Genomic DNA, 53,003 nt, shown 5'->3' on the forward strand with positions numbered 1-53,003 from the left:
CTGAACAAGGGGATATTTTGCATCCACCCCATTTCATACAAACAAAAATATTGGAAAAGTCCCCCCCCCCCCACACACACACACAAAGAAGCTTTTTAAAAACCAAACCTGCAAGAACAGAATCCTTTTAAGTGGAGGTGACTGTAATTGACTCTTGGAGGGGTATTTTTATGGGGGCATATTGAAAATCGTTGCTGAAATGGGGAGAAAAGTCATTTTGGCAAAGAACACTTAAAGTTGGGGTTTTGCAAAACATTAATGGTAATTTTTGACAAAGGTACAACAAAATATACACCAGTGTATTCATAATTTTGGTGCCATGAAATAACTCCCAGATAAGTAATATTTTTCAGAATTTCCTGTCACATCCCTGGAGTCATGCCCTCCCATATACCCCTCCCTCGTTTGTGCTTGCATGCACTATTTGGCATCTAGTATATAGTATCTCAGTAAATGGCTGTTTTTAATTGGTTATTTGATGGAATTTCCTAGGCCTCATCACCTAGCTAGTTTTTCACGCCGACCCTAAACTTTTTTTTACATTTTCGAGAGAAAAAATAAGAAAATCGCGACAATTGTGTGAAGTCTCGCAAGAAATAGTGGATACGGAAACTGACATCAACTGAAAAAGACGATATAAAACTGTTCTTCCAATCTGTAATGGCTGTACATCTGATGTGATGAGAAGAAACCAATAACACAGAGACCATATAGAAATCAACATAAAACATAACTATTACCTGAACTAGTCACTCACATATGAAAAAATAAAATAAAATAAACCCCACCTATATTTAAATTGAATGTAATCGGAACCACACAATTATTTTTTTTTACGCCTAACATACAGAAGAAAAATAAAAGAACGGACATAAAATTAAACGAAAGCTAATTGATATTAACCATAGTCTGGGGGCGCTGTCACAACGCTGCGTCACTGACTTTTCACTGTCATTTCTCAAAGGTATCGATCACAACTACGAGAAAAGAGTCCCAAACTCTCGCGTCATATAATCCAATTTTCGCTATTTCCAAAGATAAATTTCGAAACTTTCTGATGGATTATTAAATTGGTCGTAAGAAAGAGTTAAAAAATACTTGTAGCAAGCTATTTTTTCGTTTAGGCGGAAAAGGTGGCGTTGATAGTTATTATACACTAAAGTGATCAGGTTGCCGGTAGCTGCGTGACATCACACATTGCAACGAAGCACTGACGAAGTTCGTTTTTGATAGCAGACTTTCATATAACAGCCAATTTTTTACCCTTAAACACTAAAACATGTCTCGATTTGATCGTGATAGATCCTATGATTCGTCCAGTCGATCAGACAGGAGAGGGTAAGTACAAATACCCTGTATTTTACATAGATATTTGATCGATAATGTCGAGAATGAAAATGGCTGGGTTTTTCACAAAGCTAGACATTGTGTACTTCCTCTATAATATGACGAACGTCTCAATTTATCCATTCTAAACTGAAAGAATATGTGAATTTTACGTTTGTATTTTGTTTCAGGGAGGTTATGTACTAACTGGCTAGGTATATAGTGTTACATTTTTGAACAAATGAGTTGATACAGCCCTGTGAAACATATATATGTGTCGTTTGAATGACTTCAGCCTAAGTTCAATGGGGCATGGCGCCGGTACGGTAGCGTTGTCAGCTTCACACACCACGTGACGACACAACATTATCCCGAATATCCGGTGTCACAATATATTCGACGAATCTGTCATATCGAAAGCAGTGCAAGAGAAGACAACTGCGAAGTTAGAATTGTTACCAAAGAATTCAGCACTGTTCAACTATATTGTAGACGGAAATTTGACGCCCAATGGCTGAATGCATTCACACAAGCGCACACACAAGCGCCACCATTTTGGTTTCACTCAGTATGCATACATACTAGCAAATTGCTGCCAATGCCTAAAGTGTTCTCCCAGACTATAAGGCAACAACTTCACTAACGAATGATTCAGAATTCAGAACTGTCACTGCATCAGTCAGAGTATAATGCATTTTAATAAGTTTTCTTGTCTCATATTCCACCATGTGTAGACTACAGTACTAGTACAACATGTTACTAAATAATGAATAAGTGAGGGTTTAGTGTCACCCTTTGTTCCCATCTAAAGGAGATAAACACCAAATTGACAGAAAGACTTGAACAGTGAATTACATTGCAATCAATGTATATAAGAGGTGTGTGTGTCAATGAGCTAAATGTCTTCTCATTTGGCTTGTCCAGCACTCACCTTGCATACAAAGTACAGAGAGGCTTGCAGTATCTTTGATAATCAGGTATATAGAAAGGTGAGATGGTACCAATGCACGTAATATATACAGCTGGGTAAAATTATGGATGTGTGACTACTTCAAGTACTTGCTGTTTATCTAACTTCTGAATGCCAATGTGGTCTCTAACACTCTTTAGTGAGTGGAAGTGTAGTCTGGATGACCAGCCTGTGGTTCTAACCACAGTCTAGTCAAATGCCTTCAATCATGGAGTCCTGGTTGGAAGATTGGACATAGTCAAAATAGCTGTACCAAATGAATATTTAATGAGCGATGACCACAGCTTTATTACTTGTGACATGCTCTGTTGGCGCTTTGCTCACCATGGGGTTGAACCATAATTAACACCTTTTATCAGTGTCTTGACTATACTGTGAGTGAAGGTATAAATCGTAACGATGCTGTATAGAAACTAGACTACTGTTTATAGTACTGATGTGTATTTCTTTGATTTCTGTAGATACGGTCCTCCTAGACGTGGCGGTGGAGGAGGGTTTTTTGGTAGTTCAGCCCCTCGTTTTGGTGGACGAGGTGGCGGTGGCAGTGGCATGGGTGGCAAAAGCAACAGCCAGCCTGGAGAGAAGCTGAGGAAACCACGCTGGGACATGAGTAGACTACCTCGCTTTGAAAAGAACTTTTATGTAGAACATCCTAACGTGTCAAGAAGAACTCCAGTAAGTTTGATTTCATCAGTCATAGACGTTGGAGCTGTCCTTTGTATGATTTCATGTACAAAATATACTGTTGGGAGATGTACTCTTATTGATTTATTTTATGTTAAAATAAGTCACTTCTTAAATTTGTTTCCTTCGAGCAACAAGTTAAAAATAAAAATTGACTGGATTTAATATTGCTGTGTTGTGGGAACATTACACCCTGAACATACCTACTGAAATGTTAACAGACAGTCTTTTATACCTACCACCCCATATTTTTCAAGTTTTGTACTCTTCGTAAAGAACCTCCCAACCCTTTTTTCCCACTCAGGCAGATATAGATGCGTTCAGAAAAGAGAGGGAAGTCACTATACGTGGACACCAAGTTCCGTCTCCTTGCATGGCCTTTGAAGAAGCAGCATTTCCAGGTGAGAGACAAAAAAAATTTGAGACTTATTTCTCAAGAGTTATTAAGAATAGTTTAAACTTTTAGAGAAATATTGGCTTTGTGTGCCAGCATTCCAAATATTGTATTTCATCCTGTTTCTCTCAACTTGTAGTTTTTAGTGTACCAACAAATACCCCTACCCCCATCAGGAGAAAGAAGATTAATTTGTACATGAATGGATTGAATAGTTAGGTGAAGTAGAAGTACCACACAGGAATACTTGGTCTAAAAAAGATTCATCTTCATTAAAGGGACATGGTCTGCAACTTGTAACTATTTTTCAACATTTTTGTTTCCAAATGAAAGGTTACATATATTTTACCATTCACTGTCAATAGTCACTGGCAAACCTCAGATCATATTTTAAAAAAAACAACGTATTAGTAAGTATATTTTATTTATATGTATTAGACTACAGTGTCACAGCAGTTTATATGATAGGAGTTTTGCCTGTGGCTGCTGGTAGTGAATGGTGAAATACAGGTAGCATTTTATTTGGAAACAAAAAGTGATGAAAGGTACTTGGTGGTTGCGGACTATGTCCCTTTAATGCTCCTGTTACTAGCTGAAAAAGTGATAACGGGGGAGAACACACAACTACAAATCTACCAGTCTAAAAGAGTACTAATACTATGTGTAATACAGTCGAACAGGACATGTAATCATACAAGTTTCTGATCAAATGAAATTGTGTCCATTTATTTGTAGACTACATCATGGAAGTTATTAAGAGGCTGAACTTCCATGATCCAACCCCAATTCAGGCTCAGGGCTGGCCCATGGCACTCAGTGGTCGTGACATGGTAGGCATTGCCAGGACTGGATCAGGAAAAACTCTTGCTGTAAGTGTTTGTATAGTAGTAACTGTGTAGTTTATAGTAATGTTTATACTGCAAGACGACCATTATATGTTCTTATATGTATTGTTTCAGAAAAGGAATGATTTGCATAGTGTCAAAACTTGGTACACAGAAAAGAAATGTCAGTTTGCAAGTCGTGCATACGTATCACTATGTTTGGGTTTATTTTGTTCCATTCATATAGATAACTCTTTAAGAATTCTGTATTTTTATCCATGGGTTGAATGTTGGTATATTTTCTTCCTGTAGTATATGCTGCCAGCAATTGTCCACATCAATCACCAGCCTTTCCTAGAACCAGGTGATGGACCAATAGTGAGTATAACTTTACATAGTTTCTATTTATCAGTGACTGGAAATCATGATCAATCTATCTCACTCTCAATCTTGATCTCTCTCTGCGCTTTCTCACTCTCAGTGAGTGGTTACAAAAGTGGATCAACTGCTGGACCTTTCAGTCTAGATGCTTTAGTTACACAATTCAATTTGCCAGTTCTCCTTTCCCAGACGTCTGAATTTGATTATGTATGTATTTACAATAATGAAATCACTTAATTGCCAAAATACCATAAAATGATATGTTACAGTTAAGAGTCCTGTGTGAAGCCATGTCTGTACATTCACTAGTCACAAGAGTAAAAAAAAATGACTACTTTATTTTCTGTAGTGCCTGGTGTTGTGTCCTACTAGAGAGTTGGCCCAACAAGTATCACAAGTAGCACAAGAATTTGGCAAGTCATCTAGGATAAAGAACACTTGTGTATACGGAGGTGCACCAAGAGGACCCCAAAGTAGAGATCTGGAAAGAGGTAACCTTCAATCTTGCTTCCAATATATGTTTGATTTATATTTTCTTTTTGAGACTGTGTTCAGTTTTTACAATAGTCCAACTCCATTGTAGTGGTGTACTCCTAGAGAATGAAACTTCAGTGACATGAATTTCAATATATATAGATAGTAGTCTGATGTCAATTGGACCATTACATCCAGTATTAAACATGTGCTAAGCTCCAGATTATGTTGTTGTATACACTCGTTTGGCAACCAGTTTCACCTCATGTATTGCATTAGACACGAGAACATGAATTCATTTTCGTTTCCGTCACTTACAGGAGTTGAGGTGTGCATTGCAACTCCAGGTAGATTGCTTGATTTCCTTGAAGGCAACAAAACAAACTTGAGGAGATGTACTTACTTGGTTCTTGATGAAGCCGACAGAATGTTAGACATGGGATTTGAACCACAGATCAGAAAGATAGTTGAACAGATCAGGGTAAGTCTCATATTCAGCTCTATCTCTTTCTCTTGTCATTGTGATAACCGTTGCCTTACCTAATCCCTTCTATTATTTCATAAAATCTTATCTTGCTTGATGAGGGATGCCAGCTGTTATTAACCACTAACGTCAGTCATGCAAGTTCTTATTGAGAATACCAGTCATTAAATGTAAGCCATTGTCATATGTAAACTTATCTAACTTGGTAAACAAGTTCTGATGGTAAAGTTTCACTTGTAGTAAATCTAAACCATTTAACATTTTAATAATCTTCTGTAGCCCGATAGACAAGTTCTGATGTGGAGTGCCACCTGGCCTAAGGATGTTAGAGCTTTGGCAGAAGATTTCCTGAAGGATTACATCCAAGTGAACATTGGTGCTCTGTCATTATCAGCAAACCACAATATCTTACAAATAGTTGATGTGTGTTCAGATGACCAAAAGGACGACAAGTAAGTGTCTTGGCTTAACACAGTGCAGTATTCTGATTCAGAGTCAAATTGACCATGAAGTATGTCTTGGACCATTCTTGCTATGTTCTGACTTTCTGTATATGTTGGCCCTGTTCTGTAACAGTGCGTGGAAGAGCGTTCTTTGTGTCAGTTATATTTACAATCCTGTGTTCATAATTATAGAAATACTTTTACTTGTGGTTGCGTTACACAGGCTTTTCCAAGTTTTTTTTTTGTTAGGCATCTTTTTGTCTCAAAAGTACATCTTTGTTGTGCGTCCTGGCAATGAGTAAAATGTCTCTTGAAGCAGGGTTTTTGACCCAAATTATCACATTTGCCATCTAGAATATCATTCATGAAGGTCATACAGCGATAATATGTGTCGGTTCCCCATTAATGCTCATAGAAAGAAAGTGTATTTTATGTTAAATTATCTTTTGTTGTTCCTTTCTTTCAAGATTGATCAGGTTGATGGAAGAAATCATGCAGGAGAATGAGAACAAGACGTTGATATTTGCAGAGACCAAGAAAAGAACAGATGACCTAACACGAAGGATGAGGAGAGATGGGTAAGTTTACCAGATTACAAATCTAGACATTGCCTTCTCACAACATACAAATCAAGTGTATGTTGTATTACTTGGGTCATATTTCGTCTTGTTTTGGGTATCGCTTCAACTCAAAACAAAATACAGTATTTGAGTCCAGTGTGTTCATTAAGATTGGGGAATCCCAGTAACTGAAAGGGTAACAGTGGCATATAACGGTGGCATAGTGCCCCAAACAGTCTACCATAATTTTTAACGTGAACCCTGATAAAATGACTGTCAACCCCCTGCAGAGTTTACCTACTTACCACACTTGGCAAAAACACCAGGAATTGGCAAATGAAAATGGGTTGAAATTTCTATTTATTGTCTATATATTGTAAATGAGATATCTGAGTAAATGTAAGACAATTTAGTTTGTGATACCTATAGGGTTTTGCCTGTAAATATTGCCTGTGATTTCTTTTTTTTTCCTCCTGTCAATTACGTGTTCGTTACGTTTTTATTTGTGCAGATGGCCAGCAATGTGTATACATGGAGACAAGTCACAACCAGAAAGAGATTGGGTTCTAAGTGGTAAGTAACGAGAACTCGTAAATAAACGATAAAACGTGCAGATGTAGTAATAAAGTAACCTTATTGTAGAAATCTGATGTGTTATATTAATAAGGTGTATAACCATGTTGAAGAGAGTGGTAATTTTAGTGCATGCTTTTGGTAACATTTTTCTACTTGTTTAATTCTGCCCAAAATTATGTTTTCATTAGCAGATTCTTACATTGTTGTGTTTTCCATCAACAGAATTCCGATGTGGCAATGCACCTATCCTCATAGCTACAGATGTTGCCTCTCGTGGTCTAGGTTTGTATATTCTGCATTTGTTTTACATACATTCTGTAGTGATATAGTAGTTGACATTATTAAGAGGCATGTCCACAGTGTAAAGTTATCACTTCTATCATCTGAAGATCTGTGTGTAAATAATCCACGGTAAAATCAAGACTGCATAACAGTGCATGTTGTCATCTAACAATATTTGAGGAGGATGGGTACAATTTCAAACAACTGTAAGTCAAGTTGTACTGTGAAGCAAGTTGTGTTACTTGTAAAATTGATGAAAACCAAAAAATACTATTTGCCATTTTAGGGAATTTAAAGTATAAAAGAGCATGCGTGAAATTCCTCAAGAGAAGTTTTGTGATGTGTAGTTGAAATGAATTTATGATTGCAACACAGTTGTTTTTGCCAGTAACGAATGGTTACGTTCTAAAGTAAGAAAGCTGTATCCGTCCTCGTCAAGATTGTCCTAATTTACGTTTGCAGTAATGTTTTACAGTAACAAGTCATGTATTTATTATGTTAATAACCATGTCACAGTCATGATAGAAAGTCAGCCAGTCAACTTGAACTGTTTCATTTTGAGAGACGCCCACACTCACACTTGTTGTATTTCTTTGAGTTTGGTCTTTTCTGTAGATATTGTCTGCGGCAGGACCCATGGCATGACAGTGGTCGACTTGTCGGGGGAGATGAGCGATTCATAGTTTAAACGCACTACACCAGCTTTGTGCAGATAGGTAGATTCACAGAGAACTTTCCCTCTTGGCATGATGATGTCGATAGCAATTTTAACATCGAGGCAGCCACCATCTTAATGAGCATCCTATAAGAAGAGAATGGGTGCTTTTTTTTTGCTGCTGCAAGAAATTTCCAATCAAACATTTTGTATATTTTGTGTGCTTGGGTGCCTCAAAGAATTTACCATCAGGCTTTCAGGCAATCTCTTTTTCCTTTGATTTACTGACCCATTAAAAGTACCATAGTTTAACAGAGTCAGTTTATAGTGGGTGGAAGATTCTGTTGAGCTGGAAATCGTTGCACAATGTCCCAAGTTGACAGTTTACACGTGTAACACAGTTTTACAAGCCTAACAGTTGTCCATATGAAATGATACATCAAAGTAGATTTTTACAAGTACAAATACTTCAGGTAGATGAAAGAAATTGTTTGACCAGGATTGTTAGGTTTAGTAGTCTCTGTAGTTGGTCGTTGACTGCTCTGCCTTTTCTGAAGACGTTCGCTCCCTCACCACATGTGATTTGGTGTCATGTCGGGGATCACCTGCCACCTGCAGCGGTATATAGTAAGACCTTATTTATTATGTCTACTACAAGTCACAGACATTACCAGTTATGAAAGACTCTTTGTCAATGCAAAAAAAAAAAAATATCCCATGGGCAGTTCGAAAGACTGCAGCTCTCATCCTCATTTCTGTTCAAACAGAGCTGCCTTTTTAAAAAAAAAAGTATTTACTGCACTCAACACGAGACAGGGTATTTATTCTCGCATTCTCGAAAGTGCAATATTAGTTGGGAGCTGGGGTGATAGTATATGCAAGCTCCTGATGTGAACATTCAGGATAAACAAGCTCAGTCAAGCAAGTTCAGTCTTTGAGATAATTTGCCAAGTTAACGGAAAACAATGGATGTTGACAAAGAGTGTGGATATGATGCATGCTCCCTCCAAAGGTAAGCTAATTTCCTAAAAAAAAAAAAGATAACAAAAAGAGCTCCTGATGAGTGCTGCCTAAGGGAGTTTCCATGGCCATGATACTTCCAGGTGCCACCAAGGAGCTCCATGCTAGCTAACTGAAGATCAATGTTTCCACATGGTGCAAGGTCGAGGGAGGAGTGTGCATCTGAGCTGGTTTTTGTTTACCCAACAGCAAATACTGCGTGCAGAAATAAGCCCATATTCAGATTGACAACTGAAACTTCATGTTCCAGATGAAACTTTTTAAGTGGTGGGACTGTCTTCAACGTGGACACTGCCTGGGTTATACTTCTGAGTTTGTGTTTCTAATTTTTATTTTGGTTCACTTTTTTGTCCCATTGTTTTGGTGTGCTGTTGATCAAATATCACACTTTAACAAATCACAGATGTGTCAGACATCAAATTTGTGATAAACTATGACTATCCAAGCAGTACAGAGGACTATGTGCACCGTATTGGTCGTACAGCTCGTAGTGACCGTACAGGTACAGCTTACACTTTCTTCACACTATCCAATATGAAGCAAACTCCTGAACTGATAGATGTTTTGAAAGAAGCAAATCAAGTTATCAATCCCAGGTTATTCGATATGGCCGATGCTGCAAGGAAACAGTTTGGTGGTAAAGGTATGTGTTACACTGTAACAGTTACTTGCTCCGTATACGTATGTTGTTGATGCATGCAAACCATATATTGTAGTAGATAATATAAATGTTAAGGGGGGGGGGGGGGTGCACACTGGATAGTGAATTCTTTGTACTCCATTTAAACAGAATACAAGCCACTTTCTTTTCTGATTGTATTTGCCAAGTCTCTCTACAGTGGAGCACATTTGAATTGCTGTTTATACTTAGCATGCTATAGGGTACAGAGACGCTTGTATTTCAAGGGTTGTCCTGGAATGGCTGAATATCTTGTCTACACCCAGTGAATTGTACTTTGCGATGAAATGTCTGTTGTCTTTTAACAGGTTAATGTTTAACATAAACTTATGTTATGTGTAAGAAATAAGGTTTTGCCAATATTTTATTGATAATACATCCTGCTTCCCTGGTATGTGGCTGACGAATCTTTCCAACTATAATGTAATATGTTAAATCCACAAATATATTTGATTTGGAGTAATAAACAAGTGAAGTTTGCCAAACCTGCATGGTCATGGTTTGACTCTTGTTCTAATGTCTAGTTGTGTGTTCATTCATCTCTTCCAGGCGGTCGTCATCGGTACAGGACAAATTTTGGTGGTAAACCGTTTGGTCAAAGTGGACCTAGACAGAGCTTTGGTGGTAGCAAATCATTTGGTGGTAATCAAAGTGGTCCAAAGAAGAGGAGTTTTGAGTCATCTCAAGGGGGTCCAAGCAGTGGGGGTCGTAGCCAAGGGTATGGGGGAGGACGCAGCCAAGGATTTGGGGGTCCTAAGCCAAGCCCAGGGGGACACAGATCTAGTTATGGCCAGGACAGTGGCCCACCACGCAAATCTCCAAAATTGGGCAGTGGTGGATATGGTGGCCAGAGCTATGGGCAGCAAAGTAGTAGTTCCGGGAGTCAATCTGGGGGACAGGGAAACCAGGCTGTACAGAATACACAAATGTACGGGCAGCAGGTGAATGGGTTTAATGGGGCAGGGGCTGCAGCTGCAGGAGGCCAGCAACAGTATGGCAATATCCAGCAGCAATACCAGGCATATGCCATGCAGTATGCCGCATACCAACAGCAGTCGCAGCCACAGCAGTAATTCATTTTGCTCTGTGTGACTGCCAAAACCTTGGTTTTTTTGTACTCAAGAACTATTTTAATATATATTACATGTTTTGACAAAAGGAAAGGAAGTGGTGAAATGGACTGCTGCTGTCAGGCCTGAGTGGCTTTGGTGATGAAAGTATTTACTGAACTTCTGGAGTCTTTATAAATGGACTCAGTATGTGCTATCTACAGTTTTTTTATCCGTGTCTATATATTCATATTACTCATGTCACTAAAGTCCCATCGTGCATCGTCTCAAATTAGTCCGTCAAGCATGTCCAATTATTTATTTCATTTAATTGTACAAGGGTATTTTTTTCCTTGTTCTTTTTTTTTTCTTTTTCTCCTCCTTTTTCACCCTTTTTTGGAGGAGCATGGACCAATCCTTTGCCCCCTTTTGCATTTGATTTTCTGTTCTTTTTAGGGTGGGGGGAGAGGTAGTTAATGTCGGGGGGGGGGGGGGGGGGGGTAGTTAACGTCACGTTCAAAGTGTACTAAAGACTTGTCCAGTCAATTTTACTGCTGTGATTTCAATTAATGTATTAAAAGACTTTAAACTTATCATGATGTGTTCTCCTGTTAATGCAAGTGTGAGATCAATCAGTGAGAAAGCGAGTCCAGGGTGTATGGTTGATGTTCATGATGTGGAGCACGAAGAAGATAAGTTATATTATGAAGTATGACTCCGTTCAAATTTTATGCCCCCCTCCCCACTTACCAACTTGATTATAAACTTGCGAGACGCTGTACATGCTTCACTGTAGCCCTGAACAGTTTTGATCTTGTGAAATGCCATGTTTGGGCAGAACTCTGGAAAAGAGGCCAGGCCATATAGTATACTATGTCTCATCAAGTCTGTAGGACACCAAAGTTTTGTGATTCTGAAATTATGACATACCAGCTTGGCTAAAGCAGGAAGTGTTCACATGAAGACTACAGAACATTTGTATGGAGTAATCACTGGTGACCACTTTTTAAGTCAAGGTTGTTTTACATGCTAGATTAGAACACTGGGGGATTTTGACTGAAGAGTTTGTTAACTTCTAGCAAATGCTTCCCGTTTTAACTGTAGTAACAAATCAGGGACCTGTATGTCCCTTCAAATTCTCCATTACAGTATAACGTTAACTTCTACATTGTCAAGAATTACAGACCTTCACCCAACCAATATTATTGTAAGGGATTGTGAGGAGTGCAGTACAGTATATACAGGACACCAATCATAATTAAATCTTATATTTTGGAAAGAGCTGGGCTGGCCTATTTATAGTGCTAGTGGTTTTACCACACTTGCATTGAGAATGTGAAAATGGTACACAATTTCAAAATGCAAGAGTACAAATGTAAGCCACACCCCAAAAGTCATTATCAAACACTTGTATATCAAATTTACATAATTACATGTAAATTATCACGTGCATACTTCTCATGCTTCATCTTGTGTTCATCTCTGCTGTGCATGTACATTTACATAATGACTTCATTTGAATAATGTCATGGTTGTAATAAGGTTATTGGTGCACATTTTCAAATTGTAATGGACAAATTGCTGTACCTAACATTTTCACCTCAACACAAGCATGGTACACGGTATGAGATATTAAGAGAGTACAGTACCTCATTCTCACAAACCAGAGCATTTTTTCCCGGCTGACGCAACAAAAAATGTACTACGACAGTGATCCTAGATCCTACACTGAACAGTTGCTAGATCAATCGTGGCACTTTCGGCATTGGCTGATAAGACTTGCCATAGAGGGCGGTGATGTATGACAATGAGAGTACCTCTAATGCCATAAACAGTCTAGGACTGGACAGTTGCACTGTAAGCACTACAGGTATGTTGTGACAATTTGATCATCCGTAAGGTCATCTTGTGCATTTTAATATTGGGTATCTTTGCTGTGGGACATTGCATCATGGGAGTCAGCAGACAAAATTTATCCATGGTTAAACAATGAATATTCATGAGATATATTAACTGAGCGGAATAGGCACTTTGGAGTCATTGTGCACTAGATGTCTAATACTACACATCACGCACACTGCTTTGAGTAAAGTTTTTTATTTGCATATCTCCTATACAAATACATCTCTATCATTCAATGTCTACATGAGGTATAGAACAACACACTGGCCAGTGTCATTTCTTTCTTGACATCACTGGATTTGGCTAAATCAAAACATAACAGTGTTGGCAAAAACCACTCAAAACTTTACTGAAGTGCCACCCTGTTGGTAAATGTATGAATATCCCTACTCATATACATCACATCACCTCTGTCCTACAACACTATATCAAAAATATTATAATAACATTGTATATCAAAACGAAAACCAATGTTTACATTATTCATAGAAATATCTCTTTAACCTCTTTAGACTTACATTTCACTGAATGAGTTTTTTATGACATTACATCATTAAATGCAATCAACCCCCACCTCACCACAAACCCTGATAATTATTATAATTATTTATCTCACCCCCCCCCCCCACCCCCCATACTAAAGTCTTCTCCAAGATCAACTCTCAGTCACTTTCCATCATTAATTTCCATACATTACTTTCTGCTATTGGTACACGAAAGAGTTGCAAAAGTCAAATATGTTATGTCACAAATTTAGACTGCAAGATGACATACATTCCTTTCTGCTATTGTATACGAAAGAGTGACAAAGTCAAATATGTTATGTTATGTCACAAATTTAATGACCTACCAAAGTTGGCCATGAACCTGAACTTGTGTGACAACCAGCCTCTTGTGACACAAAATGGTACAGATAATAACAAATTACAAAATATAGGGGTTCCCAAAGTATAGCGCCCTCTAGTGACAGACAGGGTTGTGACCGGTCTGAACATCGCACGTTCGACTTATTGAAAAACATATAATTATCACATCTGTAACTTAGCAGTTAGGAAAACCATAGACCACCTGGCATTCACATAGAAAACCGAGTAGGATGTGGTGAATGATGAAAAAAAAAAAATGGGGATAAAAAAATTACTGCTTATGCAATTGTAGAGAAAGTGTCTATGCATAAATCTGTTGATGATATATGGAGATCTGATATTCATTTCAAGGTAAAAATTATATATACAATACTACATGACTTTTATGTACGTATTTAACCAGTAGATAAAACTAGTACCTCAACTTGGTCCATGTCACATTGAATCAGATATTGAAACCATGTTTCTAAGGTTTAGAGATCTGATGTGGGTCAGAGAGAAGCTAGCCCAGGATCTATCGTTGAGATAATAAAACAAATTAATGGACACTTTATATCAGTCCTACGCTAAAGCACTAATGGATGCTATTCATCAAGAAAGTACATAACAAATGAAGACCTGTAAATTATACACCTCTGAGAATTATACATTCTCAAATATGGTCCAGGACCACCATATTATAGAGCAGATAGTTTGGCTAATATTTCATGGCCCATACAATCAATTCACAATCATATGTGCTAACCTAAGACTTGAATCTGTAGCAACTACACAGTGTTATATTAAACAGTAGGATCTAGAAACACAGATACATGGCTAACAATAACACCACCTTGAACACGTCAACCAGGGTGTTGAAAACACATGCACCATATTACATTTAGCATGTTCAAAGGAATACAAAGTTCTGCTATAGAGGAAAGTCAGGTTTAAAACTGACTCGTAGTACATGAATAAACCAAAACATAGTTTTTAATATCATAGCTAGACAGGAAATCAAATCCTATCCAACATTCATTGTCATGAAGCTGCAACCTGGGTCAGTGGTTCTTCCAAGTATTCAGCCAGTGCCTTTGCCTAGAAACATGAGAAAACAAAAATTGGCATAAGAAATATCATATATTGCATCCTCTTGCACTACAATTATAATTTATTTCGAACTTTGTTGAATGGTCGCCACAAGAGCAGTGCCCTAGTGTTAAAAAAGCAGTAGGAAACCAGGGTACCCCACAAAAACCTGCATTGTTCGGCAGGTCAAACTGAGCATCATACTTCTTACATACAGACCTGTAATCAAACCCAGCTAATGCGACGCCTGACAGGTTCAAACTCTAGGCTGTAGTGTTACATACATGTACTAACAAGATAAATGTTTGTCAAGTCTAAGTCAGTTGTGAGATAGAAAATTGCTGTTAATATTATGGTTTATAGATTATTCTATCCTCCTTTCTGGTTTTAATTTGTAGCCATGAAAGAAATACTGTTGACAATTGCTATCACTCTTTCTATGCAAATCAACAAGGATACATTTATATTGAAAGTGTTATGACCAGCGTGCGAAATTAACGCCGGTCCTTCGGCCCGAGACCAACAGATTTCCGTTCGGACCGACAGTTTTTCAGAATTACAACAACTTATCGGTCCTTATGACCGACTGAAATTTGGAGTAAATAATAACTGTTATTCAAAGATATATCCAATTTCACCTACATGAATCTGATCTTGTGTTACCTATTTTACTCTCGACATCATCTCATTCAAGTCAATCGACACAGAGCTAGCTCGCTCCGTGTTGTTGTCAATGTTGATATCATGTCTACATACATGTATGACGTAGCATACAGCATTTGCTTTATGAAATTATGTTAGCAAACACATGGATTGATGTACGTCCTGTCATGTTGTAATCAACGTAAAAACTTAGAAATGTTGCATTTTTGTTGCCATTGTTGTATCTGGAAAATTACTGCATCATGCCAAACACGGGTTCATATAGTGGATGACACATTACAGTACAGTTACCATATCACGTTCCCACGTCAAAAAAAAATCACACTGCACTGTAAGACATGTTTAGCCATGATAGTTCTCTTCATCATGGTCAGATTTCTTATTTACACAAACAACCAGTGACGATACTCAATACACCACGGCAGGGTATACGGGTAGGGCTTTTAAGGGGGGGGGGGGGGGTGGCCCTTCTGTACATATTTGTAAAGACCGAAGGAAGACGAAACCGCTTCGTGTCACTGTGTGGATGGAAATTGAAATAAAGCAAATACACAGTTTTCAAGAGGGATAGTTATGCGACAAAACCTTCTGCTATGATGAATTTGTGGGTCTACGTTCGCTAAGAGTTGGAAAGCTACATCAGCTGTTGCTACATACGATGAATCTGACTTTGGATTATGTGATTCAGAATTTAGTGAATCGTACAGAGAGGAAGGAGAGGACTGTGATCTCTATATTATCTACAATCTATGGATATGTATTTCTATTGTGGAATGAATACATTCAGTCTCAGACCACTATAGTCTATAGGAACAGATTATGTGAGAATGAATATTCATAGTCTCTGGGTTCATAGTTACAAATGAAAACCTCTACTCACAGAGTCAAAAAGTACTTGCTTGTGAATCCAAAATTTACTAGTTATTTTTTTACTCTGTGAGTGGAAATTTTATGAAATAATAGTGGATAGTGAACAATTCGTTGTACTCTCTAAATTACTTTTATATCTAAAGATATGTTGTATCATATTAAAGTTCAAAATTATTTAATCTGTAAATGGGGGGGGGGGGGGGGGGGGGGTTATTATACAGGTCGTGGACGTGAACTGCATTGAGTATGGTATGGACCAGCTGTTTTCCTTATGGACCAGCAGCATTTGCTACCTGTTGGTCCTTATGACCAGTAGTCATTTTCCCTTAAGTTCACACACTGGTTATGACATGTAACAGAGTAACACAGGAATGGTCCTACGCTATGGGACAGCTGTCAATCTTAGACAAGTCCGCTGTCTTTTACAGGACTACTATTCAATCAAATGCCCCTTCCTCCTCAGTAATACTAAGTGGTGAAACTTGAGAGACGTTGCAGTGTGTACTGATCCCCCATCCTGTGACTATGTTGTATAGGGGTAAAATTCAAATTCCCCTTCCCCCTCAGTACATGACATCCTTACCTTTGCTTGTAGCATACCAAATCCAACAGACTGCTTTGCATAAATACACAACAGCAGGTTGGCTACCTTTGTAATAACGACCTTTCCTTCCTGAAATATAAACAACAATAAATTTAATTTTAAATTTACAGATAACTACATTGTCTTTTACAATTCATCACGTAAGACATACAGAATAAGACTGACAATGACCAATCAGTAGTCATTCATACAATATTATAAGTATTTTAGAAAGCTATTTTTAATGAAGAGTGTTCAGATAAGTATCCCTACACTGAACATAGTTTTCCAAAGTCAAAATCACATAAAAACAGTCTTTTTCTCCCAATTTTCTATACAGTTGACTCAATCGAAAGGATTCCTCATAAATCCTTTCTAAAAATGTGTATACATGTAATATGTGTGTGTATGTCTACAATAGTATTTCAAGTCAAGGAATGACATACAGATTTGAAAACTAATTCATTACTGTATCTTTGATTTTTCTTTTCAAACCAATCTAAGTTGATGAAACTCATGATGCAATTGAAAAAGATAATTACTACACAGAGATAATCTCTCACCAAGTTTACAAGGAAAGGCCACTCCAGGAAATCAAGGCATTTTCATAAACTATGGGTTCTGGCAAGTCATTTCATGATTTTACATCACCTACAATTACTTGTGATTTCAGGTAAACATCAAGTTGATCATGTGCATTTATAAGGTATCTTTGCTGTAGGACATTGCATCATGGGAGTCAGCAGAAATAATATATTCATGGTTTCATGAACACTGAATATTCAGGACACCTAAATAGTGTCTATTCTCTTCAATGTTAAACAGCTTGTGAATATTAATTGTGCACCATGAATATATTATTTGTACTGACTCCCATGATGTAATGGCCCATGGCAAAGATACCCTATAAAGGCACAAGATAAACTTGATGCTTCTCTGAAATCGCAAGTAATTTTAGGCAATGTAAAATCATGAAATGACTCTCCAGAACCCATAGTTTATGAAAATAGCTCTATTTCCTGGAGTGGTGTTTCCCTTTAATTTACTCTACCTACCTCACAGTCCATCAATATAAATTCCAAATTATCCTCATTGAATGCCATTTTGCCATTTCTTTCATATGCTGCCCAAATATTACTAGCAATGGCTGCCGTTACACGGGCATCCTTGTCACCATAACCAGAATATGCCAGCAGTGAGCCCTCACCATTCAGAAGTCTATACGATAAAATATTTTGACATAAACTGTGAAGTTAGTACATTTATGAAAACATAGACTCAAGAGTTGAAATGATCTAAAGAAAACTTGTACCCAGAATTCACTAATGTGAAGACAATACTTTGTCGATAAATCATAATAAATGACTTAGTACCTACATCTTGGATATCTAAGATCTATATCTATGATTTGCACACTGGGAACTTTGATAAACCCAGTTGTCTTGTCAACTCTCTGTCTGTTATCCACTATCAGTGTGGTGGTATGTACACAAGGTCAGGTTTACTCATGTGTTTTGCTGATATATATACACCACCCACCCCCACCCCCCCAACCAACACCACCTTTGTAGCAGCTCCATGAATCAGCAAAGCACTGTGATCAGAATACCTCAATAGCATGACTAACAGGAGTGGAGTTTGATGAATGATTGAACCACACATAGTAGGTACAATTTAAGTATAGGGCTAGAGCCCCTGACATAAGCCATATTTGTATTTGCAACTTCATCTTTTCCAGTCACATAGCAACTATTGTGTTTAAGCATGACATGATCCCCATGACACCTGATCTGAAAATATTCTCATCAAACTACATCGTACATGATTTTTTGTAACTACTGTAGTCAATAGGGGTATGCAGGGGGTGTATAAAATCAAACTTACAGAAAAGAAATGACAGAAATTTGAGAAAAGAAACAAGAAATTGCAATACAGTAGAATTTGAACATAAATGAATAGGGGAGGGAAAGAGGAAAGGTTGGGGAAAAGAGGTGGAGAAGACATGTTCTAAAAAAGGTGTAAGATACACAACTAGTGCCACTACACAGCGGTGTGGCCTGAATTTTGAAAATTTTTATTGTTAAAGTACAGTGTATATGTAACATGTATGTATTAGGGGAGATTAATACATCGATGCGTGTACTAGTACTACTGGTATTTTTAGTAATGTAGTTGTAATTGAGCACCATGCAACAACTTCAGCAAGTTTCGATTGTGTATAAACGAAGCTAAACACCATAAACATATTTACTTACAATGTACTCTGAACGCCTCCTGTGTTGGCTTGACTCAATACCTGGGTAAGAGCTTTCGGTTTTAGCATATTGAAAAGTGTTTTCTCTTTTCTAACCTCACACCTTAGTTGACTGGAGGAAGTGCCGTGTGACTCACGAGTGTGAAGCTACCATCATATTCATATTCATCTTCACTTTCAAAAGTTGACCTCTAGCTCAATGTGAATATGATGATAGCTTCACACGTTCATCATCAGATTCGAAGTCTTCCGAATGGGTACGAACACGCGTTCGGTAAATCACATATCCTTCATTGGCAGGTTGAAATCGTGGATTTGCATACTTTCTTCTTATTTTTGCCAGAGTATCCAATTTGCACCATGAATTATTGTTGTCATGGACCATAATTTTTACAATCGATTGCGTTGACCCTCCCCGATCAAGGGAACTACATACATTGTGATAATTGTGGTCTTGACAACACTATTTTGTGTAAATTTCACCAGTGTAAGTGTTAAGTAGGGTTTCAAAGATAGCGACACTGTGGGAAATCAAAACACACCCAGCCAAGCCGTATTTTATTACATTACTCATACATGTTTTTTGTACACCCAAATATTGATATTTCATTTTCAAAGATATGGGAAAGGCATACTAAACATCCAAATTAGTTTTTTATATGACAACAATAATTCATGGTGCAAATTGGATACTCTGGCAAATCCACGTAAATCAAGTGAAAAGTAACTACAATCACATGATTTCAACCTGCCAATGAAGGATTTGTGTGATTTGCCGCGGCCCGAACGCTTGTTCGTACCCATTCGGAAGACTTCGAATCTGATGATGAACGTGTGAAGCTATCATCATATTCACATTGAGCTAGAGGTCAACTTTTGAAAGTGAATATGAATATGAATATGATGGTAGCTTCACACTCGTGTGTGACTCAGTAACCCGTGACCTGCGGTGACCTTCAAGTATTTACTCTAGAGCATGATGGGAAATACTCGTATCTTTAGATCTTTCTCTCCCCATTCGTTGTTTTGATATCTGGATCCTCAAAGTTGTTCTGTGTCAATTTATTTATTAATAATTTTTAATGTAAATATGAAATACTTACCTTGAGATCCAATTACAGAATTGGCTTTGAAAAAGGAATAAATTAAAGGTCATGACCTCGGGAAGTAAAACATGGCTGAGGCTCTCGAACGTGTTGCAGCAGACGATGTTGCAGAGTATTTTCTATATTTGGGAACAGGTCTATCGGACGATGACAGTGCGGACAATGCAGAAATAACAGAGGAACTACTAGATAGCATCATCGTTCAGATAAGCTCCGATCTTGTTGATTATATATGGCAGAGAGAACCATTTAACTTACGTCTGGTGACAGCAGTGGGTAAGTTAAGATCATGTGCACATGTAGTGAACGTCATTTGAACGTTCGGCTGTTCGTCAACATTTACGAGAGAACGATTTGTATTGTGTGTGTGTGTGTGTGTGTGTGTGTGTGTTTGTTTGTTTGTTTGGTATAGTCATGATATGCTAGAAATTATTGTACCTGGATGTGATGATGATGTTGCATTGTCGATGGTGGAATGATGAGTGGTGGTGGTGGGGGTGATGATGATGATGATGATGATGATGATGATGATGATGATGATTGATGGTGATGACTATGATGAATCATCATGATGATGATGATGATGATGATGGTGATGGTGGTGATGACGATGATGATGACGATGGTGATAACGATGACGACGACGATGATGATGATGATGATGATGATGATGATGATGATAAATGAACAAAATATGACTTGTTAACTCACCATGAATCTTTTACTAATAATACTAGGCAACAGTCCAAGTCATTTCCATGGGAAGACAAACTTTGGTGACAACGTAGAGGATGAATGGTTTATGGTTTATCTGTTAATCCAGATTACAAAGGCTTTCCCACAACTTATAGCCAAGTAAGTAGGTTCTTGTTAATAAACGATGATATAGCTTCACACTGCTTGTCCACACAATACTGATGCCAGCTGTGAGAATAAAATGAAGCTCCTAATTTGTTTATTTCCCAGAATGCCTCATCCCAGTGTACAGCAGGCCTCTCTTCTCAGCCAGATTCATCAAACTTTTGTATGGCTCTGGTGAAATGGCTTTTCTAGGTCCCATAGGCATTTATAATGAAATACAGCTCAGATAAAAGTAGTCTGTAAGCTTACCATGACAGGGCGCCCTCATACATTGGTCAACACCTTTAGAGCAGGATGGTGAGAGTGGAGTAATGCGACATATCTTACAGTCGAAGATGAAATCAACCTCACCTTTGATCTCCTTTAAAAGTGATTGGTTTTCAATATTGACTATTTTTATTCCCAAAATGTCAGCAGTGCAGTGTAACCCCATTGTAACAAATCAATTAGCAGTTTCTCTTTCTCATACAGATTTGTACACTCAAAGAAATGTAGCCTTAGAGTGGCTATATGGATGAGGATCAGGTATTTATTTCGGATTTTTAATTCATAAAACAATTTTACCATGGCTATAATAATAACTGTGTACAATCTTTGTTATTGTATGTACAATAACAAACTTTTTACACTTTTTAAAAAAAAAACATTTTGCAATGCATTGAGTTACAAACATAGACTTAGTCAATGTTATTTCAAGTTGATTTTTCGGGTAGGAAGCCATGATAAAAATGTTTTATAAATTAAAAATCCAAAATAAATACCCAATCTTCATCCATATGGCCACTTTAATATCAACAATTCTATATTACAGGATTTATGATGGTGATGGTGAGTTCTTACTGATAGAAGCAGCAGAGTATTTACCTAAATGGTTGGAGCCAGACACTTGTATTAACAGGGTAGGTGATGTGGTGTAGTTCATCTAGACCATCTCAGGAGTGGTTGGGGCACTTTGTGTTAACTTATCAGTATCTTATTTTGTAAATGGGTTTATAGGTATTTTTTTGGCACCATATATGTCCCAAATTTGGTATGGCATTAAAGCCTTTTACAACAAGGAACACTGAAGTAAAACACTTTCTCTATGTGCTACACTCATTTATAACATTCATGTCAAGTGTAATAGTATACTGTTTCAGTTGGTTAATTTTCAAGCCTAGCATGTTGCCGTTCTGATGTGGTCAATTTAAATTAGCAAATGATACAGTATACTTTTACACTTGATATGGATGCTATAAATGATTGTGGTACATACAGAAAATGCTTTACTTCGGTGTTAAGGGTTGCGTAAGGTTCATTCTGATTCAGTAGAAAACAATGGAAAGTTATACATCTTTTGCCCATATCGTTAATGATAATAATTATAAAAGTACATGCACAGTCAATAATTCTCCCCAATTAGCAATGGTGTTACTCATCCATCCACCTGTTTTGAAATTTTGAAAAAATATAAACAAAAACATTCAGAATTTATCCTATTTGTCTCAAATTGATTACATATTTCCAGTTAATCATTGAAGGGTTTTGTTTCGTTTCTATTTTATCATTTGGATTTCCAATGGACTATTTTATTTGTGCCATATACAAACGACACTATTCTATTTGAACCTAGAATCATAACAGCATTTACAGTTTTTTCTCCTTCCATTTCCAACTATAGGTGTTTTTACATCATGGAGACATCCACATCATACCTATTCCCAGTTCTCCAGCAGACATTGCTGTTCTACCAACTGGTTCACCATCGTTAGAAGTAGCTTTACAGACAATAAAACAACATCCAGACAGAACTGTTGCATCGGAGAAAATTCAAGAATGTATTAGGAATAGACTAAAAGGGTGAGATGAGATTTCTGAGATTTATTACAGTACATACATGACAGAAACCACTTTTGAATGCACCTTATAGGATATTTGGGATACACCCTATACCATATTTGGGGTGCACCCTATACCATATTTGGGATGTATCTATACCATATTTGGGATACACCCTATACCATATTTGGGGTGAACCCTGTACCATATTTTGGATGTATCTATACCATATTTGGGATACACCCTGTACCAAATTTGGGATACACCCTATACCATTGTGGGATACATCCTATACCATATTTGGGATGTACCTAACCTATACCATATTTGGGATACACCCTATACCATATTTGGGATACATTCTATACCATATATTTGGGGTGCACCATATACCATATTTGGGATAGATCTTGTACCATATTTGGGGTATACCCTATACCATTTTGGGATACATCCTATGCCATACTTGTGATGCCTTTATACTGTATACCATATATGTACATAGCGACCATAATGATAAGAAGTATATATGAAATTTCAAATATGGTTTTAAAAGGTACAGTGCAATGTAAGTGATAAAACCCTCTATTTGCAGGTATCCAAGAAAAATCCAAGAAAATTATCACCATGGCTACTGTTATGTGCCTGCCAATGTTGCCATGGTATTACAACAAAAACCAGCACTAGTAGCTCCTGCAGTACAAGCATTCTATTTCAGAGATCCAATAGATCTGAAGGTAAGAGTATATGTACATCTACAGCTAATATGGTAAAATCTAAACCTATTGAATAATTTCTAAAGACTGAGTCACCCTAGGTGAAGATCACTAGATTATTTTAACATACTGGCTTGGTACAGATGAATTCTTGGATTGGTTATATGGCAATATTTTGTGTCCTTTTTATAGAGACTGTAAAAGTTATATTTTATTTTTCTCTTTACAGGCATGTAGGAGAATGAAATATTTTTCAGCAGAAGACAGAGTAATGGCAAGGGTAAGCATTTCAATTTGGAATTTTTATTTTGTTCTCAGCCTACATCGACTAAGAAATTGTGGATTGTGTGAAAGACTCATTCTACTATTCAAAGTAACATTCTTTTTTATACTCACTTATTGTAGGGATTTATATCTGTGTATCTCCTACATTTACCATTTACAACTGCTGACATGAGACCGTGGACAAACGGAACCTGTTACAAACTGTGAAAGTAAACAACTGAATTGGATTAATAACATTTGGCACAGCATGTTGGAAGTACATAGACTTGTATTGCATTCCATCAGTTGATAAGAACAGTTTTATGGCCACTTTACATAGTAGTTCACATTCACAAACAAATTTCCAGTTCCCCTGGCATTTTATGTACACATAAAGAGGCTATAAAACTTTGGACACATTTTGTGATACTGGTATTCAAAATGGCACAAAGTTTTAGGGTCATGATTAGAAGACATTTTCCATAAGTCTCTGCTTGCAGGAAGGATGGTACCCTTCAATATTGTTATTTCTCTTTTCATCAAAGGTCAAGTTCACCAAATGTTTGTATGGACAACTACTACAGCAGAGATTTGAACCTGACAAGTCAAGTGGTTGGAAACTCCCATCATCTTCAAATCCTAAATATACAGCTTATGACATGGGCATGAAATTGGTGAGTGGAAACTTACTTTATTTGAGAATATCAACTAAGGGTCAAGATCAATACTATAGTTCAATGTAGGATAAAAAACTAAATTCTTTTAGTTAAGCCTCAGACCCCCACCCCACTCCCTTCCAACTAAATTAGCCAAAATTGAAAATAGTTTCAGACAGCACAATCAATTCAAATCAATATGTAGTGCTATGAACACAAAGCCAGTGTGTAGTAGTATGTAGTGTTATGAATACAAAGCCATTATGTAGTGATATGTAGAGCTATGAATGCAAAGCCAGACTGGCAGTATGTAGTGAGGAAAAAATAGTTCTTTTGTTGACACTTTTATTTTAGTGCCATGCATTTACTGCAGCGAAAATTCTTCCATTTTGTTAATTTGACATTTTTTTTAGAAATATTTGTATTTAGGGGTACAAAACATCCATTAAAAGTAAAATTGTTTTTTTTTGTAGAATAAGAACTGAAATGGCTCAAAAAAAAACCCACCTCCAAAGTAAAAGAATTTAGTTTTTCATCCTACATTGAACAATTGATCTCACTCCCAACAGAATGTCATGGGTGTCATTGATACAGACATGTTCAAATAACAACATCTTACAAATTGCAAGTTTTGCTTTGCTATTATTTGATAAATGTGATGGCTAATGGATTAAAAATTATCCCACAAAATTGGAAATGTGTGAATTATGTTGTGAATATTTGTGTATGTCATGAATATGCAAATTACTAATTGATTGACACCTTTCAGACAAGTGGTGCAGTGATACAAATAATGATAGATAAATAGATGAAAATATCTAAAGGGTTGTCAGTGAGTGGCTGAGTGGTTAAACCACTTGTCTCTTACCACTGCGGTTGGGGTTGGAACCCATTCTGGGTTTGATTAAATTTACCACGCTGTAAGTAGAAGAGTATTATTCAGTTTGATTAGAACCAACAACGCAGGTTTTCCCCAGATACTGTTTATTGAGCAATGCCTGTTATATGGTATATAATTAAATAAATAATAAATAAATAAATAAATAAAACTTACTCAGTAATAGTCTTGAAATATACCTGCAGGTGAAGTGTTATCAATGTGATGTCCCAACTTCTGGTCTGTGGGGACTGGTACATGCAACTAACCAATCTGATTAAAATCCGATGTAGATGTCGGCTAATCGTTCATTGCTATTTTACCTTCGTTATTTTGCCTGAATTGACCTTCTTGGTACATGTTTACATTTTTTTTTATCCTGATCGCCTCCTCTACATCTGAAGTGGCGCCCATGCAAATGAATTTCTGCTCAGTGAGCCACACAGCCAATCAGGTTGCGTCTTACTTGTCATGGGCATACATGTACGCATTGAATATCAACAAACAACATGGTGTTACTTTAATCAATGATTTGCTGACATCTACATCGGATTTTAATCAGATTGGCAACTAACTAGCCAACACAGTCATTTGTAATCAAATTTGTGTTTCTCAGTAATTTAGTAACAAAACAGGTTACCTGAATTCAATGTTGTATTTGTGCCGTATGTAGGCTCATGGTTTTGAAATTCTATGCTCTAAATGTGGAAACCAATCTAGTGCATCATCAAGTACTACAACACAAGACACAGCAGTTAATGAAGTCAGATGGCAAAGATATTTACAGAGTTTGAAGAACAAGGATTACTTTAGGGTAAGCAAAGATATACGCTTTAATACTCTTACAGTAACAGTAGTTCTCGGATTGAAAAGTCAAGGTGTCTTTACCAAATTGAGGTTTGCGTTATGTATAATTCTGTAAGTGAATTTCTAACATCATAAACTGTAGTTATCGGATCGAAAAGTCAAGATGGCTTTACTAAATTGAGGTTTGCATTATTTATAATTCTGTAACTTGAACATCATAAGCACTCATCTTTGAAGGAAACCTTTGCTTAAGGTATTTTACTGTCATATGAATTATTGATTCAATATTAAACTGCTGAAACCAATTTGAAATTTTCCAATTTTTTACGTATATATGATTCAAATCGTCATACCATATTTAATGTTGCCAGTCTGAATTACCTCGTCTGTTCGTATTACATATCATTGTCCCCCATGTATTATTACATATGTACCAGAGATTAATTGCAACAGTGCACATGCATACTAGTGGTTATATTTGCATTGCAGTGCAATACCGAAAACATTATTGCATACCTGCATGCAAATGAGGACAGAATCAGTCGTTCTACACAAAAGTGCGTAATAACACAGTGTCGTTTTTATGGAAATTTCTTATTCAAATAATAATATGTAATAATAACAGAACCCCCATGCCACATGAGTGCCAGTGTTCCTGCTGTACTTTCACTTGCTATGATCGTGAAAGTAGTGAAGCAGCAGAAAACACTGCAAGCACTGGTGCAAATACCCCAAGTATTGCATTCACACATCAGGAGATTCTGTCATATTATCTCTAAGTGCAATGTTTTACTATTGTTAATTATAGGGAGAGCTTGAAGGATCCAAATTATATCAACAGCTGTTGAAATCAGCCAAAGAGTTTTACAAAGAAGTTATGGTGCAGTCAGATGATGTGTGAGTCGTAGAGAAAAAGCCTGAGTTTTTGTGTCTGTGTTTGTGTTCCTGTGTATATCTATGTCAGCGTATGTGTTTCTGTCGATGTGGGTATGTATTTTGTGTGTTTGTGGATCACTCTACTTGTTGTATGTCTGTTCCATCTATTTTTATATATCAAGTCTGTTTATCAACTGGTCTGTAAGGTACACCATGATGGGGCGCCCTCACACATAGAAGCTGGTGAGGGTGGAGCAACATAACATATCTTACTGTCTATATATCAGTATACTATTTGTTTTCTTAGCGTTCATTTTCATTCCATACCTCTTTCCTGTGTTATTTACATTATTCAAATGTATCTTGTAAATTTCAGCCATCAGTGCAGTGTCATCTGCATATCTTACAATGTTTACAACCATGCCACCAATCTTATACACAATGCTGATGTTTTCTGTGTACAAATTAAAGAGATATGGGGGAAAGGAGACAACCTTGCACTTGTCATTTATGTGGCTGGGATTCACAACTCAATTTATGTGTGTCAAATATAGGGATTAAAGATTGAAACTGTCAAATTCTGTGAATATCAATGGAATATCAACCAGGTGCACTATAAACATGTGCAGATAGGCTACACAGACCAATGTCCAGACTGTGGTTAGTCTCAGTTACCCATACTCTCACCACTGGGAGCTCTTCTACAAGACCACCCAGACGAGAGTCTTGGGTAACCATGTTCCAACTACCCCATGCTGGAAGTCGCACAGTACATTTCGAGTCATAAAAAATGGACTTACGAGGCCTGTTTGTTGTAAATAAGATGTATCAGTCACTTGAGAAATGATAACCTGTTGCAAAGGTACCTAAATTGTTCAATGTGCAATGTTGGACGTGAAGTATTCCCCATCATGCATTGCTCTAAGAGCTAGTTCCTGCACAAGTGAGTTTGGATTTGGTTTCCCCAGATTCTTGCTCGGCAGAGGCTCCAGTGGCGAGAGTCAGGGTAACCCAGACTAGACTGTTGTCAATTAAAGTGCAAGCTCAAAATCAGAATGAGATTGGAATTCACAGCTCAATTTCTGTGTGCTCATTACAGAGAGGGATCAGAACCAGGCTACCAAGTGATGCAAATATTACATTCCACCAAAGTAGACCTGGAGAAGCTAAGAGAAGAGGAGAAAAATTTACCACCAGAAGATGGTAAGTACTAGTACCATTATACCATACTCAAGACAAGTTATGGATTATATACTCTAGTCATTTTATGTCATAACCGAACCTCTGTCTACGTCACTAGTTTTGTGGTGCTCAAAATATGGAAACGTTCCAAATCACCATTATTTTTCCCAACTTTTCATGAATTATGCCACAATATTTTATTTCATTCAGGCAGAAAATACTTGTGATGTAAGGGTTTGTCACTAGTTGCCTAGCGACCCATATTTACAAGGACCCCTTAAGTCACTTGTATTTTCCTTGGCTGAATGAACGCCTCAATGGTGTGACGATGAGGACTTCACTTTTAACTTTTTTTTCTAGTTCGACATAACCATTTTCATCTAATATTTGACACCAAATGCAAGACAAATGAGTATATCTAAACATCCAATCTAAATGTAAGTTTTAGAACTGGAAAATGTGAAGAAATGTATTGGGGAATAATATCTAATTATTCTACAGATGAATAGTCCTTATCATTTACTTTGAGTCACAATTATGTCTGTGTTTGAATATAGCAACCGTGTCCCTGAAAGAAGGTTATTAACACCTTATGCAGCGCCCTCAGGGGTACCAAGGAAGGAAATTATCAAAAATCTATAGTACTTATTGATTACTTCCCGTACATTGTGTTACAACGGGGTTATAGAAAGGTAAAGTCTACCTCCCAGACAGACATTTATTTGACTATGTTTCTCCTATATCATTATTATTAGAATATGAACTAGGAAAATACCAATATGTTCATTTTGTTACCATGGTACTGAAGTATTAGTGAATGCAGTGTTCATAAGTACAGATTCTTGCATTTGCTCAGACAAAATACTCATCATTTTGCAGAATTCACTCAGATTCATAGCTTACTGTGTCTGGAATCACATGATGCAGGTGCATTTTACCACAATATTCACTAAGTAGTTTACATTTCCACTCAGACAACAGCTGGTTGTACCTTTCACCTGATGAACTAGACAGGATGTTACATGAAGCAACAGGCTCATCACCAGCAATGGGTGCCAACAAACCAAGTCAAGGAAGTGATCCTTCACCTGAAGTGAACTTTGACCCAGGCTCTATAACCGACAGCATGAAAGCATTTGTTGATAAAGTATCAAGCCATGAGGGGGCAGAGTTTCCAGGGATGGCTGAAGATGCAAAGATCATGTTTAGTCCTGATAACTTCTTTCAAAGTTTAGAGAAAATGATGAACTTAGGTATGTGTTCTCTTTCACAGGGGTAGTCATTCAGGACTGATTCTCAATTGCAAAAAAAAAAGCATGTGAAATAATGATTTAGAAAATAGGAAAATGGATACCTGTTAGGATGCAATTGTTGATTGTGTACTCTATAGGATGATTAATTTACCATGATACCTATGTACCATGGGTAATAATTACAATGTTTGTAAATAAACACTACAATACCAACTTCCTGCAGTCCTGTTGCATTGCAGGGCTGTGGCAGTACTGCTGCTTGACTGAAATTCAGAGCTGATGCTGATGCTGCTGAACTGAAATTCAAGGCTGTTGCAGGACTGAAATTCAGGACTGATGATGTGGGACTGAAATTCAGGACTGTTGCTGGACTGAAATTCAGTGCTGTTGGTTGACTGAAATTCAGGACTGTTGCTGGACTGAAATTCAGTGCTGTTGGTTGACTGAAATTCAGGACTGTTGCTGAACTGAAATTCAGTGCTGTTGGTTGACTGAAATTCAGGACTGTTGCTGAACTGATATTCAGTGCTGCTGGTTGACTGAAATTCAGGACTGTCGTTGGACTGAAATTCATGACTGATGGTGCGGACTGAAATTAAGAACTTACTGGACTGAAATTCAGTGCTGCTGCTTGACTGAAATTCAGGACTGTTGTTGGACTGAAATTCAGTGCTGCTGGTTGACTGAAATTCAGGACTGTTGTTGGACTGAAATTCAGTGCTGCTGGTTGACTGAAATTCAGGACTGTTCCTGGACTGAAATTCAGGACTGATGGTGCGGACTGAAATTAAGAACTTACTGGACTGAAATTCAGTGCTGCTGGTTGACTGAAATTCAGGACTGTTGCTGGACTGAAATTCAGTGCTGCTGGTTGACTGAAATTCATTGCTGCTGGTTGACTGAAATTCAGGACTGTTGCTTAACTGGAATCCAAGACAATTGCTTGACCGAAATTCAGGACTTGCTTAACTGGACTAAAATTCAGGACAGCTGCTTAACAAAATTCAGGACTGCTGCTGAACTAAAATTCAGTACTGCTGCTTGACTGGAATTCAGAACTGTTGCTGGACTGAGATCAAAGACTGATGCTCGTCAGAAATTCAGGATTGCCTGCCTGACTGAGCATTTTTATCTGTATACTGTATACATCATTACATCATGTTAAAATCAGACAACTGTTGTTAGTTTATGGTTTATAAAGTGAAGTCATTTTATTTGTATAGAGTACAGAGACACAATGGGTGATGACAATGAAGATGATTCGGATGATGGCTTCAATGATGAAGACTCAGACAATGAAGGTAATACATGTTAGAATCTGTATTGACTACAATGTTTTACTTCTAATACTAGTGAACAGTCCAACCAATTTCACTGTGTACACTGACAGGCATTAAAATGCCACTGTAGCTAAATGATGTAGGCTTGGTGTTTCACTCTGGGGAGATTACGTTTTGAACACAAAGATAGACATATTTCAACTCTAGACTAACAATAACAGAGACACAATAAATAGAGCAGGACCCTTTGCCCAATCACATTGAACACTTATAAGCATTGCTATTCTTTCACAGTGCAGTAAAAACAGGCTTCTAATGAAAACATTACACATGGACTTGATGAGATTTTAAAGGTGGCAATTGTTTATTTTCTAACTGATAATCAACATTTCAACTACTTCTATTTCCCCACTGTGAACAGCACCTATGTAATTATTTGTTTTGCATTAGAAGTTGTCCGAGGGTGTATAATAAATGTCATGTTACATGAGTGAAACAGCAAGCCTACATCATTTTAGCTGTATCTGATAAAATAACAACTCTGGCAATTGTGTGCTGCAGGTTGAATGATTATCATCGTAGTTGTTAAGTTCACATTATAAAAGTTGTCTTCTATTATTCACTCTCTTCATACAATAGCAAATGAGGAACAAGAGGAGGAAGCCAAGGAAGTCAAAGAATTGATGGACCTCATGGATGAAGAACTTGAAGGAACAACTATTGGGAACAGTTTTGAAAAACAACCAGGACAGGTAATGATAACAACTTTTGTGGGTGTGGTTACGTTAATAGTTTGAAAATGGTCTCAACAGAAAAGGATGATCTGGGGGCTAAGAAAGCATCTTGATAGTGCAGTAATCAGGTTATGAGCAAGGCCATCTGTGTGAATCTAACCTGTGCTGATCTGTCAGTACATCCTATATCCATACTCTGAAATTGGGATTTGTCACTGTGAAGTATTTTGGAGAAAATGCTTCTCTTTTCAGACCCATGACAGCCTTCAAAATTAGAATTACTAAATTGTACTCATAAAAGATCAAATATATTACACAGAAATACTACATAGTAAGATACACTTCTATCAAAGGTGACAGCCAAGTATGGTAATAACACCGTCAAACATGTAAAATTTGAAAACAAAGCGTAGATAGAACTCCCATGCTACATAAATAGTGCCATAGGGAAAAAAGAATACATGATAATGCAAATTGAGGTCACTATGGTTCACTAGTCAATACCATGTGACATGACCTTAGCCAATCACAGAAGCTTTTATGAAAACAATGTATTATAATTCTGTTTACAGTAACACAATCAAAATATTCAAACAAACAGCACACCATACCTAAGTTATTTTTTTTTCAGCCCGACAATGACGTCACGTCATCATCAGACTCAGATCAGAATGTAACATCCAAGAAAGGAAATGATCAACCTGTTGATGTTGATTTAAATCTTCTCAAAAATCTGTTAGAATCATTCAGTTCTCAACAAGGACTTGCTGGCCCCGCATCTAATATTTTACAGTCTATGGGAATTACAGTGCCACATGATATGGATGCCTTAGACTAGAATTCATGAGTTGTGTTCACAGTATTTACAGTTTTATAAAGTTTTATACAGTTTACATTACATGTTAGAAGAGGTTCATTGTATAAATACAAAGTTGTTTGTATTCATTACTTGTTTCTTTGACTCTCTGTTATTTGTTTAACAGAGTTGTTATTATACTGACTTATAATACGACAGAACCCCATAACACGTGACTGCTCATGTGGCGTACTCAGGGCATTGGCACGAGTGCTTGCAGTGTTCTCTGTGGCCATACTTTCATGAACGTAGCATGTGAAATGCAGCAGAATACACCACAAGTACACGTGCAAATATTCCTGAGTACCCACACTTGCACTCATGTGTCTGTCATGGGGTTCTGTTATTATTACATATTGTTATAATATATGAAATGGCAAATTTTCATAAAAATCATGCTGTGTAATCACATGATTTCACATACAAATTTTGCATGCAGGTATGTAGTAATAATAGATTTTGGTATGTTTTGTTCAATGAGTTTTTTGGGCAATGGTTCAGTTATCAAAGTCATTGTTACTATAAAAATGTAATATTATTTTACCTGTTAATGCATAGATCTTGGAGGGGAAAGATCTATGGTTAGTGTAAGAATCACTTCCAAAACAAAACATGGGCAGAGTAATTTTTTAGTCCAGTCTAGTGTTATGATTTACACTACGTTATCTTCACACATTACGTCTAGTCAAAGTCGTTTTGCTAGCACAGATATCTGTGCTATCCCCAACAGTGCTCATGTAAACATGATGACATTATCGCGTCTCCACATGATTTTAGTTTAGTACAGCTGTACCAATTAAATATTAATGAGCAATTGTCTGACGGAAGTAAACCAATTACAACTGCCTTTCAATTTGTGATGGATTAATGACATGCACCATTTACCCTTCACCCAGCATTGGGTTTATCCAGATTACACGTAAAATGTTTGACTTTGACTAGACATAATGTGTGAAGATAACGTAGTGTCAATTGTAAAACAGTCGTATTGGAACTAGACTAAGTAATTTTTAGCACAACTGAACTTCTCAATACCACCCCCATAGCAACAGCCAAATGATGGTGTATATCACCAAGATACAACAGGGATGGTTAGGCAAGTGGAGAAACTTATAAACGATTAATGCAAATATGTATAGCAATAAGACCCTGCCCATAGCAACAGCCAAATGATGGCATATAGGGCTGGATAGGCAACCAGATTAAAAAAAAACTGTACAGCTGTGCTACAATGCCATTGGTGCTATTTTTTCCACTCACACGAAGCATGGATGATGGGCTACCATTGTTAAATAAATCATGTTGTGTTATTGGAATAATATGTTCTTGTAATGACTAAGGGTTCATATTACTTACTAGTAACGTATTCATACGTAATAAGAACACTTGGTCTTGTCGTAAGTATTATTAGAACCCTTGGTTGAGGTACAAGAACATATTATTAATATTACTATGTTTTACCGACTTGATGAACGTGTCTAAGGATGTAGTGTTATGATGATGATATAAACAGTAACTGTTATTACTTTTGTCTCTCCATACTACCTGTCTAACTATTTTTCGTTAATAAAGACATCAATATTTTTCACAGATTGTCAGTTTATTACAATTCACTTGTATGATCAATCTGCCATTTCTATACTTGGATAAATTTCTCCAAATCGAGCTAGAGAAATCCTTCAAAGCCACAGGGCAGGTTTGGTTCAATGTCCGTACATGAGATGTTAGTGATTGTGGTCATAGATTTTAACAAGCGATATACTTGTTTTGGTTCAAAGTCAGTATGTGGGCTGTTAAGTGATCTATTAATAGTGCGTGAGATGTTGGTGATAGTAGGCGTGAGTGTTGCCTAGAGGTATTCTATTGATAGTGAAAGTAGTATTTGTTTTATAACCTCTGGTTGTTGTTACTTGTTCCTTACGTATCACAAAATCTAAGGTGGCTTGCAGACATTGCTCTTTGAAGTCTGGGGGTAGACGATTCGTGAAGAAATCTCTCTTATTATCAGATATTACTTCATCTTGGGGCACTTCCTCTATGTTGGTACCCTGCTCTTGAGCAATCTTCCTCCTCATGTAGATAGCTAGTGGTGTATTCTTGGGTTCTGGAGGTTCTTGTTTCTGTTTCTTCAGTCTTCTCCTTCTTGTAAGTTTTGACTGTGGCTTTGGCTTGCTAGCAAAAGTAAAAGACACGTGTTTCTGTCTTCTTAGTGCTTGGAGTCTTTCTTTCCGCTTCTGGACCATCAATTCAGAGCTGTATGATATGTTCAGCATATCTTCTTGAAGTTTACCCCTTGTTGTTCGGAACTTTGTGATAGCTTGTAGTATCACGTTCTCTGTTAAGTTACCAGAGCCCAATATGGTCTGTGCATCTGCTAACTCCTTCGTGCTGATTGGGTCACTGTCGAGTTTCTTGGCATCACCACTTGGCTCTCCAGTATTCTCTACTTTAATTGTCGGCCCTTCTGGGTTTTCCTCTTGTTGGTCACCACTTGAATTGTCTTGGTCTTCATCTTCATCTTCATCTTGATCTTCATCAGGTGCTTCTGAAAGATCTGCATGTGATGATAAAGATTCTGCTATAATGTGGCTCTCTAGAACTGTCTCATCTTCATCTTTGTCTTCAGCATTGTCATTGTCATCGTCTTTGTTAATTTCAGTGTCATCTGTCACTTGTTCAGAACTTTGTACTTTCTCACATTCCTCTTCAACTTCCTCCACGTCTGTAAGTTTCGTGGGGACCTCATCATCCGATGTCTTCTCCACCGTTTTATCATCTTCCGATGTCTTCTCCTCCGTTGCATCGTCTCTCGATTGTTGAGTGCCTTCTTCATCGGCTGCCATTTCTAATGATGCTGTTTCGAGGAGCTGCAGACCCCTTTCGATTTCTTCAAGTTTAGCCATGAGTCTGTCATGTGCTTGTTTCTCAACCGCCTTGTGTAGTCGAGTAAAGCTAACATTTTTGGCGAGTTTCAGGAATCCAAAAGTTTGTGGTACATCAGCGCCCTTTTCTGTTATTACCTCCGATTTCACAGGTTCCTGTGAGACCTTTTGTAGTGAAAGTTCTTCTTCCTGGGAAAGCTTTGTTGACTCTTTCGTAACAGCAGGAGTTCGTTCTCGTTTCTGGATCATAGGGTTGAGTGTCTCTGAGCGTAGCCATATGCGAGCTCTCTTTCGAGTCTTCAAAATTCCATACGTTTTTACATCTCTGTTCGACATCATCAAATGGCACATATCCTGATATTGTCGTGGAATCGCAGCTCCCCGAAGAAATGGAAGTTTGCATACTTTCCTCGCGTGCTTTTTAGTTTTAGATTTCCCCGGTATGTTAGAAGGTAAGTAGTTTGATTTTTGATCTTTCGGCGAAATCCTAATATATGGAAAGCGGGTGTAAGTTTTCTGTAACATCACCAATGCCCGCTTCGTCGGACCATAGTATGTAAATGTTATTTTGATAGATTCATTCTGAAATGGAAAAAAATGAAAAAAAGGATGTGACATGATACAGTTATGATATGGCAGCATGAGACGTGACACGATACTTCGTGTTACGCACGCGCACTGACTTGTTCTTCAAGAGTTGTCGTTAGCTTATTTCGGGGTTTTTTTGTCAACTTGGAGGTTGTTATAAAAAATTAAATTATAATCAGAATACATGGGTCGAAATAGGTCATATGTGAAGTTGCATAACATTTCCCTTATTAATTACTATGAATGAAAAGAACTTGTGGAAAATGCTACTAGTCAGGTTCATGATTACAGAGCATAGTTTCAGAGTGTTAAAGTTATGTTGAGTGTGAAAACGTTTACTTTGCAATGATGTTTTCTATTAATTACCACTACTAGAAAGCACAAAAAGTGAAGACATCACGATGGGGTGTAATTTATGTGATATTCGGTAGTCATGGTGATTTTTTTTTTTGGGGGGGTGGGGGTGGGGTTGGTTAACTTCGGTTTAACACGTGACAATGACATGGCATACCTCGTTTACATCAGCATTACACTGTTTCTTCTTCATGACAACCGTGGACGTATTATGTACATAAACACTTGTCTTGTATTGGTAAAGAAGTCCAAATTCTACCAGGTAGTAGAACGCCTCCATCATTCGTGACATCAAGGCCCCATCGTTCACTCTTAATGAACTGTAATCATACCAGTCGCCAGAGTACACATACCGCCAAAACGTACCTGTGGGTGAGGAAGGAGCGACATAGAGAGACAGAAACACAGACATGGAGGTAGACAGACAAAGGCATGCACACAGAGACAGAGGGGAAGGGAAGAGAGAAACGATCAGACATACGTCATACGGACTGACAATGTTAGACGCAATTTTGCGCCCGATTAGGCTAATCATATCAAACCGCGAAAGTTTTTTCTCAACTTCATAGCGGAGGGGTATCCACAACTCAAATAGAATTGGTCCAAAATCTTCACTTTCAATTACATACACGAATTGTAGTATAACTGTATCATGTCGTGAGAACCCGAAAGCCCCTTCATTTTTTAATTGACTTTTTGTTCCTAGATAGCTAATATAAATTCATTATACCTCAAAAAATATTTTAAAAGTTTTGCACCTAAATAACTTCAAATGGGTGACCATATTTATCACTGTTACTTAGTGTTAGGTACACACACGTGTGAAAGACTGGGGCTTTTTTTAATATCTAAATTCTTATGGATGCCTCGTGTTTCCCATACTTCAATAATCCATACGTTTTCTATTGCTCACCTTCATGAAGCACTGTTGATATTGGCGAACTGCGGTTTTCACCATATTGTTCTCGGTAAACATCCGATTCGTGGTAGCTACTCCTTTCGTACTTTTCTCCTGCCAACCGCTTAAGTTCAGTTTCTAAATCGACATTTCTCTGAAGTTGGGGGTTTAAATCAAACCGCACCCGTTTCTTTCTGTTGGCTAAATGCACTGGTACTTTGCTGTACGGGATGGAGATCGGTTCATGCAGTTTAAAACAACTTCGAGTTCGTGTCCCAGCCATTATTGATAAGACCCATAGAATGAATTCATGGCTTAGTGATGACGTCACAATGTACTCTCGACCGGGGAAGATTGGAACGAACACTGAGCGATCACTGTCATGGTGACGGAATAAGTGACTGAATATTCTCCATCAAATTATTTGCCGTATTTGAAGTCTTTATTTATTTTTACGGGGAACTTTCTCGTCTTTGTTGTATTGTATTACTTTCTATCGCGTACAACACAAGTTTGTCGGTATCGAATCTACTTCGAAATGCATTCTTCTCTGATTTTCTCTCATTGCGCGTATTTAGAATATTAAATTTGACCAGTGATGAAGTGTTCGAACACGTCACCCTTGACAAACAAAAATTGCTTAAAATCAATACGTATTGCTAATGTACTCTCGATCTGAAAACACACATGAAGTTGAAATGTGTATAACCATAGACCCTAGACTACACCTGTATGGTCTTTGGTGTAGCTTATCTGTAGATTGATGGCGTTCGAAAACATCATTGTAGAGTAGCAGATGACAACACTTGAATTATTGGCATTCGGTTCCAATTCGATGGTATGCTATCCGCTTTACAACTGGTGACATCAGACCATGGACGAACTGAACCTGTACAAACAAGGAAAGTAAACAAATGAATTGGATTAATAACACTTGGCACAGTAGGTTGGAACAGCATGCAGAGACATTATTACACACCATGGTTTGATAAGAACAGTTTTATGGCCTCTTTATGTGTGCATGAAATGCCAAGGGGACTTCTGATTTGTGCGTGAATGTGAACTATTATGTAAAGAGGCCATGCATACAACTGTTCTTATCAAATGGTGGAATGTAATATAAGTCTCTGTATTTCCAAAAGGCTGTGTCAAGTGTTATTAATCCAATTCTGTTTAGTTTCCCTGTTTGTAACAGTTTCCGTTCAGCCACGGTCTGATGTCGGCAGTTGTAATTTCAAGGGCAGTCTAGTGTGCGAATCATTTTCTATATTTCGTTGAAGAAGGACAGAAAAACACACTTTACCACACAATAAGGCTATATGCATTATGGAACGATCGGGCAGAATTTACGAGGGGGCCTTTTGATATAAACCTATATTGAGGCAGGTGACTCAGAGAATGAGTTTGTGTATACCTTTCTTAATACTCGCTTGAAGGGTATTGAAGACAATATTCAAGTATTCTATGGCTGTCAATAATGTGTATGATTTGAAATGCTATGCTTCTAAATGGCCTCCTACATGTCTTCATTTTCAAAAAAGTGCTCACCGTGGGAGGAGAACATCCCCTTCCACCCCTTTCCACTAGCGATCATGATGATGCTGTTTCTCCCCTGAGTTAAGATTGAAATGGAAAGCCCTGATGGCTTACAGTATCTCCAAGTATAGGTTACAGCCCACTGTGAAATTTCTCCTTGTAAAGCTCACATCTACTGTACTTCAATGTAAAGAAGTCTCTTTATTGTGTGTGGACGCTGGCGTCGATTGCCACTGTTAATGCACTGTTTTTAATTTACTGTAGTGTACTATACATTTGGACATCTCCCAGAGTGCAGGACCGGAGGATGGGTACCGTGTAATTGCATATGCAAACATCTGTAGCCTTTTGGGGCTATGGACATTCGTGATGGAATCATTTCGGGGAGGGGGGGGGGGGCTGCTCTCGCCCCCTACGCTATAAATTGTGCCCGTTCTCTTACACATGTTATAACGCACACACAGTTCCAAGTTTTAGTTAGCATTGAACTTTGACCAGGCTTGACCAACGGTCCTGATGAGAATGACAACTGTAAGTTCCTCAACTATGAAATATGTCATTCTGGTGAGATTGTCGACCAAGACAGGTCAAAAGCTCAATGTTAAAAACTTATTTGCTTGTTATCAGTGTTATCCATTACTTACACGTTGCAGGCGTAGTCTTCTTTCGCTCATGTTAAGTATGTGGTTTGGGAAACTTGTTGTAGTACACGTATGTATTCAGATAGTAAACTTACTTGCCAGTGAAAATTACCGGGGGAAAGTAAAAAGATGTCAGTGTGGACACACGGTACAATGACTAAATAGATACTCGATTTTAAATGATTTTAAAATCGTACAAATAATTAATTTATTGTACTACTAGTGTTGTCAAGAATAAGAGCATATCGGGTGTGCATGATAAAACCGTGAGTGTTGGCATGACAACGGATGCTCCGTCACAAATAAGTTCAAAAAGTTAAATTCTGTACTTTTATCGTGTAAAAAAAGCTGTTGAAGATCGATTAGATTGACGTCTTTTAGGCGGGAAATCTCGCATTAATTTCACTTACACAGTGAATACATCCAATCAAGAAGTCGGAAAATGAAAACTCAACATCTATACAGGATATTGGTTTTCAAAACTGATGTGACATTTTTGACGTAAAATCTGTACAGGCATCCGAGTCATGGTCACGCAGACTTTTACAACAAAATTGGCTTTACATTATATTACCACGTGATTGAAATTAATCAATCTATTATTCCATCTTCCTGTCTTTGTTCAGTAAGAGGTTCTGTTCATCTTTCATATACTTAGATACTAAAGTATTCTACAAATAGGATTAGATCGAATGTAGCGTGTGTGTCCCGTTTGTCTGGAGTATAGTATTTTGATGGAAGTGTTTCACTAGAAAGTATGTCTGTTTTGTCAACAACATTAACATAGAAGTCAATATATATATTCCCGTCATTCCTACAGAACAACCACTTTCTCAATACAATTTTATATTAGATATGTGTACACGAAAAAAGATATCCTTAGACCAAATTAAAAAAAAAATAGTGTGTTTCCGATAATCCAACCGACCATAGTTTATGCGCCCCAACCCTAAACATTGTGTTCATAGTGCATGTACAACTTCAAAGTAATTGGTAACAATTTACTTCTATATGCGTGTACATCTTCATGTCTTTGCCTCATCTGTGGTCACTTTAAACAAATCGTATTCTAGAAAGAAACCAGGTCTTTTTTAGACTATACCAGTACTGTAACAGTCTGCATAACGTGTTTGTCTTCTTATAATTGTCTTCATTTACTTCTTTTACATCTCATCAAACTTTCAAGGAAGAATTGTGACCGACGAGCATCTTATCTTGGGGTCGAAGTCATTTTAAAACAAATAAAAAAAAAATAAAATTCCGACCTACATGTCCTTTTCTGAAGTGATGTTCTCGGAAACAAAACAAAAATATTTTGCCTTATAACTGTTCTCAATATTTTTTTAAAATTAAGATGACTTTTCCATTTTCACCTTCTGTAATATTTAATACACATATCCTGTTAACGTACGCTTTTGTATAATCCAGCTATTAATATTAGGGTTATAACCTCAACTTGAACATTTGACCTTTGACCTGGGAGGTTTGTCTGAATTAACTATCTTGCTGTTGAGTGCCCCCCCACCCTCCCGCCCACCCCATTGTAACAAATGACCCATATGAGTTCATCGCGAAATTAACTCATCGATCATTGGAAATAATTGATTGATTTTACACAGACGAACGTAAAGTTAGTAATGGCATATTAACTTAATTGCCGCAATTCATTTCGTTTGGTCTGGAAAGTAATGGAAAGACAGTTTTGGTAAACAGGGTATGCCGTACTATCAAATAGTACTGTCGACGGATGACGTCATTTAGATGACGTTTTACTTCAGGCGGGGGTACACTATTTACAGCAAGTCTTTAGTTCTGCTGTCTGCAAATTACGAATATCAACAAAGAGCAGGAAATCGTTAAAATTTAAAAGAAATATGACTTATTAAAAAGCCAGGTTTTGATTATTTAGACTACAACATAAATGCCACTTTCAATCAATCCAATGATAGACGTGCAGTATTCTTTTTCAAAGGAAAAATTATTCTTTTCATGTGATACATTGTACGCGTTTGAAGAAATCACGCGATGTTGATAATTAGTGGCTCCTTGGTTACCATGGATACGAGAATTTGGAAACCATCTCTTTAACTAGATTCATTCAAAACTTTGAGTCAATACTAATCATCTGAAACAAGTTTTCCTTATTTTATTATCGTCTAGCTGTAAGTCTATCTAATATCGATCGATCCGCCTCTTCATCTAGCTAGTTAAGTTGATGATGTGTGTGTCTCTGTATGTACGATATACGATACATGTATGTATGTATGTATGTATGTATGTATGCATGTCTCTGTTTCTCATGGTACATGCAACTCAGTTGTCTGCTCTAGTCGTGCTGTCTGTCTGTCTGTCTGAACGTCTGAACGTCTGAACGTCTGTCTATCTGTACGTTGGTCTGTTGCTGTCTGCTAGTCCATATCAACTCGTATAATCTAAACCACGTTGTCCGAGATATAATGTACGTACATTTACTCGATAGTCACTAAGACCTTTACTGAACGCATGATACCCTCCTAACACGCCATACCCTTCTATCAGTCGTTGATGGTACTCTACACATACACCGATCTGACATACATATGTTGTATAACGTGCGAATAAATGATCCCGTACATAGTCAGCAAATTGTAAATCTTAGTTTATGGGATGAGCCTATTTACCGTCACGGCGCTGTAATGGCACTCCGCTATCTCTCGTAGTGTAATACGAGTGATAACGGAGTGCCACTAGAGCGGTGATCATACATGCTTCAGCAAGAAACATACTATAAGTCGAAAAGAAGAACAAAATATTTCAAGTTATAGTTACTGGAGTTTTACACTACGGACAATTTGAGGTATTACTTGTAGCTAGGTCCTTAGACACACGCCATTTTTAAAAACGATTTTGTGTCACTATCTTACTTTAAAAAAAAAATAATACAGATGACAAAGTTGTTCATACAGACAGTTTTATTTTAAGGCAATCAAGACAGAACAGACACCGTATTGATACATTTCCCACGATTAGCTATATTTGCGTGCATTGATTAGTATTAAAGTGTTCACCATAGAACTAACAAAACCAGGTTAGATAAGCCATTTCATCAGCAGCGACACATTATTGCAACTTGAAGCGATTTGATCCGAAAAAACAACACAAATCGTCAAACTTGTACTATGAGTACTTCAAAAACAATCACACCTTTGTAAAGAAAAACAGACATTCTCAATAACTGGGAGAACTATTCTGTTCTCATTGCGCAGCCGCAAAAAAAGGCTGGTGGTTTTATACGATGAAAACAGACTGTGTTACAACAAGACTATAAACTTAAGACTAAGAAAACGTACTTTCAACCTGGCCTTCTTCATAATATTGTGCATGCTCGGAGACCTTACATCTGTATTTTTCAGGTTTAAATAGTAGAAGGCAAAGTTAAATTGGTTTTGAATATTTCTTTATCAGCTGTGTAAAACAATGTTCCGATCCTGTTGGTGGTAAATTGAAAATTTGACCTACGTTCATTTTGTTAATTGTTATAGATAACAATTTTGTTTGGCGACTTGCATTGTAAGTTCTATGTTCTCGACACGGTGCGGGTGAAGAGGACACAAAAAAACTTTGTGGAGTTCATAGTGCCGTCAACAAGAGGCAACGAATTTTATTAACACTGCAGCAGAAAATCACATGTACCAACTTTAAAGGGCTACAGTGTCGGACTACTTTCTCAAACTCAAGAAAGTTTTGCGACTTCTTGCTGGCGTCGAATTTCCCCTTCCAACCTGGCTTTAATGGCGAGCATTTATACTGCATACAATGACATATAAATATCAAATTATTACATATGTATAGATCTTTACTATAGCTAGCTACTGGTATTCAGATAGAAAATCATCGTCATATTCTATTTCGTGTTCTATTATATAGCCATTTACATTTCTGTACAAAAATGGTGGCTGACGGCCATTTTAAACCTTCCACCAAATACAACGAAAATCATAAACCCTGAAACAATACGTCGCCTGGCTCGACAAAAATCTCACTAACATGTAACATTGATACAGTTTTTTTGTCTGGCTAGACAAAATATCTCTTTGGCGTTGTAAAACTTCTCGTCTGGCTCGACAAAAATCTAATTAATATTTCCACATGTTATTGTTTCACAAGAAGAACTAAACTACAATTGTTACATTTTAGCCAATCAAAATATCAATGAACGCGCCAACCTTAGGTTTACCAAGGACATATAAATTTGGCGATGATCTCCTAAGATAATAGTAGCCCATGCAAAGAAAGTGTAACAATATTGGTAAAGATGTTTGTCATGCCAGACGATTGACGAAACGCTGTTAGATTTTTGTCTAGCCAGACGATAAAATGTAGCAATATTAATGAGAATTTTGTCGGGCCAGGCGACGTTTTGTTTCAGGGTTTTATGATTTTTATTGTCTCAAACATTTTTAAGATTTCGACATGTTTCAGCGCAGTAACACACGTGTCTAGCGTATTTTAATGCATGTTACTTGTAACCAACAAAAAGAAGTTCAAAATCAAAACCTGTCCCCACCCCCTTGCCCTTGGGAAAATAACAAGGAAAGCATTCAGTTTAAATACATCCTATAAAACAGGCACAGCTCACCAACGCTATTGGTTACAACACCACGTTTTACACATATCAACGTTTCTTTTCCACTACTCTCATACTGAACATTAACCCCACAATTTATAGAAAGGCTCATAATAAAACAGAAACTCGATGAAATGAAAGTGTCCAGTGAATTTCTAGCATCGAAGCACATGAAGCAGGTCGAAATGCATATGTATTGTACTTGTAAATTAACTGTCAGAAAAATATGGTGGTGAAAAAGGCGCTTGACGAACTGTTGTCGTCTGCTTCTTAATTCCTACATTTTTACCTTTTTATTTTACTTACTATCAAACATGTTTTGTTATCCCTAATAGGATTTTGGGGAGAATTGCCTTTACTGTGACTCGAGGTAAATATTCAAAATGTAATATTAATGAAATAAGGTCATGGGCTATAAAAGAAAGAACAATTGAAGATATTCTTAAGGAATAAAATAGACCCTTAAGATTTGAAACTACAGATCTACTTGATCCTGTTCTCTCTGCTGATTCCTCATAATCAGTCTATCATTATGTCGACCCGTAAGAGACCCACAATCTGTCGTAAAGGGTGAAACCATAACGCCGGCCCTACAGGCTGGCCAGTAGCCGCCTAACTTTATGCACGTTCCTTCATGTTTTACTACCGTTTCGATTTCGATGAAGCACTTCCTTTGAGAGTAGCTATCAGCTGACGATTCTTCATTGTCTCCACTTGTGTCTTCTGAGTCTGGCATCTGTTATGGATAGATAGAAAAATAATCGTCAAATCTTCTGTATAAACTTTGAAAAATAAGACAAATCAAAAGTATTAATCCACGAGGAGAAATTCGAAAGCTGCGAATTACAATGCTGAAAACAATACTAGACAGACTGTCACGATAGACGCCAAAGTGTGTATAAGACTTTACACGGTGTACCATCTGAAGTGAGTTCATTATTCAGTAGATCTGAATTTGAAATGAAAAAACAAATAAGAACTCAGGAGTTCCATGTAAAATTTTCAAACACAACAACTTGTCTTTTTCAATCATCTAAACCCGACTGAACAGATACTTGCGTTGACCAGTTTTATCCTTTGCATTTGTGCGTATATCCTGTTGTTAACCCCTCTACTGAGCTGCATCACTTGATTAGCCTGTTGGACTTTTATGTCTGCCCTGTACGACTATTATTCACATTTGCATTCTACATTACCCCCAAAAATTACACACATCTACTTTAGAAATGACCGCCAAATTCGTAGGCTGACATTTTCATTCATTCATTCATTCATTCATTCATTCATTCATTCATTCATTCATTCATTCATTCATTCATTCATTCATTTCATTTCATTGCCAATGTGAAAGTCAATATGTACATGTCAATATAATGACCACATAAAACAAAAAGGAGAAAGAAAATCGCAATTTGGAGTCAAAAAACCAGCTTTACATAATCCATGTAAACTACCAAAAATGGCATGCTGGGAAGTGAGTATAAGCAATGGCAAGATGATGAACTGAGAATTATTCACTTTTATAAAATTCTAATAATATTTCCGTTGATATTTTGTTCAAATATCAAATAACTGTGTCGTGCTTGTTGAAACTGTCTGCGCCTACGCAAAATAACAACTTATATCATGAACGGTATAGATTATCGAAATGTACAAAGGATAATCAGATGGCGCTATCAGTTGCGTCTGTTTCCTCTTTTACCCCAGGTTATGTTTTGTTAAGAGCGTGTGGATAAAAGTTGTACAACTTAATAAACGTGTAGGCTGGCAACATGCTGAAGAAAAAAAATCTGTAAAAATAGGGTCATTCGATGTGTAAATGTCAACAGAACATTTCTCTCGGGGGAACGGAATCATAGTTGAATGAAAATGGAATCCGCGCAAAGCATGATCGACTGAAAATGTATAATGAAAATATTGAATGTCTGGTGATTGCATTGATGTTTTGACGAATATATTGTGTTCATGAACAAACGTTATTTAGATAAGTCAGTGTTATATAAACTTGTGTACCATGCTTGCGTCAATTTGAACAAACAGATACACAGAACAGAAATAGCAAAGAATGCCTTTTAGATTGTATTTTATTATTCAAACTACTAAGTCACAGCGCCAACGGTATACGGTATTGATCAAATCGGCGCGCCGAGATCTGCAGAATTCAGACATTTGCTTTTCCCCATACATCACGATCATAAAGCATGCGTAAAAGACTCTAGTCTGACGTAGTGCCTACAACGAACGAAACTGTTACCATGGCAACTGGTGGCCCATTACTTTTGTACAAATGTTAGTGCGACAATTAATTGTACTCTTAGCTTCTTCCCGTCTCTGACCTTCGTATCTACCAGCGAGACATAAAACGTAATGTCAATACGCGACAAAACAATGATAAAAACTCCCATCTGTCTTCAGAGAGATGCACTCGATTTATTAGGATATCAAAGCAAAGCCGCCTCTTCTCCTTCTTATGAATTGCAAGACCGAGAGAGAAAGATGGTCGGTCGGCCCTCTTAAAGTTTTATCGTCGGTTTGATTATAAGTGAGAAATGGGATTTTAAATGGTGAGGACATCAGTGATGTAACGACCTGGTCCGAGATTTACAGGTGCCTAGAATTCAGTATGAATTTATCTGATTTCAGTTTACCTACTCTGTACTAACATACAGACGAAGCCTTTACGTACTTTAGTTCGGAGAAAATACAGCGCATGAAAAGTTAAGTCATGTTTTCTTCCTTTCTTTATCACTTGCCTCCTTTTAATAAACGTTTCTACCATAGTTAGTGCACTGTTTACGGTTCTACACACTGTTACCATTGGATGTAACACAACATTACATTTTAGGCTAGGAAAAATTAAAAAAAACTTTGTTCAACGGACCCGACCTAACTATATTTTTTGCATTTCAATTTTTGTTTTTAAATTTGGTGATGGGCAATACATCCTCATGCAGGCTTCGCATGTCAGTTAAATGCACACTCTATTTCAGGGATTCCTTTATATTTTCTGAATAATACATTGTCACCATATGCATTTGAGTCAATTCCAAATTAATAATATCTTACACAGTGGCTTACTTGGCTCTGATGATGCATACACGAGTGAATTGAGATTGAAATAAGCTCTTGCGTATCCAACGTAATGAGCAAAAATGTACGACCATGGAAAGGGGTCTGAGCAGAATCTAAATCCCCACACTACCAAGTTCAGTATTCATATATCATAACTATTAAGGGAGCCTTCAGTAATTACAAGGGGGGGGGGGTCCGAGAGAATGGGGTACTTTTTCACAAATCGGTCCTGGGCTGGTGGCATATTTTAGAAAATTGAAATTAGGGGAGGGTCACACTTTACTTTGATTTGTTTATTTTTTTAAATCTAACTTTGCATTATTTCGTGGGGATTTTGGCATGATCCCATCCGCTTCCACCTGTTCCAATCCTACCGCTATCACATCCCACCACTGTAAAGTAATATCACAACATATCAGTGAAATGCACTGAATTATAACTGTAAGTTGTGGTGTTAGGAGAGGAGCGGGTCTCGCAGTAGTAAAGGAGGAACAGCGTGGCAAGGTATTTGGGAAAATGTGGTGGAGTGTAGATGTTGACCCCCGGTCCTGTGCTTGTTATTTGTGCACTCATCTATTCTTTGGGAGTTCTGGCCTTCAGCTCAGCCATTTAGACCCAATTAAACACCTGCATTGATTTAATACGAACACAAACTCGATCACTGATCTAGCAGAATTCGAACCCATAACCTCCCGACTACTAATCTTGAGCTCTAACAACTACACCACATGGAGGAGGTGTTAACAATGTTTTTCATTGACATATTTGAAGTCATATTTTAGAGAAAGGAAATTAAGGGAGAGTCGCTTTTTAGCACAACGGACTAGGGGAGGGTGACATTTTATGCCACAGACTGGGGTTGATCTCCCCTTGTAATTACTGAAGGCTCCGTGAGGAAGCCTCCGGCAACGAATTCTTAGTTGATGATTACGATGAGCATGGTTTCATCATCTTCTCCTCATCGTCATTATCATTGTCATTATCATCCTCATCCGCGTTCAATGTGATGCTAATTGTAGCAATAGCAAATCACACAAGCAAAAGGTCAGACGTTGTTCTGCAAACAAAATATTGTATAACACTAAATGTCCGGATAAAATATTAAAAAGAAATAAATTACATTTTCTTTTCAGTGAAACAGATTACATAGATACGTGTTTGCTCACTTTAAAAAGAAGAAGAGTGAGTCAGGTCCATTTGCAGTTACGGATATTTATATTCACTCTACAGGATATAGCAACTAACTCTACTTCAAGTTTCTTCACATTCGAAATACTTTCTACGGATATTCCTATTCAAGTCTGTCATCTATTTTAATGTATTTACTTTTGCTGCATACATTTGTCCTCGGTGTATTTTTTTTAACACAACTCAACACTAAAGTAATTCAGTACGGCTATAGGCGTTATAAAATGTGTATGTATGTATGTATGTATGTATGTATGTATGTATGTATGTATGTATGTATGTATGTATGTATGTATGTATGTATGTATGCATGCATGCATGATGCATGTATGTATGTATGTATGTATGTATGTATGTATGTATGTATGTATGTATGTATGTATGTATGTATGTGTGTATGTGTGTATGTGTGTGTGTGTGTGTGTGTGTGTGTGACCGATTGCCTTGAGATTTGGTGGAGGCATTACTTTGAGTGTCTAGATGAAAAATTGTTCAAATGAAAGTGATCCCATCATGAAAAGGGTTTTCGAATTACGTCCAAAAGAGAGACTTTCTAGTCATACTTTTACAGTGAAAGTCTATGAGTTTATGTTTATATAATGTTACATAATGACTTGGCTAAAGTCCATGGGGTGTTCCATTATCCTATAGGGGTGTTTTCATGTTTGAAGTGTGTTTCTCTCACTGGTTGTGTACGTGTGTTTGACATTAGATTTCAGTTGTAATGCACGCATTGCCATTGGCAGTATTTTTTGATCACGTGTCGAATAATTTGTTTCCGAAACATGAGATTTATAATAGTTTTATCTTAAATGCAGTGATATTGTGTATAACAATAAGATCATCCCAGTCATCTTCTGCGTAATGCCAGTCAAAACAGACGCTAATCTAAAACCGATCGAATATTATTTGGTGGTTCTGACGCCCTTGAAGTTATCATTAAAAAATTTAGAACTCACCATGCGGTAACTATATTAGATGAAATTGGTACGAAAATGTTGATTTGATTTAGGTAAATGGGTACGTCATTGACGTCCAATAGAACAGAAACTATGCCATCGTTTACGGCATTAGTAACCAGGCTTTCATCACCTTAAATAGTGCTCACTGCTCTTGCACGATTTCAGACCACAAAACATAATGAGCTCAGATGACAGACAAGTTTTTTGTCTGTGCTCAGATCAAGCAAATTCTTGTACAATGAGGTCGTCTGCTGATGACGTAAATCATGTCGCAAGTAATCATAAAATGACACGTGATCGTTTGAAGGCCACACCAAATAAACATAATTCTTGAATGTCGCAAATGAAAACTGAAAAACAATAAAAAAATTACTGTAATATCTTGAAACTGGTTCTTTTTCTTCACTCTTTTGCGCATGCGGCTTATGTACGAACGCCGTGCTGAAGTTACTTGCACGTAATCGCGACATTAATTTTCCTTTTTCACTGACTACGTCGATATTTTTTCTCGTACTCGGTTTGAAGGGGCAATTTCCGTTTTCACTCGGAAGCGTGTGAGATAAGAACTGCTAATATAGGGCTTATATAGTTTATCGCGAACATTTCCCTTTTCACTGACTGTGCGTCGATATTTTTTTCTCGTACTCGGTTTGAAGGGGGGAATTTCCGTTTTCACTCGGAAGCGTGTGAGATGAGAAATGTTAATCTAGGGCTTATATAGCTTAATACGCAAACAAAATATGGTTGCGTAATAATTATTACAAATGAAAATGATCGATACGCTTGACACATTAGATCATCCCCCGGCGTTATTTGATGTAGGGTACGTAGATTCATCTGTTCGACACTCTGTAACGTGAGGTAGACATGGTTCATGTAGATGGGGAGAGGGGGGGGGGGGTTAGAAGAAAAACAACTATAAACTTACGAAATGGCGAGGTGGTGGATAGAGTTTTTTCTGTGGAGGAATAGGATGCTTCCGGGTTCCAAAACTCGATGGAGAATATGAACACGTCACCATGGTTACAGCATAGCAGACCAGGAAGGCAATTGACCAATTTGACATTTTCGTCCTAAGAGATGTTCTCCCTGATTTCCGAGAATATACTGTATACCTGTTGGTGAAATGTAAAAAAGTTCCTCTTAATACCAGTATTTGCGTCGCTTGGTGATTTTGCCGCACAGGGAAGAGGTTACCAACACATCATTTTCCCGACACCAATCCGGCGATGGTTCTTTCTCATCTCTATTCCTAGATCCTTCTCTGTATCTTTACTCCTTCCCTGATAAAAACGCGTTGACGCATAAAATATGTCTGGGATCACGTGATTGCCAGCTGAGGGCTGATTAATCATAAACGTTGTGTCGATTTCACAAGTAAAGGGTTAACTGTTTTTTAATTATTTATTTTTAATTAAGATAACAACGAGATAAAGTTGTAAAAACACATTTATTAATTAAACTCACATTTAATCAAGAAATGGGTGCGAATATTTGTACAACTAATGTATAAACTACTAATCCAACAGATTTCCATGCAATCTCATAGCCAAAGACAAAGCTTACGATTGTATTAAAACCCTATAGCACATTATTTGTGACGATACCATTTAATACAGAGTTACAGAGCTGCAAAACGCCTCGTTAGTTTTACTACACATCTTGTATTTTTAGTTTAAAGTTTTGACAAGTTTAATCGCTATCATGTGTAGGCTTACAAAAAGTTATGAGAAGAGAATCGGTGCATATAAAGAACTATGAATTTTTTTTTGCGTTTTTATCTTTTAATTTTTAGTCTTTACCAGTAGTTGCCATAACCAAAAAGTCCCATAGATGAAATACTACACATCCCACCATGTTGACGAGGTAAAGCGAAATGTGGGGAGAAAATTCCTTGCTTTTGGAAAATAAACTACTAGAAAATCGTATTGCATGCAAATCTAGTTCAGAATCTGTAAAAGTATTGCATACATACAAACAAACAAAGAAAAAAATTAACAAATCGAAAATAAACACGTGAAAAAAGGGACAATTCTTACCTTCGTATATAGGAAATAGTAGCGTCTGTATGCAAGAACCACACGTGTATTGGTGAGTCGTACTTTTGAGGTAGACAATGTCGTTGCTGCACTCTTGCTCCCTGCTATTTATACGTCATTCGCTAGATACTAATTAACGTCGTCCGTCCAACCAACCAACCAACCACAGATGTGGCGTCACATCCCTTCAAGTTTGAACAAGTTGAACAAACCATTCGCCAGGATAATTATACCCACAATTCACTAACCGAATTAGCATATGCCTGGTGTCGGAGTAATGGAAATTTAGTTTTGTCATTTTTTATCGGTTTACCACCTGAAACCAAAATTGATATTATTTGATAAATTGAAATATTATCAGCAAAGAACACCGCGCCATTCGTCTTCCAGTATCTCACAGACAATCTTTTAAGCTGCTTTTATCGTTCTGTTTTCATATTTATTTATTGGCATTTAACATGATTGCTAGATGCTCCGTTCACTTGACAGTCTACATTTATCAAAAGTGGGTTTTTCGGTCAATATAATTTTGCATCAAATTACGACCTAGGTAACAAAACAAACGACGCCTCGTTATTCCGTTTTCATTCTTTCCGGGGAAAAAATCGCAAATTTAGGCACGTGAGTGTTGTATTTCTCGGAGTGATAGCGCACTGTGAAAAGAAGCCGCCTACACTCTGAATGATCACGACACGGCATCAAATTATAGTGCAGATAGTTTCTACTCCTTATGTCGGAACGTTTTGATTGATCTTGTGAGAGACAAAATTGACACAGACTAGATTGACATTGTAACTGTGTGAATGCTAATTCCAACCCTTGACAACTACAGTGTTTCAAGTCACTTCTAACGTATACATACATCCGAGTAATGTGGTTATGGAGTTCTATTACCATTCCGGAGGTTGATAGGGCTTCCGAGTGCTGCCAGTGCATCTAGGATGTTTGTTTTTCAATTCTTGATTTATTCTCGCTCAGTTTTGAGAAGAAAGGCGGCGTTTAGGGTAATGTTACGTCTTATCGACAGTTAAAATGCTCTGATTAATCGTGTTGTTACATGTTACATACTGGCTGAAGATTTTACATTGATTTTTTTATTATTTTAAAATACCTTTTGCAATATTGTTTCAGGTATTTGTATTTTGTGGTGTCTCTTTGTTCTTCTCTGGGCTATGCGTCCGTATAAAGACTTAATAATAATAATAATAATAATAATAATGATTATTATTATAATATCATACTAGCATAAATCCCCATATGAAATCAGTCATCCCTGTTTCATAATATTCTTTAGTTATTCGAGAATCTGATACCATTATCTGTAATTTTTCTCTGAAAATCTTTCCTATTAAACTATGTTATTTCTAAATCTTAGTTACAGCATATATATTCAACTGCATAGGTGGAATCGTCTCAAACTGTCGTCATTACATGTACACGAGAATGTGCAGGTTGTCAAAGTATATAATAACAAAAAGTGTAATTCAACAATGAAAAGAGACATTACACTTTCAATAATAAAGTATAAATGATTAATGTTAATCTTACGATATGTTGACGACCGGGAAAAGTGTGATAATTTGCATTAGGGAGTCGCAGGCGATATTCTTAACCTTTTTGTACACAATAGAAAAGCTCGTGATTTACATAAATAAGCTTAGTCAGCATGTCTCTGACATTCAGACGAGGTTGAAGAGATGCGTTCCAGAACTGACAACCAAGGCCCAGGAACACACCACTTAAAAAATACAAGTCGATGTAATTAGTGTTCAGCAGCATTTATCAAAAGCCAGAAATATAAGCGAAGTAGTAGACAAGATTGGTCATACATGATACCTAGCTTAAAAGAGTCGTCAACATTGTCGTCAGAGATATATTCCTTGTGGAAGTGAGCAATAGCTGCGATTACAGAGGGAATTACGAGGTCACAGGAAGTAATGGAGA

General features: G+C 37.3%; 4 protein-coding genes across 4 annotated transcripts; 2 read left to right on the forward strand and 2 right to left on the reverse strand.

Moving 5' to 3' along the window:
- The first annotated feature begins 1,181 nt into the window (after positions 1-1,181).
- On the forward strand, positions 1,182-11,281 carry LOC144435823 (putative ATP-dependent RNA helicase DDX5). The gene is made up of 13 exons (XM_078124458.1): positions 1,182-1,338; positions 2,758-2,971; positions 3,285-3,381; positions 4,110-4,243; positions 4,511-4,576; positions 4,929-5,070; positions 5,374-5,534; positions 5,817-5,989; positions 6,448-6,558; positions 7,052-7,113; positions 7,339-7,398; positions 9,477-9,716; positions 10,302-11,281. Exons 1-13 carry the CDS (start codon positions 1,280-1,282, stop codon positions 10,823-10,825), a joined length of 2,043 nt encoding a protein of 680 aa, XP_077980584.1. The 5' UTR covers positions 1,182-1,279; the 3' UTR covers positions 10,826-11,281.
- Positions 11,282-12,886: 1,605 nt separating this feature from the next.
- Positions 12,887-19,148, reverse strand: LOC144435181 (ragulator complex protein LAMTOR2). Its single transcript, XM_078123752.1, has 4 exons — positions 19,009-19,148; positions 17,809-17,971; positions 16,754-16,843; positions 12,887-14,646 (listed from the first exon to the last, which is right to left on the reverse strand). The coding sequence occupies exons 1-4, from the start codon at positions 19,074-19,076 to the stop codon at positions 14,590-14,592; spliced, it is 378 nt and encodes a 125-aa protein (XP_077979878.1). The 5' UTR covers positions 19,077-19,148; the 3' UTR covers positions 12,887-14,589.
- Positions 19,149-20,181: 1,033 nt separating this feature from the next.
- On the forward strand, positions 20,182-33,826 carry LOC144435451 (protein ecdysoneless homolog). Its single transcript, XM_078124047.1, has 14 exons — positions 20,182-20,389; positions 20,851-20,968; positions 21,786-21,873; positions 22,635-22,813; positions 23,388-23,529; positions 23,738-23,788; positions 24,318-24,446; positions 25,979-26,119; positions 26,921-27,009; positions 28,088-28,191; positions 29,145-29,423; positions 30,647-30,724; positions 31,343-31,455; positions 32,069-33,826. The coding sequence occupies exons 1-14, from the start codon at positions 20,182-20,184 to the stop codon at positions 32,273-32,275; spliced, it is 1,926 nt and encodes a 641-aa protein (XP_077980173.1). The 3' UTR covers positions 32,276-33,826.
- Positions 33,827-42,125: 8,299 nt separating this feature from the next.
- Positions 42,126-51,152, reverse strand: LOC144435312 (uncharacterized). The gene is made up of 3 exons (XM_078123906.1): positions 51,060-51,152; positions 49,949-50,135; positions 42,126-44,534 (listed from the first exon to the last, which is right to left on the reverse strand). Exons 2-3 carry the CDS (start codon positions 50,084-50,086, stop codon positions 44,274-44,276), a joined length of 399 nt encoding a protein of 132 aa, XP_077980032.1. The 5' UTR covers positions 50,087-50,135; positions 51,060-51,152; the 3' UTR covers positions 42,126-44,273.
- Between the last annotated feature and the right edge of the window lie 1,851 nt (positions 51,153-53,003).

The sequence above is a fragment of the Glandiceps talaboti genome, chromosome 5 (genome assembly GCF_964340395.1).
Source record: "Glandiceps talaboti chromosome 5, keGlaTala1.1, whole genome shotgun sequence".
Lineage (NCBI taxonomy): Eukaryota > Metazoa > Hemichordata > Enteropneusta > Spengelidae > Glandiceps > Glandiceps talaboti.

Excerpts from the sequence above, each read along its gene's own strand:
- LOC144435312 (XM_078123906.1), bottom strand. The coding sequence starts at position 50,086 with ATGTCAAATTGGTCAATTGCCTTCCTGGTCTGCTATGCTGTAACCATG. Across the intron at positions 44,535-49,948 it reads ATCCACCACCTCGCCATTTC|ATGCCAGACTCAGAAGACAC; the intron begins GTAAGTTTATAG and ends TATCCATAACAG.
- LOC144435823 (XM_078124458.1), top strand. The coding sequence starts at position 1,280 with ATGTCTCGATTTGATCGTGATAGATCCTATGATTCGTCCAGTCGATCA. Across the intron at positions 4,577-4,928 it reads AACCAGGTGATGGACCAATA|TGCCTGGTGTTGTGTCCTAC; the intron begins GTGAGTATAACT and ends TATTTTCTGTAG. Across the intron at positions 5,535-5,816 it reads AGATAGTTGAACAGATCAGG|CCCGATAGACAAGTTCTGAT; the intron begins GTAAGTCTCATA and ends AATCTTCTGTAG.
- LOC144435451 (XM_078124047.1), top strand. The coding sequence starts at position 20,182 with ATGGCTGAGGCTCTCGAACGTGTTGCAGCAGACGATGTTGCAGAGTAT. Across the intron at positions 27,010-28,087 it reads ATGGTGCAGTCAGATGATGT|AGAGGGATCAGAACCAGGCT; the intron begins GTGAGTCGTAGA and ends TGCTCATTACAG. Across the intron at positions 28,192-29,144 it reads AAATTTACCACCAGAAGATG|ACAACAGCTGGTTGTACCTT; the intron begins GTAAGTACTAGT and ends ATTTCCACTCAG.
- LOC144435181 (XM_078123752.1), bottom strand. The coding sequence starts at position 19,076 with ATGCTAAAACCGAAAGCTCTTACCCAGGTATTGAGTCAAGCCAACACA. Across the intron at positions 17,972-19,008 it reads GGAGGCGTTCAGAGTACATT|ACTTCTGAATGGTGAGGGCT; the intron begins GTAAGTAAATAT and ends TTTATCGTATAG. Across the intron at positions 14,647-16,753 it reads TTGGTATGCTACAAGCAAAG|GCAAAGGCACTGGCTGAATA; the intron begins GTAAGGATGTCA and ends TCATGTTTCTAG.